Here is a 72,089-nt window from a genome sequence, read left to right on the forward strand (position 1 = left end):
TAAGGAGGTGGGCCTCCCACAGAGCTAGCAGGTGGCGGGGATATGCGCCCAGGTATGTCATGTCCTGCGTCATCCTCCAAGGAGGTGTTGAAGCTGCTAGCTGGAGATTCATACCTAATCCTCATGGCTCTCTGTCTTTGCTCTGTGGTCTACAGATGGGAGCAGGGAAGGAGGCTGTTCCAGGGACAAGTGAGACCATTCTGCCCCCGTAGGCCAGGTAGTTGTGTAGTAGGCTAGGACGGAACATGCTCTTCCGCTGCCCTCTAGAGGAACAAGTGAAAAATCCATGTTTGACACAATGACAAAACATTACCAGCTCTTAAACTACAATTAGTTCTATAAACCTTTTCTGTTGGATTGCCCCTTTAAAAAACAATCAGACATGGTAGTTGTAAAGGGTTAAGTTTTCATGTGAGCATCATGTCACTGTCTAGCCTCAGCTCTCACGCTTCGCTCGAATGTGTGGTGAAAGCCTGTGCAGGCTAGCCCCGTTCAGACTCCCCGGGGCTTGCTTGCCTGGCAGTGAAGGATGTGGCAGTCGCAAGTGCTCATGGGTAGGATGCCACTTCAGTCACCACACTCCTCCACCCAGGGCATTCTCACTGAGAGGCTAGCACGTGTTCCTCTCGTCCCACAGCAACACCTGCTTGTCATAGATACAGATACAAGATCATAGAATACTATAAGCTTACTATAGAAGACTTACACTGAGTGTTCAAAACATAACCCCCCCGCCACCAGAACAGCCTGATTTCGTTGTGCCATGGAGTCTACAAGGTGTCAAGAGTTCCACAAGGAAATTAGCCCATGTTGACTGTATTGCTTCCCACAGTTGTGTCAAGATGACTGGATGTCTGTTGGGTGGTGGACCATTTATTTTTATACACACGGGAAACTGTTGAGTGTGGAAATACCCAGCAGTGTTGCACAAACCGGCACACATATCCAATCCATGTCTCAAGGCTTAGAAATCCTTCTTTAACCTGTTTCCTCCCCTTCATCTACACTGATTGAAGTGGATTTAACAAGCGACATCAGTAAGGAATCATACGGTAGCTTTCACCTGGATTCTTCCGGTCATTCTATGTCATGGAAAGTGCAGGTGTTCTTAATGTTTTGTACACTCAGTGTATAGTTTCCTATAGGAATCCCATAGTGCTTTTTCGTAAGGGAAGTTGCGTTTTGATGAATTAGCATATTTTGTTGCCACCAGCACCTACCTTTTGAATGAAGACAATAGTATTTAACCACAAGATTGAGATAATTAACTATTTCCCATTTTAGAAATACTGATATGTATTTTGCAATTACAGTAATTAGTACTGCATGTACTTACCATCTTCAGTATAGAGTAGTGTAATTATTTTATTGTTTTGTTTTTTTTGCCTACAAAAATACATTACAGATGGGCTATTGTCAAAATGGTCCCTTAAATTGATAAGACACAAGCACACAAACCTCATTCATCTGGCTTGATCAAGCACTTCCCAACTCAAGTTCTGCCATTGACCTACCACACTCTGCCTTTTGATGAACTGTGGTTCAGGGTGACAAAATGGCACAATATTCCCTGTTATCCATGGATAAAATGGGTCCACAAGGAAAGATGTCAAAAGATCAGTGAATCAACTGTCATATGATGTGATCTATGTGGGAATGTTGGGGAGAGTGTGTGAGAGTCAGAATAGATTATTCCCAGATGTTAGGTCACCTGTAAATTACACTTATTTTCTTGTTTGTGCCTGCTGCATACAAGCACTTGCATTGGGCAAATGCGTGGGTTTGTCTCTGTTTTTTTCCATTTTACTATAGTCTCCTTGATGCATTCTTAAGAAGGCCAACATGCATTTTCAAACAGTACAAATAAAGCAGTTAAAGCCCGTGCCTGTGCACAGCTGTGTCTTCTTCAATGTGCTGGTGAAACTGAGTATCCAAGATAGAGGTCGACCGATTAATCGGAATGGCCGAATTAATTAGGGCCAAATTCAAGTTTTCATAACAATCGGAAATCGGTATTTTTGGGTGCCGATTAAAAAATAAAAATGTTAGACTCGTCCTATTCCCAGTTGTGATTCTTGGCAATCATGGCTGTTTTTTTTTCTATGTAACTCATGTCAAAATAGCTTACATACAGTCCATACCATATGGGTAGCACTAAGGCTTTTTCCAGAAAGTTGTTTTGATTCAGCAAGAAGGCAGCTGGTAGGAAATGCACAAGAGCCTTTCTACTCTAACTCAGTCATCGGAATTTGATACAGAGAGGCAGAGACGACATCTGACAAATTGCATGCTTGGTACTAAACTGAAAGGGGAGGTGTAGCTTGATTTGATGTGTGTGTGTGTGTTTGCTTTGTGTAGCCTACAGGAGAGGTGCGTGTGGGGGGAGTGGCTATGTTCCCCCTGACACTCCCCAGTGTGTATGTCTGGGCTGAGGAATTGTGTTGTGGTCAGAGCAGACGTACACATTCTCACACACAGGCCGAGTTTGTTGTTGCAGCCAGACAATCTTAAAGAGCCAGTGGGTCTGCCATGGATTTAATGGAGCTGTTCTTTGTCTGCCTTGGTGCTGCAGTCGTAGTCTTTTATGGAGTGAAAATGGTCCGCTTCGCTAAGATGCTTTATCCCAGAGTTTGCTTTCCGCAGCCAGATTCCTTCTTTACATCAATGGGAGAGTGGGCAGGTGAGCTCTCTCTCTCTCTCTGTGTGTGTGTGTGTGTGTGTGTGTGTGTGTGTGTGTGTGTGTGTGTGTGTGTGTGTGTGTGTTTACCCAGAATAAATAACTGACATGCGCTGAAGTTACATTACTGATTATAAGTAACTTATTAGGAAGAAGAATCTGTAAACACGTTTCATGAGGTTTTAAAAATTCAGTCTTTGTATGAGCACTACTTCAGTCCCTGTTCCACCTTGTGGTCTCAACTTGCTTCTAAGGTATTGTACTGGATGTAATGAAATGTGGCAACTCGTGACCCCACTGTGCAAATGATACTGAAGAACAAAGAGTTCTATCTGGAACGGGATTAAAGCCCATTATTAAAACATTTTCCAGATCGTTAAATGTCTGGGAAATACTCGATAAGGTCACTCACAGTTATAGGTGGATCAGTAAGGAGGCTTTATAGAATATAAGTGGGTAAATGAAGTTTTTTTTTTTTTACACCACAGCTATCAATGCCATTTTATTATCACGTTGATGTTATGTTGACACATTCTATTATCTGGCGGGGATGACGTGTGTCATCTGACAGGGTCACCTGGGGAGATTATCGAACTGACTGACATCGAGCCTGGGAAAAGCAAGCATGATGTCTACACACTGTTAAGATACTTTAAACTAAGTGTAAACGGTGTATGGCAGGGGTCTTCAACCTTTTCCTGCCCAGGCAAACCGGCGACCCAGGGACCCCCATCATATTAGCCGGTGAATGATGATAAGTAATCAATATTTCAAAATGAATTTTTCATTATTTTGACCTGCCTACATTAACATTGAAAGAAGTGTAAACTCTAACATACCTTTCTAGCTAATAGGCTAACTCCAAACTAGGGCTGTGACGATTATGGAATTTTAGGTCATTCTTAATTGTCATGTAAATGAAGCTTGTGGAGTGGAGCTTGTAATGCATCTTTGAAAGACATACCTAATGAATACAACACAGCTTTGGTGACACCAGTGTCTCAAAAAAAGAATGGTTTTGACTGTTTATAGAACTCTTGTAAATGAAGCTTCCCCTTCAATTTTACCAATGTTATATACAAATTAAAAACTGCTATTGGTTAAACCATATCTACTTGAATTTAATGTTGACTCCCCCTTCTCCTAAAATGAATGTATTAAGATGATTATTATACAATAATTGTGCCAGGCCTACTCCAAACATGTTTGCTAATTGCAGCTGTTTAGCTGGTTTAACAAAGGTTCAATTCCAAGTCAAGAAAGAGTGCCAGCAGGCAGCGTAATTAACCCATGACTGGTACTCACGGGTACTTTTTCAAAGCCTATGTCAGATACTCCAGTGAGTGTAATTTGCTCAGTATTAGGAGGTGAAACAAAGTTATCATTAGAAAGAAGATATTCCCCTCTTTTCTACTGTTGGCAGAGAGGAAGAGGCAAAGGGAGAGGTTTCACTCTCGCCAAAATCTGTCCAAAATAAACCCAATGTGTTTTTATGGGTTTATTTTGGACCTAATCTTGTAGTCTGCCTTTCCGCCTTTGGGACAACGACTCTCATTGTTGGGGCGGAGACATAAGCATCTCGCCATTATATTATACTTTTTTAAAAATGTATACAGTACCAGTCAAAAGTCTGGGCACCTACTCATTCAAGGGCTTTTCTACATTGTAGAATAATAGTGAAGACAAACTATGAAATAACACATGGAATCATGGAGTAGCCAAAAAAAGTGTAAGACAAATCCAAATGTATTTTTACAAATGACAGATTTCCACCAGTCTAATGTCCATTGCTCGTGTCTCTTGGACCAAGCAAGTCATCTTTTTATTGGTGTCCTTTTTAGTAGTGGTTTCTTTGCAGCAATTCGACCATGAAGGCCTGATTCACCCAGTCTCTGAACAGTTGATATTGTCCTAAAACATTAGGATCACCTTCCTACTATTGAGTTGCACCTCCTTTTGCCCTCAAAACAGCCTCAATTCATTTGGGGCAAGGACTACAAAGTGTCGAAAGCATTCCACAGGGATGCTGGCCCATGTTGACCCCAATGCTTCCCACAGTTGAGTCAAGTTGGCACAAGAAACTGTTGAACGTGGAAAACACAGCAGCGTTGCCGTTCTTGGCACACTCAAACCAAAATAAAAGTTATTTAGTCAGCCACCAATTGTGCAAGTTCTCCCACTTAAAAAGATGAGGCCTGTAATTTTCATCATAGGTACACTTCAACTATGACAGACAAAATGAGGGAAAAAAATCCAGAAAATCACATTGTAGGATTTTTAATGGATTTATTTGCAAATTATGGTGGAAAATAAGTATTTGGTCACCTACAAACAAGCAAGATTTCTGGCTCTCACAGACCTGTAACTTCTTCTTTAAGAGGCTCCTCTGTCCTCCACTCGTTACCTGTATTAATGGCACCTGTTTGAACTTGTTATCAGTATAAAAGACACCTGTCCACAAACAACAAAATTGTAGACCTGCACCAGGCTGGGAAGACTGAATCTGCAATAGGTAAGCAGCTTGGTTTGAAGAAATCAACTGTGGGAGTAATTATTAGGAAATGGAAGACATACAAGACCACTGATAATCTCCCTCGGTCTGGGGCTCGACGCAAGATCTCATCCCGTGGGGTCAAAATGATCACAAGAACGGTGAGAAAAAATCCCAGAACCACACGGGGGGACCTAGTGAATGACCTGCAGAGAGCTGGGACCAAAGTAACAAAGCCCACCATCAGTAACACACTACGCCGCCAGGGACTCAAATCCTGCAGTGCCAGACGTGTCCCCCTGCTTAAGCCAGTACATGTCCAGGCCCGTCTGAAGTTTGCTAGAGAGCATTTGGATGATCCAGAAGAAGATTGGGAGAATGTCATATGGTCAGATGAAACCAAAATATACCTTTTTGGTAAAAACTCAACTCATCGTGTTTTGAGTGAAAACCTTCCATCAGCAAGGGCATTGAAGATGAAACGTGGCAAGACAATGATCCCAAACACACCGCCCGGGCAACGAAGGAGTGGCTCCGTAAGAAGCATTTCAAGGTCCTGGAGTGGCCTAGCCAGTCTCCAGATCTCAACCCCATAGAAAATCTTTGGAGGGAGTTGAAAGTCCGTGTTGCCCAGCAACAGCCCCAAAACATCACTGCTCTAGAGGAGATCTGCATGGAGGAATTGGCCAAAATACCAGCAACAGTGTGTGAAAACCTTGTGAAGACTTACAGAAAACGTTTGACCTCTGTCATTGCCAACAAAGGGTATATAACAAAGTATTGAGATAAACTTTTGTTATTGACCAAATACTTATTTTCCACCATAATTTGCAAATAAATTCATTAAAAATCCTACAATGTGATTTTTTTCCTTCTCATTTTGTCTGTCATAGTTGAAGTGTACCTATGATGAACATTACAGGCCTCTCTCATCTTTTTAAGTTGGAGAACTTGAACAATTGGTGGCTGACTAAATACTTTTTTTCCCCACTGTACTGCCATATCCCAGTCAAAGGCAGTGAAATATTTTGTCTTGCCCATTCACCCTCTGAATGGTACACATACACAATCAATGTCTAATTGTCTCTCGGCTTAAAAATCCTTATTTAACCTGTCTAGGACTGGGATTCCACTAGCGGAAATACAAATCAACAGAAATCTCATGAATCAAATTTCAAAAGTATTAGCCACAATTTTAAAGATAAAATTCCCGTTAATCCAGCCACAGTGTCTGATTTAAAAAATGCTTTACAGCGAAAGCTCCACAAACGATTATGTTAGGTCACCACCAACTCACAGAAAAACCCAGCCATTTTTCCAGCCAAAGAGAGGAGTCACAAAAAGCACAAATAGAAATAAGATTAATCACTAACCTTTGATCTTCATCAGATGACACTCATAGGACTTCATGTTACACAATACATGTATGTTTTGTTCGGTAAAGTTCATATTTATATCCAAAAATCTTATTTTACATTTGCATGTTATGTTCAGTAGTTCCAAAACATGCAGTATTTTTGCAGAGGGCCACATGAATTTACAGAAATACTCATTATAAATGTTGATGAAAATACATTTGTTATACATGGAAATATAGATAAACTTCTCCTTAATGCAACCGCTGTGTCAGATTTCAAAACAACTTTACGGAAAAAGCATAATCTGAGTACGGTGCTCAGAGCCCAAAACAGCCAAAATAAATATCCGCCATGTTGCGCAGTCAACATTAGTCATAAATAGCATAAATATTCACCTACCTTTGATGATCTTCATCAGAATGCACTCCCAGGAATCCCAGTTCCACAATAAAAGTTTGATTTGTTTGATAATGTCCATAATTTATGTCCAAATAGCTTATTTTGTTAGGGCGTTAGGTAAACAAATCCAAACACGCGTTCGTTCGGGTCCAGTCGGACGAAAAGTTCAAAAAGTTATATTACAGGTCGAAGAAACTTGTCAAACTAAGTATAGAATCAATCTTTAGGATGTTTTTATTATAAATGTTCAATAATGTTCCAACCGTAGAATTCCATTGTCTGTAGAAAAGCAATGGAACGAGAGATACCTCATGTGAACGTGCGACTGAAAACAAGGCTGCTGCCAGATCCCTTAGTCAAACAGCTCTCATTCGCTCCCACTTCACAGTAGAAGCCTAAAACAACGTTCTAAAGACAGTTGACATCTAGTGGAAGCCTTAGGAAGTGCAAAATAACCCATATCCCACTGTGAATTCGATAGGGGCTGAGTTAAAAAACTACAAACCTCTGATCTGGACCTCGAAACCAATTCGACTGCTTTTTGTCATTCTTCCCCTCCAAGGGATGGATCGAAAATGTACAGAATGGTTACCTAGAGGAAAATGGGGGCGGGTTAGTAGGCTACATATCAAGTGTGCCCGATTGCCGCCCCTCATCTCTGATTCTCCACTGGGTGGGCAATATAAATTGTGCCTATAGGCTATGTAGGGTGGTCTCAATCAAATGACCCATACCCTATAGGCTATGTAGGGCATGCATGGAGAAGCACAGAGCAGTTATATTTCTAATGGGATAATGGGATAGTGTAAATAAAACTAGGCTGGATATTCCAACCCTGAGCCCCGGCCTGCTCTGCTCTTGCTGATCCCAAACTTTTTTGTGTGCTGGCTAACTAATGTCTGTGCTGTGTAGGCCTACGGTGGCCGTTCTGGAGGAAAGGCAACGGTTTCTTCTGGAAATAATTTTGGATTAGGCCTACTGTAGTCCAAATAGTCTTGCGCGCGGACTAGCCTATAGCCTATATAGGCTAGTCCGCGAAGATGAGGAGGAGGACCGGAGGTCAACTTTGATATCTTGCTACTACTATAATTTATTTTATTAAAAACAATGTTTCTTGCCCATGATGTATTTATCAGAGTTGTTGACCTCACAATAAACCAGATTCAAGTAACTTACATTTTGCTGCTGAAACTTGAAGCAGCAGCCGCGGCACAATCAATCGGAAATGGACAGCTCATGGTGCTGAAAGTAGGCAAATTCAAGTATGCATAATTCATTTAAACCATCTTCATTTTAATTAGACTTTACTAACAACAACAGGCCTTTATGTTTGAGCCTATTTCTTCCTATTTAAAAAACAAGAGGTAGGCCTACGTGTTTGACAGATGAAATTAGGGCTGTTAAGTTAACCAAGACTCAAATTCAAATAAAATGTTATTTGTCACATGCGCCGAATACAACAGGTGAAATGCTGTGAAATGCTTACTTACCAGACCTTAACCAACAATGCAGTTCAAGAAATAGATTCAAGAAAATATTTACTAAATAAACTAAAGTGAGAAAAAAAAATGGAAAAAAAAGGTAACAACAAAATTACACAACAATAACTAGGCTAAATATAGGGGGTACCGGTACAGAGTCAATGTGCAGGGGTATAGGTTAGTCGAGGTCATTTGTAAAGTGACTATGCATACATAATAAACAGTGAGTAGCAGCGGTGTTAAAACAAGGGGGTGGGGGTCAATGTAAATAGTCCAGGTGGCAATTTGATTCATTGTTCAGCAGTCTTATGGCTTGGGAGCCCTTTGGTCCTAGACTTGGTGCTCCGGTACTGCTTGCCGTGCGGTAGCAGAGAGTCTATGCCTTGGGTGACTGGAGTCTTTGACAATTTTTTGGGCCTTCCTCTGACACCGCCTAGAAAATACGTAGATCCTGGATGTCAGGAAGCCTGGCCCAAGTAATGTACTGGGCCGTACACACTAGCCTCTGTAGCGCCACACCAGGCGGTAATGCAACCGGTCAGGATGCTCTTGATGGTGCAGCTGTCAAACCTTTTGAGGATCTGGGGACCCATGACAAATCTTGAGGGGGCATGAGAGGGTATGCCATAGGCCTACCATTTTATTAAAGAAAAGAACACAAAGCATAGGCCTACCCCGTGTTAGCTTAAGATTTTGAAGAAAATAAAACAGATCTGATTATATAAAGTGATCTATGACATTGCTCTGGTCCGCAATGCTTTATGCTAGAAACAAGCTGTAAAATACCCAGGAAAGACGTGACTGATGCATATAGAGATATCATTGTTTTGTTCTTTGACATTCAGAGGCTGAGCTACAACCTTCTATAGCCGGGAGACTAAAAGCATACTCAGCTTGGAAGTAAAATAATTCTGTCACCTATCAATCGATTTAAACTATTCATTTTCTGTACAATGGAAGCTGTTTAATCCCAGACAGTTTTTGGGGAAACATTTTCTCGTTAGGTTAAGCAACGGAGAAGAGTAGCCAGCAGTTAAAGCTTACATTTCCCTGAGTAAGTAGGTCTACTCTGTCTGGGGTGGAAAGGTGGCCCTACATTTTTAAAGTACCATGCTCCGATTCCTAAATATGTCTCAGATTGAATTATTTGCCAACAGGGACAGTTTCATTGCAAACAAGACACACTGATTTGGCATTAGAGAAATATGATAAGATGAACACACAGGCCAATCTCTCTGTCCATTCTTAGGCTGTTATTTCTGTCATTTGTGTGGTATTAAAAATAATTCTGCTAATATGTGAAATTATGCAGAATTGCATGAAATGTTTATAACAGGCTATTTTATCTTGGACCTGCAAACACGATGATAGATTCATGCAATGCTTTAACTATAAAGGAGATCTTTTCACCCCTACTCTTGTCCATGGTGGTCTGTGAACCCGCAACCTAATGACTCGTAGCCCTGTGCTCTAAAAATTCCTGCGTTGCCATGTAAGGCTTACAGGACGAAGAACAGTTTCTAAAACGGCATATCTAAGGCTCTGGTCTGTCCAAGAAGAGAGGGTAAATGGTAGGCATGTTCTCTGCTATCCACTATGTTTTAATTATTATTTTGGGTATAGGGGAGGGTCATTTACTTTTTCTCTCCGAGCATTTAGCGAGCGTTTAGGTCAAATATATTTTGCTGAAGGGAGGGCCATCCATTATCATTTCAGAGAGGTCTGATTTTCTCCATGTAACCCTTAATATAAATAATGTTCACTCCCTAACACCAGGTGTGTGCAATTAATTATAGGTAGAACAGAAAACCAGCAGTACTCCGGACCTCATAAGGTTTTAATACCCCTGCCCGTTTAGCCTACGTGTGAAGTCTGCTGTATCAAATAAAATCACATTTTATAAGTCACATGTGCTGAATACAACAGGTGTAGGTAGACCTTACAATGAAATGCTTACTTATGAGCCCCTAACCAACAATGCAGTTTAAAAAAAATGGATAAGAGAGTAATTAAAGAGCAGCAGTAAAATAACAATAGTGAGACTATATACAGGGGGGGGGGGATACCGATACAGAGCCAATGTGCGGGGGCACCGGTGAGTTGAGGTGGTATGTACATGTAGGTAGAGTTATTCAAGTGACTACGCATAGATGACAACTGAGAGTAGTAGTGGTGTAAGGGGGGGGGGGGGGATGCAAATAGTCTGGGTAGCCATTTGACTAGATGTTCAGGAGTCTTATGGCTTGGGGGTAGAAGCTGTTTAGAAGCCTCTTGGACCTAGACTTGGCTCTCCGGTACCGCTTGTCGTACAGTAGCAGAGAGAACAGTTGCCATACCAGGCATGTTAACACACCAGCATGACATTTATACCGAGGTCATCAATGAAGGCCAGCCCTCTATGGGAGGCTGAAAGCACAGATAAATGTGAAGCATCCGCTTAGCGTTTCCACTCACTAACAAATATGGTATTGATAGGAAGCCCACTGGCCGGGATTGGGAGAAGATGGAACGAGATGGATTTTGGCTGACATTTTGCACATATTCTCATCAATTAAACATTTAATCTCAATAAAGTTTTCTGTTCCCATAACTAAAATCTGTTATGAACAGAGTGGACTAAGTTTTATAGACTTTACCCGTTGCGAAAGTTTTTAAAAATAGCGTTGCACAGGCGAAATGCACAGGCGAATTGAGTTATTGCACATGGCACACTTCAGAGTAGGCGTTCCCTAACGGAAATTTGCAGACATATGCTAGAATGTGCCAATAGGATCTCGCTAGCTCGTGCTTGGATCTGCCCACCTTCTTGTTTGTTCTGCCCACTATGACTCATTTGTTCCCATTGGATACAACAGGCTGTGGTCTATCTTGGTTTAGTTATACAAGTCTTTGCTGAAAATCTCAGAGTCACTTTCCTATCATGCACTTTCCGAGCATTCTTCTTGCCAATGTCCAGTCTCTTGACAACAAGGTTGATGAAATCCGAGCAAGGGTAGCATTCCAGAGGGACATCAGAGACTGCAATGTTCTCTGCTTCACGGAAACATGGCTTACTGGGAAGACGCTATCCGATGCGGTGCAGCCAACGGGTTTCTCCACGCATCGCGCCGACAGAAACAAACATCTTTCTGGTAAGAAGAGCGGCGGGGGCGTATGCCTCATGACTAACAAGACATGGTGTGATGAAGGAAACATACAGGAACTCAAATCCTTCTGTTCACCTGATTTAGAATTCCTCACAATCAAATGTAGACCGCATTATCTTCCAAGAGAATTCTCTTCGATTATAATCACAGCCGTATATATCCCCCAAGCAGACACATCGATGGCTCTGAACGAACTTTATTTAACTCTTTGCAAACTGGAAACCATTTATCCGGAGGCTGCATTCATTGTAGCTGGGGATTTTAACAAAGCTAATCTGAAAACAAGACTCCCTAAATTTTATCAGCATATCGATTGCAACCAGGGGTGGTAAAACCTTGGATCATTGTTACTCTAACTTCCGCGACGCATATAAGGCCCTGCCCCGCCCCCTTTCGGAAAAGCTGACCACGACTCCATTTTGTTGATCCCTGCCTACAGGCAGAAACTTAAACAAGAGGCTCCCACGCTGAGGTCTGTCCAACGCTGGTCAGACCAAGCTGACTCCACACTCCAAGACTGCTTCCATCACGTGGACTGGGACATGTTTCGTAATGTCAGATGAAAATATTGACGAATACGCTGATTCGGTGTGCGAGTTCATTAGAACGTGCGTCAAGATGTCGTTCCCATAGCAACGATAAAAACATTCCCAAACCAGAAACCGTGGATTGATGGCAGCATTCGCGTGAAACTGAAAGCGCAACCACTGCTTTTAATCAGGGCAAGGTGTCTGGTAACATGTCCGAATATAAACAATGCAGCTATTCCCTCCGCAAGGCTATTAAACAAGCTAAGCGTCAGTACAGGGACAAAGTGGAATCTCAATTCAATGGCTCAGACACAAGAGGCATGTGGCAGGGTCTACAGTCAATCACGGACTACAAGAAGAAACCCAGCCCAGTCACGGACCAGGATGTCTTGCTCCCAGGCAGACTAAATAACTTTTTGCCCGCTTTGAGGACAATACAGTGCCACTGACACGGCCTGCAACGAAAACATGCGGTCTCTCCTTCACTGCAGCCGAGGTGAGTAAGACATTTAAACGTGTTAACCCTCGCAAGGCTGCAGGCCCAGACGGCATCCCCAGCCGCGCCCTCAGAGCATGCGCAGACCAGCTGGCCGGTGTGTTTACGGACATATTCAATCAATCCCTATACCAGTCTGCTGTTCCCACATGCTTCAAGAGGGCCACCATTGTTCCTGTTCCCAAGAAAGCTAAGGTAACTGAGCTAAACGACTACCGCCCCGTAGCACTCACTTCCGTCATCATGAAGTGCTTTGAGAGACTAGTCAAGGACCATATCACCTCCACCCTACCTGACACCCTAGACCCACTCCAATTTGCTTACCGCCCAAATAGGTCCACAGACGATGCAATCTCAACCACACTGCACACTGCCCTAACCCACCTGGACAAGAGGAATACCTATGTGAGAATGCTGTTCATACAGCTCGGCATTCAACACCATAGTACCCTCCAAGCTCGTCATCAAGCTCGAGACCCTGGGTCTCGACCCCGCCCTGTGCAACTGGGTACTGGACTTCCTGACGGGCCGCCCCCAGGTGGTGAGGGTAGGCAACAACATCTCCTCCCCGCTGATCCTCAACACGGGGGCCCCACAGGGTGCGTTCTGAGCCCTCTCCTGTACTCCCTGTTCACCCACGACTGCGTGGCCACGCACGCCTCCAACTCAACTCATCAAGTTTAATGGACACACAACAGTGGTAGGCTTGATTACCAACAACGACGAGACGGCCTACAGGGAGGAGGTGAGGGCCCTCGGAGTGTGGTGTCAGGAAAATAACCTCACACTCAACGTCAACAAAACTAAGGAGATGATTGTGGACTTCAGGAAACAGCAGAGGGAACACCCCCTATCCACATCGATGGAACAGTAGTGGAGAGGGTAGCAAGTTTTAAGTTCCTCGGCATACACATCACAGACAAACTGAATTGGTCCACTCACACTGACAGCGTCGTGAAGAAGGCGCAGCAGCGCCTCTTCAACCTCAGGAGGCTGAAGAAATTCGGCTTGTCACCAAAAGCACTCACGAACTTCTACAGATGCACAATCGAGAGCATCCTGGCGGGCTGTATCACCGCCTGGTACGGCAACTGCTCCGCCTCAACCGTAAGGCTCTCCAGAGGGTAGTGAGGTCTGCACAACGCATCACCGGGGCAAACTACCTGCCCTCCAGGACACCTACACCACCCGATGTTACAGGAAGGCCATAAAGATCATCAAGGACATCAACCACCCGAACCACTGCCTGTTCACCCCGCTATCATCCAGAAGGCGAGGTCAGTACAGGTGCATCAAAGCTGGGACTGAGAGACTGAAAAACAGCTTCTATCTCAAGGCTATCAGACTGTTAAACAGCCACCATTGAGTGGCTGCTGCCAACACACTGTCATTGACACTGACCCAACTCCAGCCACTTTAATAATGGGAATTGATGGGAAATGATGTAAATATATCACTAGCCACTTTAAACAATGCTACCTTATATAATGTTACTTACCCTACATTATTCATCTCATATGCATACGTATATACTGTACTCTACATCATCGACTGCATCCTTATGTAATACATGTATCACTAGCCACTTTAACTATGCCACTTTGTTTACTTTGTCTACATACTCATCTCATATGTATATACTGTACTCGATACCATCTACTGTATGCTGCTCTGTACCATCACTCACTCATATATCCTTATGTACATATTCTTTATCCCCTAACACTGTGTATAAGACAGTAGTTTTAGAATTGTTAGTTAGATTACTTGTTGGTTATCACTGCATTGTCGGAACTAGAAGCACAAGCATTTCGCTACACTCGCATTAACATCTGCTAACCATGTGTATGTGACAAATAAAATTTGATTTGATTTGATCAGATCATCTTCTGAGCAACGCAAACAAAACACAGACACGGACACAAACACACACTGAAGGCTACACAAACACACACTGAAGGTTAAACAAACACACATCAACTTCCTGTGTTCCTGAGGCAGCAGTCTCCTGGTGTTACTGGGCCGTCTTCTCCTCTGAGCTGAGCTGTTCCGCCTCCCACAGTGCTAGCTAATGCTGTGGTGTTCTCTTTCACCGTGAAGGACCAACAATACCCAGCCTGACGGCCTCCTTTTTCCCAAGCTCCACTTTCATTCCATTCCAATCAAGTACATGGGAAAAAAGCCTTTAGAACAGTATGTTCCGGGTGAATTATTCCTTTCTTTACCCTTGGAGGAGTCTTTCCAGCTCATTGGAAATCAAAGGAACATGAGTGTGTTTCTCTTTCCTTTCACAATCAAGCCTTTTTCAGTGTTAGGTTGGAGTGTGTGTAGCCTTCAATGTGTGTGTGTGTGTGTGTGTGTGTGCGTGTGTGTGTGTGTGTATTTCGTTGTGTAGTGTCCCATACCGTGTGATTTCTAATTTGACTGTGGGATGTGTGCTGGTGTGCTTTGCATGTGTTCTTACTTCAGCTCTCTGCCCTGAAGCGATGCAGGAGAAGACTAGTGTTAGGAGAAGACTAGTGTTAAGAGAAGAATAGACATTCCTAACACTGTACAGTCAGAGGCTAGATAACCACATCTTGCTATTGAGAGAGAAAGAGACACCGGCTAGCTTGGATAGCCCTGAGACCACTCAGCTCCAGCCAAACACCACAGCTTTCAGATGCTGCTGCCTTTGTTATAATAGGGTCACTAACCAATGCTCCCTTCAACACCCCTCCCTTCCCCTCAGAGAAGAACATTCCAGGGCTTTCGTGTTCCATTCGGTTCCATCTCGAAGGTTGTTGTTCTGAACTTCTTTGTTCACTATCCACAGCTACAGCTACAGTGTGTGTCTGTGTGTGTGAAGTTTACCATGCGGTTGGCAGTGGGTGCTGCTGAGGGGAGAATGGCTCATAATAATGGCTGGAACTGAGCAAACGGAATGGCATCAAACACCTGGAAACCATTTCATACCATTCAGTCATTACCACAAGCCCATTCTCCCCAATTTAGGTGCAACCAACCTCCTGTGGCAGTTGGATTTTAACAGTGAGGAGGCAACGATGCAGAATTGTTTTTTCTTACCAGGGTGAGGCTAAAACAGCCGGCGAATTGTACAATTACTTACAAAAGAAAAGAAACTGGACTGAGCAACAAGGAACATAAACTGAATTTGGGTTCAAAAGAAAACCCAGGCTCAATCATGCCTGAAAAACCTGTCAGCATACCAACCCGTTCCCGGTCCTGTCTCTCAAACAAGGAAATTACAGGGTTTAAATAGGGACCCATCATTCATCAGCCAGTGAGAACAAGCCAATTGACATCATGATGAATTGGGACAGTGCCCCGAGTGGGTGGAGTGACCAATGGAATGGCACCAGGCCATGCATTTACCAGGCCATGCATTTACCAGGCACCGGCCTGGTCTCATTTACAAGACGTAACAGTAAAAATAAATTCACTGCACTCAAATTAGTATGGTATGTTAAGCTTGGTATGGTTACATAAAACAGAAGGTTACTTAAGGAAAAAAACAAAAGAAGGGTCCCCCTACCATCCCTACCCTGATTGGAGTAAACTAACGGACAACAATACTGCTACTGCTACTTACAGCTATTTTCTCTCACATCTACGGTACCTGTAGTTAAATAATTATACATATGTTCCTAATTTCTTCTTTATTCAAGTGCTGGATTTTCACCCACAGCGGCCAATCCACCATTATGATCTTAACTCCAACCCTCTAATGTTCACAGATTCACCCATCTTTCCCAGTATAATGGCATTTTGCTATTTCCATTTGCAATTACAGCCCTCCATTTCACTATGATGTCTTAGGAGGGTCCTGAACCTCCCTATTTGTAGCATTTCTACTAATATTGCTCTAAAAATAAATACTTTACCCAAGAGTATAATAATATTTCCCATTGACGGATCATTGGTTTTTCAGATCCCGTAACAATACAGTCTGCAGGTTGATCTGAACCCTGATATTATGACATAACAACCATGCCTGGACCTGATTCCAAAAGCGAGCCACCGATTGACAGTACCAGAACATATGTTATATTGATTCTGTTTTCTCGCGGCAGAATCATTTTAAAGTAAATTATATATAGTAAATGTAAATCCGGTACACTCAAATTAGTATGATATGTTACGCTTAGTGTGGTTACAGTGCATTCGGAAAGTATTCAGACCCCTTGACTGTTTCCACATTTTGTTACATTACAGCCTTTATTCTAAAATGGATACAGAATTACAAAAATAATCAATCTGCACACTACCGCATAATGACAAAGCAAAAACAGGTTTTTAGAAATGTTATTAAAACATTTAAACTGAAATATGACATTTACATAAGTATTCAGACCCTTTGCTCAGTACTTAGTTGAAGCACCTTTGGAAGTGATTACAACCTCGGGTCTTCTTGGTTATGACGCTACAAGCTTGGCACGCCTGTATTTGGGGAGTTTCTCCCGTCTCTTCTCTGCAGATCCTCTAAAGCTCTGTCAGGTTGGATGGGGAGTGTCGCTGCACAGCTATTGTAAGGTCTCCAGAGATATTTGATCGGGTTCAAGTCCGGGATCTGGCTGGGTCACTCAAGGACATTCAGAGTATCATGACACAAGGCGAAACCCAGATGCTGACACAGGAGGCAGATGGTTGGAGTCTTACAATGTTTATTAATCCAAAAGTAGTAGGCAAGAGAATGGTCGTGGACAGGCAAAACCAGATCAGAGTCCAGGGGGTACAGAGTGGCAGACAGGCTTGAGGTCAGGGCAGGCAGAATGGTAAGGCAGGCAGAATGGTAAGGCAGGCAGGTACAGAGTCCAGAACAGGCAAGGGTCAAAACCGCGAGGACTAGAAAAAGGAGAAATGCAAAAAGCTGGAGAACGGGAAAAACACTGGTTGACTTGGAACATACAAGACTAACTGGCACAGAGAGACAGGAAACACAGGGATAAATACACTGGGGAAAATCAGCAACACCTGGAGGGGGTGGAGCCAAGGACAAGTGAAAACAGATCAGTGCGTGACACAGAGTCTTGTCCTGAAGCCACTCCTGCTATGTCTTGGTTGTGTGCATAGGGTCGCTGTCCTTTTGGAAGGCGAACTTTCGCCCCAGTCTGACTCCAAGCGGATGTCATGTGCCTTTTACTAAGGAGTGGCTTCCGTCTCTACCATAAACACTTGATTGGTGGAGTGTGCAGAGACGGTTGTCCTTCTGGAAGGTTCTCCCATCTCCACAGAAGAACTCTAGAGCACTGTCAGAGTGACTATCAGGTTCTTGGTCACCTCCCTGACCAAGGCCCTTCTCCCCCAATTGCTCAGTTGGGCCAGGCAGCCAGCTCTAGGAAGAGTTTTGTTGCTTCTAAACTTCTTCCATTTAAGAATGATGGAGGCCACTGTGTTCATGATGTTCAATGCTGCAGAAATGTTTTGGTACCCTTCCCCAGATCTGTGCCTCAACACAATCCTGTCTCGGCACTCTACAGACAATTCCTTCGACCTCATTGCTCTGACATGCACTTTCAACTATGGGACCTTATATAGACAGGTGTGTGCCTTTCCAAATCATGTCCAATCAATTGAGTTTACCACAGGTGGACTCCAATCAAGGATGATCAATGGAAACAGGACGCACCTGAGCTCAATTTCAAGTCTCCTAGCAAAGGGTCTGAATACTTATGTAAACAAGTTATTTCTGTTTTATTTGTAATACATTTGCAATCATTTCTAAAAACCTGTTTCCACTTTGTAATTTTTAAATTGATTTAACCTTTATTTAACTAGGCAAGTCAATTAAGAACAAGGAACAGTGGGTTAACTGCCTTGATCAAGGGCTAATTATAATGGGGTATTGTGTGTAGATTGATTTAAAAAAAAGTTTTAAATCAATTTCAGAATAAGGCTGCAACTTAACAAAATGTGGAAAAAGTTGAGACTGGTGTTTTGCGGGTACTTATTAATGAAGCTGCCAGTTGAGGACTTGTGAGGCGCCTGTTTCTTAAACTAGACACTAATGTACTTGTCCTCTTTCTCAGTTGTGCACTGGGGCCAACCCCTCCTCTTTCTACTCTGGTTAAAGCCAGTTTGCGCTGTTCTGTGAAGGGAGTATTACACAACGTTGTACGAGATCTTCAGTTTCTTGGCAATTTCTCACATGTAATAGCCTTAATTTCTCAGAACAAGAATAGACTGATGAAATTCAGAAGAAAGTTATTTGTTTCTGGCCATTTCAAGCCTGTAATCGAACCCACAAATGCTGATGCAACTCGTCTAAAGAAGGCCAGTTTTATTTCTTCTTTAATCAGCACAACAGTAGAGGTGATGGCGGTAGTGCTAGTAGTGGTGGCGGTAGAGGTGGTGGCAGTAGTGCTAGTGGTGGTGGCGGTAGTACTAGAGTTATTGGTTGTATTTTGAGACAGGCTTGAATAAGGTAAGTAGCCAATAGGCAGAGAGTAGCATAATTGGTCTGATTCTCTAATAATGGTATGGGAATAATAATGTATTATTATGTAGGCCTACATTGAACGCCACACATTGGCTGCTACTGTAGACTGAATGATAGAACAGCTATTTCCATGTTAAAATGTTATGGGATACATTTTCTCCATTGTTTTTGGTGGTAGGCCACTCTGGAACGTCTATATTATGATCAAATAGCCACAGTATCCTACACTGTCTGAAACTGTAACTTAAAACAGGTACAGCCTCGGTGTTCACAGTAAACACCTGCTGGAAGTTACACAGAATTGGAGGGAACATTGCCTGAAGCTGTTTGAAACATCTTTGTAGGCCGTAAAAACTGGTCAACCTTAGGCTTATTAAAGCCCACAGCCCTTGTAAGACTGGTTGCTTGCGGTACTCGAACTGAAAGTTGAGGGTTGCACTTAAGCCACTGAACCAATCCACCCCTCCGTGCCCCTGTCCTTTCTTGAACCTTTGCTTGATTCCCATCCCCTCTGCCAGAACGAAGGCGAGTCTACTCACGTCCCATGATGTTAAGCCAAATAAGGTTCTTTCCAATTGTTGAATGTGGTTGAGGTCACTTCATATGTGGAAGAGAAGACTGGCACCCACCCATTTGGCTGAAGCCTGGATTTTTCACCTCCTTTTCCTCGTTGCCGTAGTGTTCTTGATGGAATGTTGGGCACCCTGGCAGCTCCCTTTAAGATATGCCCATTTTCCATTGACTTCAGTGCATGCTGTGTTGACTCATTGCTTCAGTCTATTTTCTTCTTGTATGCTCTCATCTGAAAATAAAAACATTGAATTATATTAGTAACTGTAAGGAACTTAACCTTAACCTAAGACCTGACCCGTAATCTAACAAATGGCCCCTAATCCTTACACCTAGCCCCTAATCTAACAGATGGCCCTTAACCCTAACTACCCCACACAGAACTGTGTACCTTAAGACTAACCAGTTTCTTTCAAACCACATGACTTAAAGTATTATTATTGACCTACAGAAGGAGAGTTTTAAAAGCTCTCTCTTAAAAACGTAGCTAGCTATCTAGCTATATGACATAAAATGCTGTGTAAAATAACTAAACGGCTTTAGAGTAACATTAACTGTAAAGCTTTCTGTCACTAGTGGAAACATTTACAACTGTAATTACGATATCTTATTGAATGTATTTTACCTCAGATGATCTGGTAGTAAGGTTATACGTAGCTAGCTATCTAACGAACGTTATATGACATAAAATGCTGTGTAAAGCAACTAAAAGACTATAAAGTACCATTAACTGTAAAGCTATCAGTCACTGGTGGAAACATTTACAACTGCAATTAATTATTATCTTTTTTGAATGTATTTTACCTCAGACGATCAGGTAGTAAGGTTGCTAGCTAGCTCTGCTAGCAGCTTATGCTAACTAGCTAGCTGGCTAACATTTACTGCCAGTAAGGTTAATAACTAGAAAATTAGCATAAATTACCACTAACTGGGATAGTCAGTGTCTAAATGACAGGTAGAAACACATCATAACCATATAGGGGTAACTAGCCCCTAGGGGCCAGTTACCCCCTACAAGGTGGAGGCGAGTTGCCACCAACACACTCATCCAACATATTACTAACTTTACTGAAAAATTATCTAAATGTTTCTCTCTAAACAAGTGGATTATTTATCTTAAGGCTTTCCTACTTGTACATCTAACTTCATTGGAATATATCTACAACTTTTTCAGCCAGGGAAAGTGTTTGGTGACATCTCGTGTTGGGGGGGGGCCTAGTTATCCTCAGGGGACTAGTTACCCCCTAGTAATGGGGCAGCAGGTAGCCTAGTGGTTAGGACATTGGGCCAGTAACCGAAATGTTGCTAGATCGTATCCCCGAACTAACAAGGTTAAATTTGTCATTTTGCCCCCCTGAACAAGGCAGTTAACCCACTGTTCCTAGGCCATCATTGTAAATAAGTATTTGTTCTTAACTGACTTGCCTAGTTAAATAAAGGTTCAATGAAAAAAAGAAAAGAAAAAAAAAGAAAACAAACATTGAAGTACACTTGGAGTCAGTGATGGTGTGGTGTGTTGTCCTTTAGAACTACACATACAACCTCATATATAGAAGACTTCTATATCTGTTGTTTCCATTACACATGTTGCAATTTTTTTTTTTTGCGACATTGCTTTTGTCGAATACAACTGGGTCATTGGAAACCTGCCTATTAATTGATTTATCAAGACGACTCCTCCACGCTTGTCTCAAAGCAGAGCTAAATGATCATCTAGGTGACATGACTATTGCTTTAAATTACATTTGGATATGACTTTGGGAGTTTCAGTATAAAACAGCAATTTGATACATGCCTTCAATTGCATTAGCCTACTTTATTCCAATAGTTTCATCATTCAGTTGATCACAATTTAGGTGAGTTTTCCAGTCTCTGTCACCCGCCTCTTCTGCATTGTTCTCAGCACCAGTTTAAATCAATATACTGTTTTCTAGAAATATGGCTCCTTTTCGGGTTAAAGCTAATTTAATTTCTCTGTTATTGGATCGGGCCTGGGCTCGGTTTTAGTTTACCGGGCTTGGATCAGACTTGGCTCTAACTTTCAGGCCCGATGGGAACAAAACTTCCAGGTGGAGCAGTCCACCCATGCTGTGGTGCATGAAGCCTCTAGTGGTGGGAAATAGTACTGCCTGGATACTTCTATCAGTAGCAATGTGTAAAGATATTTTGCAGTGACATCCTATCCCATCTTGCTCTCTTGCAGTGGTCACTGGTGGGTCAGACGGGATAGGGAAGGCTTACGCCTTTGAGGTAAGTTACCATTGCTGTCTCTGAATGCGACTGTGGCTGTTCATGACATACCACCTGTCCATCCCTAACTGCATATAGTTCTATCCCCCCATGCAACACCAACTCCATGTGGTTCTATCCCCCCGTGCAACACCAACTCCATGTGGTTCTATCCCCCCGTACAACACCAACTCCATGTGGTTCTATCCCCCCGTGCAACACCAACTCCATGTGGTTCTATCCCCCCGTACAACACCAACTCCATGTGGTTTTATCCCCCCCGTGCAACACCAACTCCATGTGGTTCTATCCCCCCCGTGCATCACTACCTCCAGTGATTCTGTCCCACCTGTCCATCACTAACTCCAGTGGTTCTGTCCCACCTGTCCATCACTAACTCCAGTGGTTCTGTCCCACCTGTCCATCACTAACTCCATGTGGTTCTGTCCTACCTGTCCATCACTAACTCCATGTGGTTCTGTCCTACCTGTCCATCACTAACTCCAGTGGTTCTGTCCTACCTGTCCATCACTAACTCCAGTGGTTCTGTCCCACCTGTCCATCACTAACTCCATGTGGTTCTGTCCCACCTGTCCATCACTAACTCCATGTGGTTCTGTCCCACCTGTCCATCACTAACTCCATGTGGTTCTGTCCCACCTGTCCTTCACTAACTCCATGTGGTTCTGTCCCACCTGTCCATCACTAACTCCAGTGGTTCTGTCCCACCTGTCCATCACTAACTCCATGTGGTTCTGTCCCACCTGTCCCATCACTAACTCCATGTGGTTCTGTCCCACCTGTCCATCACTAACTCCATGTGGTTCTGTCCTACCTGTCCATCACTAACTCCATGTGGTTCTGTCCTACCTGTCCATCACTAACTCCAGTGGTTCTGTCCTACCTGTCCATCACTAACTCCAGTGGTTCTGTCCCACCTGTCCATCACTAACTCCATGTGGTTCTGTCCCACCTGTCCATCACTAACTCCATGTGGTTCTGTCCCACCTGTCCATCACTAACTCCATGTGGTTCTGTCCCACCTGTCCATCACTAACTCCATGTGGTTCTGTCCCACCTGTCCATCACTAACTCCAGTGGTTCTGTCCCACCTGTCCATCACTAACTCCATGTGGTTCTGTCCTACCTGTCCATCACTAACTCCAGTGGTTCTGTCCTACCTGTCCATCACTAACTCCAGTGGTTCTGTCCCACCTGTCCATCACTAACTCCATGTGGTTCTGTCCCACCTGTCCATCACTAACTCCATGTGGTTCTGTCCTACCTGTCCATCACTAACTCCATGTGGTTCTGTCCCACCTGTCCATCACTAACTCCATGTGGTTCTGTCCCACCTGTCCATCACTAACTCCAGTGGTTCTGTCCCACCTGTCCATCACTAACTCCATGTGGTTCTGTCCTACCTGTCCATCACTAACTCCATGTGGTTCTGTCCTACCTGTCCATCACTAACTCCATGTGGTTCTGTCCTACCTGTCCATCACTAACTCCATGTGGTTCTGTCCTACCTGTCCATCACTAACTCCAGTGGTTCTGTCCTACCTGTCCATCACTAACTCCATGTGGTTCTGTCCCACCTGTCCATCACTAACTCCATGTGGTTCTGTCCCACCTGTCCATCACTAACTCCATGTGGTTCTGTCCCACCTGTCCATCACTAACTCCATGTGGTTCTGTCCTACCTGTCCATCACTAACTCCAGGTGGTTCTGTCCCACCTGTCCATCACTAACTCCATGTGGTTCTGTCCCACCTGTCCATCACTAACTCCATGTGGTTCTGTCCCACCTGTCCATCACTAACTCCATGTGGTTCTGTCCTACCTGTGCAGCTGGCAGGACGTGGGCTGAACGTGGTGATCCTGAGCAGAACCAAGGACAAACTGGACCGGGTGGCACTGGAGATAGGTGGGAGGAATTAACATCCTTCTTCTTCTGGGATGAGCAAGATTGTCTTTGAGGGTTAAGATCAGGAGTGTCAGACATACTGCTCGCAGGGGTTCAATCCATCCCGAGGATGGTTTGTGTAAAAACATATATATATTGTTTTAGAAATGATAATGGACCTACATTTATAGAGTTTCTTGACTGTTTCCAGCTCTCTAATAATCACGGAAATTAAAGCTACACCGCCAGGGTCGAATTTCCAAAAACGATGGATATAGGACTATTTTTACACACTTTGACAGCGAGGAAATATAACACATATTCGGTGCAGCCCTCCGGACCTCGATGAAGACCATATGCGCCCCCCCAGTGCATAATGAGTTCGACACCCCTGGTTTAGATGTTAGGTCAATGTATCTCTTGAACTTCATTTTGTGACCTTTCTCTTTCACAGGAGAAACCACCGGTCAGAAAGTGAAAGTGGTCGTAGCTGATTTCACTGAGGATGACATGTATGAACACATTGAGGAGAACCTGAAAGGCTTAAATATCAGTGTATTAGGTGCGCGCTGTCCTTCATTATTACTCCTTATATTTACTGAGCTCTAAAAATAGTAACCTATCCTATCCCAATGACAGCTGCCGAGTGGCATTAACCTGGTCTTATCCAATTCACGCAGTGAACAACGTGGGGATTCTGCCTAGTCATATTCCCTGCAAGTTCCTGCAGACTAAGGACCTGGAACAGGTGAGAGGAGACATACAATATTGGTTCACCTACAGATGTAGGATCTTAATTTGAGCCAGTTTGATACAGCAGGAAAAGAATCCTGCAGCAACAGGAACTGTGAGTTATTTTGTGTATTATAATTAATATACATTTTTGTAGGGGCTGATGCATTTGACGTTAGGGCAAATCAAGTCTGAAATGTTCAATTGGAAATGACAAACTTTAGAAGCCTTTTAAACCTTGAATACACTACAAGTTTGCAATTCCTGCTATGCACACATTTTCTTTTCAACAAAAGAGTGATCAAATGAAGATCTCGTCCTCACACCTCACCTGTCCTCTTACCTGTTCCTCACACTCCCCTTTCCTCTCGCCCCACCTCACCTTTATCCAACACGCTGCGTGACAGAGTGGAGGCTGCTGAGGAGAGGATGGCTCATAATAATGTCTGGAATGGAGTCAATGGAATGGTATCAATGACATGGAGATCACGTGTTTGATACCATTCCATTAACTCCATTCCAGACATTATTATGAGCTGTCCTCCTTTCAGCAGCTTCCACTGCTGGAATGGAATAAATGGAACTGTATTCAACAGATCAAACATTGAAACCACGTTTGACTCCATTCCATTGATTTCATTCCAGCCTCTACAATGAGCCCGTCCTCCTATGGCTCCTCCCACCAGGCTCCACTGGTGTGATGTCATAATTTGCCAGTTATTACGTTGATGTTGATCCACCTCAATAATTGCACTTGCATTTGGCGAAAGGCTCGTGACACACATACTCAGGCTGACTGGCTCTCGTTCAGGCAAATGAGAAATAAGTGAACTCAGGCTGTCAGGAAGGCCAAAGTTAGTTACTTTAAGGATCAGTTCTCTCTCTGTGGGTCTAACCCCAAGAAGTTCTGGAAATGGTTAAAGACCTGGAGAATAAACCCTCCTCCTTACTGCTGCCCATGTCCCTTAATGTTGATGATGTGGTTGTTACTGACAAGAAGCACATGGCTGAGCTCATTAATCACCACTTCATTAAGTCAGGATTCCTAATTGACTCAGCCATGCCTCCTTGCCCGTGCAACATTTCCTTATCTCCCACCCCTTCTAATGTGACTAGCTCCGACGCTCCTCCCTCTTTTTCCCCTGCCCCGCTACAAAGGTTCTCCCTGTAGGTGGTCAGTAAGTCCGAGGTGCTAAAGGAGCTCCTAAACTTGACCCCCAAAAAACATCTGGGTCAGATGGTTAAGACGCTTTCTATCACCGCCAAGCCTGTCTCTCCTCTCTGGGGAGGTTCCCATTGCTTGGAAGGCAGCCACGGTTTGTGCTTTATTTACGGGGGTGATCAAGCTGATCCTAACTGTTATAGGCCTATTTCTATTTTGCCCTGTTTATCAAAAGTGTTGGAAAAACTTGTCAATAATCAACTGACTGGCTTTCTTGATATCTATAGTATTCTCTCTGGTATGAAATCTGGTTTCCGCCCAGGTTATGGATGTGTCACTGCAACCTTCAAGGTCCTCAATGATGTCGCCATTGCCCTTGATTCTAAGCAATGTTGTGCGGCCAAAGCTTTTGATATGGTAGATCATTCCATTCTTCTGGGCTTGGCCTGGTTTGCTAACTACCTTTCTCAAAGAGTGCAGTGTATAAAGTCAGAAAATCTTCTGTCTCAGCCACTGCCTGTCACCAAGGGAGTACCCCAAGGCTCGATCCTAGGCCCCACGCTCTTCTCAATTTACATCAACAACATAGCTCAGGCAGTAGGAAGCTCTCTCATCCATTTAGCTACAGTCTTATACTCAGCTGGCCCCTCCCTGGATGTTGTGTTACATGCTCTACAACAAAGCTTTCTTAGTGTCCAACAAGCTTTCTCTGCCCTTAACCTTGTTCTGGACAACGCCAAAGCAAAGGTCATGATTACAGGTGTGATTACTACCTCTGAGGGCTTAGAGCTTGAGGTAGTTAACTCATACAAGTTCTTGGGAGTATGGCTAGACGGTACATTGTCAGCACATATCAAAGCTGCAGACTGAAGTTAAATCTAGACTTGGTTTCCTCTATTGTAATCGCTCCTCTTTCACACCAGCTGCCAAACTAACCCTGATTCAGATGACCATGCTAGATTACGGAGACGTAATTTATAAATCGGCAGGTAAGGGTGCTCTTGAGCAGCTAGATGTTCTTTATCATTCGGCCATGAGATTTGCCACCAATGCTCCTTATAGGACACATCACTGCACTCTATACTCCTCTGTAAACTAGTTGATGCTTATTTATAAAACCCTCTTAGGCCTCACTCCACTCTATCTGAGATATCTACTGCAGCCCACATCCTCCACATACAACACCTGTTCTGCCAGTCACATTCTGTTAAAGGTCCCCAAAGCACACACATCCCTGCGTTGCTCGTCTTTTCAGTTCGCTGCAGCTAGCGACTGGAATGAGCTGCGACAAACACTCAAGCTGGACAGTTTTATCTCAATCTCTTCATAGACTCAATCATGGACACTCATACTGACAGTTGTGGCTGCTTTGCGTCATCTATTGTTGTCTCTACCTTCTTGCCCTTTGTGCTGTTGTCTGTGCCCAATAATGTTTGTACCGTGTTTTGTGCTGCTACCATGTTGTGTTGCTACCATGCTGTGTTGCCATGTGTTGCTGCCTTGCTCTGCTGTTGTCTTAGTTGTCTCTTTATGTAGTTCTGTGTTATCTCTCATGTGATGTGTGTTTTGCCCAATATTTTTATTTAATTTAATTTACTTTGAATCCCAGCCTCTGTCCCCGCGGGAGGCATTTTGCTTTTTGGTAGGCCGTCATTGTAAATAAGAATTTGTTCTTAACTGAATTGCCTAGTTAAATAAAATAAAAATGTTACCTGTGGATGACATGGAAGGAGGAACACACTTCACATTTGTTTTTTTTTGTTTTCCAGAGAATTACAAAAGTGATCAACTGCAATGTGAAAGCCTTGGTCAAGGTGGGTAGATATTGAAGCCCATCAGTGGAGTTTATGCTTAAAGGGATACTTTGGGATTTTGGCAATGAGGCCCGTTATCTACTTCCCCAGATGAACTCATGGATATGTCTTTTGAAGGAAGTTGCTGACTAGTGCTAGCACAATTACTAACTAACACATTCTCATTTACAGCAACAACCTGGGGAATAATTACAGGGGAGAGGATGAATGAGCCATTTGTAAGATGGGGATGATTATGTGACCATGATGGTATGAGAGCCAGATTGGAAATGTAGCCAGGACACTAGGATTAACACCACTACTCTTACAATAAGTGCCATGGGATCTTTTTGTGACCACAGAGAGTCAGGACACCCTTTTAACATCCCATCCGAAAGATAGCACCCTACACAGGGAATTTTTTTGAAACCAGAGGAAAGGTTGCCTCCTACTGGCCCTCCAACACCACCTGGTCTCCCATCCATGGACTGACCAGGACCAATCCTGCTTAGCTTCAGAAGCAAGCCTGCATCCCACGCTAGTCCAATGACTGGAAGTCTATGGTAACTGCTAGCATGCTAGTAGATACCATAGACTTCCAGTCATTGTGCTAACGCTAGTTAGCAATATCTCGGCTAAACTACTTCCTTCATACTAAACACAGAGACATAAAAATGGTATCCACAAGTTCATAAGACCGGCGTTATGGGCGGACCTTAGGGGGCCTGGCCCGCCCTAACATACCTCATGCCTCGTCCAAATAAAATATTTAAATATTGATAACTTATTTGACCGAGACACCCGCCAACAGAAAGACCCATCCAAGCAAGCGAAACAGCGCGTCTCAGTATGTGTAGCCCAGGAAATGTGATGCTGTCAGAACTAAAAGAGTATGGCATGACATTCTCTTTTTTGCCAGTCCGCATCAGATACAGTACATTCGGAAAGTATTCAGACCCCTTGACTTTTTTTCACATTTTGTTACAGTTGTATTCTAACATGGATTAAATAGCTTTTTCCTCTTTATCAATCTACACATAATACCCCATAATGCCAAAGCAAAAAACTGGACCATACATTTTTGCAAATGTATTAAAAATAAACTGAATAAGTTGCATAAGTTTTCAGACCCTTTACTCAGTACTTTGTTGAAGCACCTTTGTCAGCGATTACAGCCTTGGGTATGACGTTACAAACTTGGCACACCTGTATTTGTGGAGTTTCTCCCAATAGAACAAGCAGGTGACAAGTTTTACGGGCTTTTATCAGCACAAAATCACTGAGGGAGCAGGCCCGACATCTCAATCAAAATAATAAAATCATCAACTGATTGCCAATTGACTTTTTGACTGCTTGCATATCAACCCATATTCATATTGTCATTATTGCTTATGTGATGATTTTCACTATTATCAAGCACACTTGGCACTTGTAATGATGTTTAGGCTACTGATGTTTTCGTCGTTTGACCATGCATCTTGCTGACCTTGCACTTGGTGGTTGGGGTATTTATTTGCACTTTGTCGTTATAAAAAGAAGCTGATACCGGGTTCCAACACCAACGCTTACAGTTAATAGTTGTAACAAAGTCACTCCACGAATACAATTTATTGAACACTTAATATTATAAGAAACAAATCAAAAAATGACAGTCTAGATCCAAACAGGAGGTCCTGTGAGAAAGAAACCGCTCCCCTCTATGGAAATCACATGCCCGTCCAGGGCGCCGGCCCTGCTTCTGACTCATTGCCAAAATCCCAAAGTATCCCTTTAATTAAGCGTCTTTGTTTTTAACCGACTTGTCTTTGTTCCACAGATGTGCCAAATAGTCCTGCCAGGGATGGAGAAGAGGTGTTTTTGGAGAGGTTTTCCTCAAGCCAATATTTGAGACTTCACATTGTCAATTAAATCAAAAGTCCAGTTTATTTATACTGAAACTATAATTAGTCTAATCTAAAATCCTGTTAATTACTGGATGAACATATGTTGATGAATGTCAGGAGAGAAGAACCTGAGTAATTCTGACTGTCTAATTCCTCTGCAGAGGGAAGGGAGTGATCGTGAACATCTCCTCTGGTGTGGCCAGTGTTCCCTCCCCCATGTACACCATGTACTGTGCATCAAAGGCTAGTACAGACCTGCTATCTCTTTCTAAGCACCGGATGATCAGTCGGTTGTACGCGATGCTTCTGGAATTAGTCGTTTGTATAATAAAAGTGATCTCAATGTTTCTGCCTTACTGTCTTTGTACAGGTGTTTGTGGAGAGGTTCTCTCAAGGTCTGCAGGCTGAATATAAAGCAAAAAGAGTCATGATACAGGTGCAGTGATGCATCAGGGTGCATGGATCTATTTTACATTCATATAAAAGGGGGAGGGCCCTCAAATCGTTTGTACATGTATTGACTGTGTATGTTGGCTTATTCATCCCCCTGTCTCACCTGTAACTATTCCCTAGGTCATTGCTGTAAATCAGAATGTTCTCTCAGTCAACTTACCTGGTAAAATAAGGGTAGAATAAATCAATGCAAATTGTATCCATTGGTTTGTACAGCAACGTGAATGTGAATTCAGGAGGTGAGCTAAATCAAGAATTGAAAAATTGTAAGGGAAATAAATGGCATTTTACTATTCTTGAATTTCTCTCCTGTGTCTCTGTGTCCAGGCAGTGGCTCCATTTGGGGTGTCCACCCCAATGACGGGCTACCAGAAGTCCAACATGGTGACCCTGACAGCGGAAGACTTTGTCAGGACATCCCTGGAGTACCTCCAAGCCGGGGACAAGACCTACGGCAGCATCTGTCACACAGTACTGGTAAAACGCATCAGAACATTTAGACACATGGAAAGGTGAAGTATTTACCTTGTTTTCAGTCATTGAAACAGGTGTTCTGCTGTGTGTTGTCTCTACAGGGTTGGATGGTACAGGCTGTTCCTCAGCAGATCCTCCACAGTGAGACCATGCAGGACAGTCTACTGGAGTATGTGAAGAAAAGAGTGGGGGCATAGGTCATAGGAGATCAACCCATGCACTATGTTATCATCATGTACTGTATGCATGTCTGTAAATAAGATATGATGCCTTTTAAATAACTTTTTCACATGTATGTATTTCTAAAACAAGAGGACTGTAAAGGCATTTTTAACTCATACTTCTAGTAAGTTGAACTCAAAATCAATGTTTATGTGATACTGACTGAAAATGAGAAGTCACACCAACCTTTCCCAGCATGCTCTGCTGTGGGTCGATATTTTGGAATCTGTGTTTTTTAATGTACATTGAGTGATTGATTGATTAATCGTATACTACACAAAGATATATAACATACATTTTTATAAACTAATCCAATCATTTAGTTTGAATTTTGAACTTCTTACTGAAATGGTTGTTCCGGTTTAAATGGCTTAGGCGGTCTCCTCCCATTGTTCCTAACCCTGGCAGTCATTATCAGGTTGCGGGTGAATACAAATGTTAACTGTTGGATAGCCTAACAGGCTGGATTCCAATAGAAATTACAGCATAATGTGACTTGCAGGTACAGGACAAAATGCAGGTAAATTTCCCCCGTTGGAAGATTCCTGGAAATCCTTCAACCAGGATTTTTTACAAATCTGGGAATTTTGGGAAAGTTATCAGCATTCTGCAACCCTACTTGAAGGACTGATGTGGCCTGTAAACCATGAGTTTCAGGCCACTGTATAAGGGTATATAAAATAAGGTCTTATAAGATATGTAATGTATTGTCATAAAAAGTTGAATTATTATAAACATTTGCCTAGGAACACAGTTGTTGAAGACCACAAGACTGAAAGTGAATGAATTCAACAACCATATCTCTGTCACTAACAAATACAGTCATGGGTGGTAACTCTATAATTCATTTGAAAAGGCAAGGCACACTAGGAAATTATATTTAACATTTTCAAGCTGAAATCTGGACCCCCTACAGGGTCACAGTGACTATCGGTTTGAATAATTACTACAAATTCACTTTATGTAACTGTACTCAGATATATTTAGTGCAACAGGTTTCCTCAGTGAGAGAAGAGGGGGCCGGTGGCACTGTTGTCTTACTGGGCCAATCAACTACGTAAACGTGTGTCTCATGTTTCAACCGCTCTCGGAGCTCTAAGCTAAAGCCAACACAGGAAGACAGAACGCTTCTGAACTTTTGCTTTTTGAGTGTAGTTAACTAACTGTTTTGTATTTACTGATTTATATTTGACCTGTTACCGCTAGCGGAACATCTCGATAACATCCGGTGAAATTGCAGAGCGCGAAATTCTATTTAAATTATTAGATATATTTAACTGTCATAAAATGACAAGTGCAATACACCAAAATAAAGCTTAACTTCTTGTTAATCCAGCCGCCGTGTCAGATTTCAAAAAGGCTTTATGGCGAAAGCAAACCATGTGATTATCTGAGGACAGCGCCCCATCATACAAATGCATGACAAACATATTTAATCCAGGGAGGTGCGACACGAAAGTCAGAAATAACGATATATTTCATGCATTACCTTTGAAGATCTTCTTCTGTTGGCACTCCAAAATGCCCCAGAAACATCACAAAAGGTCCCTTTGTTTGATAAATTCCTTCTTTATATCCCCAAAATGTTTGATTCAGAAATACACCGGTTCCAACTCGCCCAACATGACTACAAATGTTCTAATAAGTTACCTGTAAACTTGGTCCAAACATTTCAAACAACTTTCCTAATCCAACCTTAGGTATCCTAAAACGTAAATAATCGATAAAATTTAAGACTGAATATACTGTGTTCAATAGCGGATAAAATCCACGTGGAGCGAGCTCCAGGTCCCGCGCAACAAACAATAGAGTCCACTTGGCTTGACACTCACACTGAACCACCCTACTTCATTTCTCAAAAGAAAAACATCAACCAATTTCTAAAGACTGTTGACATGTAGTGGAAGCCATAGGATCTGCAACCAGATGCCTCATAAATATAGTTTCCCATAGAAACCCAATTGAAAACACAGTGACCTCAAAAAAAAAATCCTGGATGGTTTGTCCTCTGGGTTTCGCCTGCCAAATAAGTTCTGTTATACTCACATACATTATTTTAACAGTTTTAGAAACTTTAGAGTGTCTATCCAAACCACCAATTATATGCATATCCTAGCTTCTGGGCCTGAGTAACAGGCAGTTTACTTTGGGCGCGCATTTCATCCGGACGTGATTATAGTTTCTAAGTAAGGCGGGCTTTGCTAAACTCAAACATTTCAAGTATTGCAACTTATACTTATTAATTGACTTTGACTTTAGGCCTCCCGAGTGGCGCAGTGGTCTAAGGCACTGCATTGCTGTGCTATAGGCGTCTACAGAATGAGGTTTGATCCCAGGCTGTGATGCAGCTGGCCACGACCAGGAGACTCATGAGGTGGCACACAATTGGCCCAGCGTCGTCCGGGTTAGGGGAGAGTTTGTCGCCCGGTTGTACTGTGTTTTCTCTGACACCTTGGTGCGGCTGGGTTAAGTGATCAGTGTGTCAAGAAGCAGTGCGGCTTGGCAGGTTCGTGTTTCGGGGGACACATGGCTCTCGACCTTTGTCTCTAGCGAGTTCGTACAGGAGTTGCAGCGTTGGGACAAGACTAACTACCAATTGGGGAGAAAATAAAAGTGACTGACTTTAAAAGATGATGTAGTGCTCACTTCCCCATATTGACTACATTTATTTAGTGTTTTTATGTATAGAGAAATCAAAATAACTATTGTAAGTTGACTTACATGAAAAATGTAAGTATACCTTACTCAAATATTTTACATTTGTATTACTCATATGATGTTGTACTCCACACCAGCTATTTAAGTTTCTTAACTAAATTGTTTTGAGGTAATCAGTTTCCTAAAAATGTTTAAGTAGCCAGAACTTATCTGATTTTACAGTGCAGGAAATGTATACTGTTCTGAGAATATTCCAGCAAAATGGCAATAAGACATTCAATACCTGCAAAACAACCATGGGCTTTTAGATTCTGTCTCTACTGTATTCTGAAATAAACTTGGAAAGTATTGGCATGTATTTGAAAACACTAACATACACTCACTCACTCTAGTCAGAACTAAGAAACTCAGAAATGTTCAACTTGCTAACTGGCTGTAGTTAGCAAGTCAAACATTTCAGAGTTTCCTATTTCCGACTAGCATGTGAACGCGGCATTCACCCAGGTATTTGAATATAGTATTTCAAATACTTATTTGTAGGGGATAATTTTCCAATTGGGAGACAGTGCTGTGTGTGTGTGGGTGTGCGCGCGCATATGCGTATGTAGATAAACAGGGCAGCATATAATAAATGATAAGAAGCTCTGATAACATGTCATCCCACTTACCATAGCTGATGTTGTGCCAGCTTGTCAGAGCAGGTTGACTGGCTAACCAATGGGTGACTGGAGTGATGGACTGTCATGATGAATTATCTTCCTATGGTAAGGGAGAAAGGGGGGGATAGATTTGGAGAGGGTCAATTATACAGTAGATAGAGGAAAAGAGGTGGAAATGAGGGATGGAGAGGGAGAGACAGATGTTAAAAAGGGGGCCAGATTTACCTCTACCAAAGTCTTTCTTTGTCCTGCATATTACCGTTGGAGTCCCTCCAAGACAGAGAAAGAGAGAGATTGAGCGAGGGAAGAAGAAAGGAGGGTACAAAAAAAACAGTCTGTCACTCTCATTATTAACACACAGCAAGATATAGGGGAGACAGACTGGCAGACAGAATAACACACACAGGCAAAAGAAGCCAGACAAGGACACGTACACACACACACACACACCCATGGATCCCAACATTGTCCAGCATGTCTTGTGCGTCTCATTGATAAACCAGTGTCAAGGGTGCGTATTAGGTAGGCTGACATTTATCCAGAGAATGTAACGTGTAACAAAGAATGTAGCACAGCCAACATGTAATATATTTTCAGTCTATGTCACCATCTAGTGGCAGTTTATGGTCATCACAAGCAGAAAAAATGAAGTTAGGAGTCTGTTATTTGTTTTTATTAGCAGTAGTTAAATTGAGCCAGAGCTTTCCAGAACCTGGCTCCTGCACCTTACAGGTCCCAAAGAGGAGTAGGATAGAAAGTAGGATAAAAGACTTAGCCCTAGCCGTAAAATGGTAATACATTGTATTTACAGGAATGTATTTATAGGAATGTGCTTGGAATATTTCCAAGAAAACATTCCCTTAATAATTTCAAATAGAATGTCTCATAATTTAACATATTCATGTTCTAGAACTTCTCATCATTTCACATATAGACAAGTTTTATGAGATGTTGCAAGAATATTCATGTGTCCAGTTTTCTGTGGGTTAGGACAATATTCCATTAACGTCCAACCAAACATACACAGCACATTGTTGCCATGTTCTCAGAACATAAGATATTAATGTTCTAAACACGTTTCATGGGACGTTGCGAGAACATTTGTGTCCCCAAAAACATGAATTAGACATCACATTACTCTTGCCAAGCCAAGCCAGTTTTGTCTGTTGGCAAGGGACACTCACATACAGTGTTTTCAACTTACATATTTGACACGATTACATTGAGCAGGTTCATTTATTTAAAAATAAATATGATTCAACATGTTCTCACTCGGCAAGCGGTGCCGGAGCGCCAAGTCTAGGATCAAAAGGCTCCTTATTTCTTGAACTGCATTGGTTAAAGGCTTGTAAGTAAGCATTTCACAGGAAGGTCTACACCTGTTGTATTTGGAGCATGTGACACATCTAATTTTATTTTATTTTATTAGAATTCACATCTCCTGGTTCTACAGCACTCTGATCTTCCTGCTATGCCATCATGTCAATGTCCTGTATCAGGTATTTAATCGGACTATTCTCTCATCATTTTATTTTATTTGCATATTTCAGAAATTTACGCGCTTTCCGTATAGTTGTCTAACGTTGGTGGGCATATTAACCTGTTTCAATGATACTCCTGAATCACAATGATCAATAAAATATTTTATTGAGTGTATTTTTAACAGAGCTGAGATTTACTTTAAAGTGCATTCGCCTTATTGCTTACACCTATCAAGTTTATTTCAAATCTACACAAGTGCCAAAGGAAAAGGGTTTAGGGTTTATTCTGGACAGGGCCTAACTATACTAGCTCAATAAGAAAATGCCCTAGAGATATTCCTTATTGGGGCAGTGGTTACGGTGTTTGCCCTTGGTGCTGATGGCCTAGACTAGGTAGACCTGCTAGGGGAGTCACCCTACTCTATAGGTCTTCACGGATCCACCTGTGTCCCGTGGTCTGGGCCGGTTCTGATATGATTATCTCGGGTATGTGCGATTGTAACTGACTTGTCTGGAAGTGCCCGTACAGATCCCAACGCGACTGCTGCAGTATAGAGCGAGAGAGATACATTGTATAATTTAAGCTGCTGCTCTTGCTTTTCATGACAGTGGAGCGTGGCGTGTGTAGCTTGTTGTTGTTGGCCTATCGTAAGTCATCAAAGCGGCAATAGGCTACAGTCATAGAGTCTCCACGTGTGGCAAAAGTTAAGAGATATCTAATCGATGGAATTCAAATGACGGAATTAAATGTTAAAAGAGAAGAATAGGCTACAACGACCAAAAGTCAATAGGTAGGCTGCTACTTAATATTCTGAATGGAGTTGTTGTTATTGTAACTGTAGGAAGCGAAAGCGCATGCACTGCAGCCTCGATTAGCCTAGCTAGTTAACGTTAGCTAGCTTAACTAGCTTCTCCCGGTTTGATGCAGTCAAGACAGGTAAGACGTCATCATATTTGATGATAAATAACCTAGCTATCGCAGCTCTTAATCTACTATAGCAGGAGTTTGCTTGCTCCTGCTCCCCCCTCCCACTTCCTGCTCCCCTCCCTCTACCTGCTCCCCCTCCCTCTTCCCCCTCTCCCCCTCCCTCTTCCCCCCCTCTCCCCTCTCCCTCTTCCCTGCTCCCCTTCCCTCTCTTCTCTGCTCCCCACTGCCTCTTCCCTGTTCCCCCTCCCCTCTTCTCTGCTCCCCACTGCCTCTTCCCTGTTCCCCCTCCCTCTTCCCTGCTCCCCCTCCCTCTTCCCTGCTCCCCCTCCCTCTTCCCTGCTCCCCACTGCCTCTTTCTGCTCCCCCTCCCTCTTCCCTGCCCCCTCCCTCTTCCCTGCTCCCCCTCCCTCTTCCCTGCTCCCCCTCCCTCTTCCCTGCTCCCCCTCCCTCTTCCCTGCTCCCCCTTCCTCTTCCCTGCTCCCCCTCCCTTCCCTCTTCCCCCTCCTGCTCCCCCTTCCTCTTCCCTGCCCCCCACTTCCTCTTCCCTGCTCCCCCTTCCTCTTCCCTGCTCCCCCTCTCCCTCCCCCTACCTGCTCCCCACTGCCTCTTCCCTGCTCCCCACTGCCTCTTCCCTGCTCCCCACTCCCTCTTCCCTGCTCCCCCTTCCCTCCCTCTTCCCTGCTCCCCACTGCCTCTTCCCTGCTCCCCCTCCCTCTTACCTGCTCCCCCTCCCTCTTCCCTGCTCCCCACTGCCTCTTCCCTGCTCCCCCTCCCTCTTCCCTGCTCCCCCTCCCTCTTCCCTGCTCCCCCTCCCTCTTCCCTGCTCCCCCTACTGCCTCTAACCTGCCTCCCTAACCTGCCTCCCCCCCCTCCCTCTTTCTAACCTGCTCCCTCCCTGCCTCTTTCCTGTTCCCCCTCCCCCACTCTTCCCTGCTCCCCACTGCCTCTTCCCTGCTCCCCCTCCCTCTTCCCTGCTCCCCCTTCCTCTTCCCTGCTCCCCCGCTCCCTCCTACCTGCTCCCCACTGCCTCTTCCCTGCTCCCCACTGCCTCTTCCCTGCTCCCCCCTCCCTCTTCCCCTTGCTCCCCCTCCCTCTTCCCTGCTCTCCACTGCCTCTTCCCTGCTCCCCCTCCCTGCTCCCCACTGCCTCTTCCCTGCTCCCCCTCCCTCTTCCCTGCTCCCCCTCCCTCTTCCCTGCTCCCCCTGCCTCTTCCCTGCTCCCCACTCCTCTTCCCTGCTCCCCACTGCCTCTTCCTGCTCCCCCTCCCCTCTTACCTGCTCCCCTCCCTCTTCCCTGCTCCCCACTGCCTCCCTGCTTCCCTGCTCCCCCTCCCCCCTCTTCCCTGCTCCCCACCCTCCCTCTTCCCTGCTCCCCACTGCCTCTTGCCTGCTCCCCCCCCCTCCCTCTCCCCTGCTCCCCACTGCCTCTTTCCTGCTCCCCCTCCCTTCCCTTCCCCACTGCTCCCCCTCCCTCTTCCCTGCTCCCCACTCCCTCTTCTCTGCTCCCCACTCCCTCTTCTCTGCTCCCCCTCCCTCTTCCCTGCTCCCCACTCTTACTTCCCTGCTCCCCACTGCCTCTTCCCTGCTCCCCCTCCCTCTTCCCTGCTCCCCACTGCCTCTTTCTGCTCCCCTCCCTCTTCCCTGCTCCCCCTCCCTCTTCCCTGCTCCCCCCTCCCCTCTTCCCTCTGCTCCCCCTCCCTCTTCCCCTGCTCCCCACTGTTACTTCCCTGCTCCCCACTGCCTCTTACCTGCTCCCCACTGCCTCTGCCCTGTTCCCCCTCCCTCTTCCCTGCTCCCCACTCCCTCTTCCCTGCTCCCCCTCCCTCTTCCCTGCTCCCCACTGCCTCTTCCCTGCTCCCCACTGCCTCTTCCCTGTTCCCCCTCCCTCTTCCCTGCTCCCCCTCTTTCCCTGCTCCCCACTGCCTCCCCCTTCCTGCTCCCCCTCCCTCTTCCCTGCTCCCCTCCCTCTTCCCTGCTCCCCACTCCCTCTTCCTGCTCCCCACTGCCTCTTCCCCTGCCCCCCTCCCTCTTCCCTCCCCCCTCCCTCTTCCCTGCTCCCCACTGCCTCTTCCCTGCTCCCCCTCCCTCTTCCCTGCTCCCCACTGCCTCTTCCCTGCTCCCCACTGCCTCTTCCCTGTTCCCCCCTCCCTCTTCCTGCCCCTCTTACCTGCTCCCCACTGCCTCTTCCCTGCTCCCCCTCCCTCTTCCCTGCTCCCCCCCTCTTCCCTCCCCCTCCCTGCTCCCCCTCCCTCTTTTCTGCTCCCCCTCCCTCTTCCCTGCTCCCCCTCCCTCTTCCCTGCTCCCCACTGCTTTCTTCCCTGCTCCCCACTGCCTCTTCCCTGCTCCCCCTGCCTCTTTCCTGCTCCCCCTCCCTCTTACCTGCTCCCCCTCCTCTTACCTGCTCCCCACTGCCTCTGCCCTGTTCCCCCCTCCCTCTTCCCTGCTCCCCACTGCCTCTTACCTGCTCCCCCTCCCTCTTCCCTGCTCCCCACTGCCTCTTCCCTGCTCCCCACTGCCTCTTCCCTGTTCCCCCTCCCTCTTCCCTGCTCCCTCTTCCCCCTTCCTCTGCCTCCCCACTGCCTCTTCCCTGCTCCCCACTGCCTCTTCCCCTGTTCCCCCTCCCCCTCCCTTCCCTGCTCCCCCTGCCCTCTTCCCTGCTCCCCCTCCTCTTACCTGCTCCCCACTGCCTCTTCCCTGCTCCCCCTCCCTCTTCCCTGCTCCCCACTGCCTCTTCCCTGCTCCCCACTGCCTCTTCCCTGCTCCCCTGCTGCCTCTTCCCTGCTCCCCACTGCCTCTTCCCTACTCCCCCTCCCTCTTCCCTGCTCCCCACTGCCTCTTCCCTGCTCCCCACTGCCTCTTCCCTGCTCCCCACTGCCTCTTCCCCTGCTCCCCCTCCCTCTTCCCTGCTCCCCCTCCCTCTTCCCTGCTCCCCACTGCCTCTTCCCTGCTCCCCCTCCCCACTCTTCCCTGCTCCCCCCTCCCTCTTCCCTGCTCCCCACTGCCTCTTCCCTGCTCCCCCTCCCTCTTCCCTGCTCCCCACTGCCTCTTCCCTGCTCCCCCCTCTGCCTCTTCCCTGCTCCCTGCCTCTTCCCTGCTCCCCTGCTCTGCCTCTTCCCTGCTCCCCCTCCCTCTTCCCTGCTCCCCACTGCCTCTTCCCTGCTCCCCACTGCCTCTTCCCTGCTCCCCCTCCCTCTTCCTGCCCTCCCCCCTCCCTCTTCCCTGCTCCCCACTGCCTCTTCCCTGCTCCCCACTGCCTCTTCCCTGCTCCCCACTGCCTCTTCCCTACTCCCCCTCCCTCTTCCCTGCTCCCCACTGCCTCTTCCCTGCTCCCCGTTCCCATGAAACTTGTCTATAACATTCATATCTTACATTCTAAGATGGCAACCATGTTCTGTGTATGTTTGGATGGATGTTGATATAATATTCTCATAACCCTCAAACTGGACACAGAAATGTTCTTGTAAAACATTAAGGTTGTATATTCTGAGAACATTGTAACCATGTTCTAGATAAGTTCTGCTTGTCATTAACATACCCGACTTTAACACAAACACATGATGAAAGTTTCTCAAAAGACTTTTGCTAACATGGATAGAATGTTCCCGTAACTAACGGAAAACTGGACACTCAAACATTGGGGGAACATTACGGTTAACATTACAAAAACGCTTTCTCACCCTAGAAATTGTTAGCTGGGTAGCTTTATGTTCACACCAAGGTTCAATCTTACCCTAACCTGTTGATAAGTAATCTATGGATTTGGGGGATTTAATTGTCTTGAGCATTAATAAGAATTTTGACTTATCCCAGAACCATGGTTACAATGCAATGACTGAATAGAATCTACTGATGAAGCACAGATTTGTAACTGACCTCCGTTCATTCATAATGAAACAGGGTCCTATTCATCAGTGCACACTCTAGCAAAACCTTTCACAATGGAAAAGAAAAACAAGTATTTCTTACTGGAAAAGTTCAGGTAGTCCCTCCCCATTTGCTTCTGTTTCATTCCGAGTGAATTACGACTCAGCATTTGGGGTTCTGTTTCTTCTGAGTTTCATGACAGACTGCTATGGCCAAAATAGCCAGGAGAGGGCACTAAATATACACCTTTCGTTGCAGTTCCAATGGCACAATAAGGCTGATTCATTCTGATGTACTGAGGAAAAAATAGATACCTGTAAGGGATGCTTTTAATCAGCATTTTATCTCTGTGGGCTTTTTAATCAATTGTGGTTTAATTGATCCTGGTCAGCCAGTCGACTGCCTGCCCCTCTCCCAGCCTCTAGTTGTCTCATCAACTTATAGTGAATCTTTATTTTCATTTCAACTACCTTATGCTTATGATGTGCTAAACGCCTTGGGTAATGATGTGAAAAAAAAATCCACTTGGACTGATTTGCTTCATCCTTTCTTGCTGCAGCTTTCTGCTCCTCTGATTGCAGAATCTTTAATACATATTTTTAACCATATAATTGTTTCTCGTACCATCCCCAGGGTCTGGAAGGTGGCCCATATACTCCCCCTTCAAAAATGTGGTGACCCATGTGACTTAAATAATTATCACCCCATTTGCAAACTCTCTTACCTAGCAACAATTCGAAAATCCTTTGTAAATACTCAACTTAGATCTATTTTTAACTAGAAAAGGTATACTAAATGTACACCAGTCAGGTTTCTGACCAGGTCATAACACCATCTCTGCTACTTCTTTGGTTTGAAATGATGTTCTTAATTGTTTGGAAAAGAAGAAACCCTGTGCAACCCTTTTTATTCACCCGTCTAAAACATTCAACATTCCGGACCACTCAATACTTATTCAGAGGCTTTCATCAATTGGTATAGTCCAGGCTGCATGTAGTCTGTTTGAAAAGTATTTAAAGGACAACACACAGTGTGTGTTTTACTGGTGTTAAATTGGGTTTTCTGGACATAACAAAAGGTGTCCCACAGGGATTGATTCTTGGTCTGGTTCTTTTCACTATTTACATGAACAATATTGGTTTATCTGTAAAATATTACTTTCACCTGTATGCAGATGACAATGTGGTGTGTGCTATTGCCCCCACAGGTGTCCAGGCTCTGTCAGAGATTCAATCTGCCTTTATTGCTCTGCAGAAAGCTTTTGTTGAACTGAAATTGGTACTTAATGCAGGTCAAACCAAGTATATGTTATTTTCCAAATCACTACCTCAAAATGTGATCATTTATGCATATACAGTATGTGCTTTGGATGATGCCCTCATTGGTCATGTCCCTGCTTATAAATAGCTGGTCCTCTTGATTGACAAAAGCTATCTTTCAAAAAGCATGTTGATGAGTAAGTTAAGAAATTAAGAATTAAAATAGCCTTCTTCTATAGGAACAGGTTATGTATTTAGTTAAATAGCAGAAAACAAGTAATTCAGTCAACATTCATTCCGGTTATTTACTATGGCGATATCGTCTATATGAATGCAGCTGTCACTGTTTGAAGCCATTGTGCGCAGTTTATCATAGTGCATTGTGCTTTATTATGAGCGAAAGGTTCAGTAGACATCATTGCATTTTGTATCAGAAAGTAGGCTGGCCCTCTTTGAAGTCTCGTATATCGATGCATTGCACTCTTTTTGTTTATAAAGCCCTCGTGCATAAACTTCCACCATAACTTACCTCATTGTTAACCTTCAGACGAATACATTTCCAGACCTGGACTAAGGGATGGCTAACCCTGGAGATCCCTTCAATCTCCACCATAACTTACCTCATTGTTAACCTTCAGACGAATACATTTCCAGACCTGGACTAAGGGATGGCTAACCCTGGAGATCCCTTCAATCTCCACCATAACTTACCTCATTGTTAACCTTCAGACGAATACATTTCCAGACCTGGACTAAGGGATGGCTAACCCTGGAGATCCCTTCAATCTCCACCAAGTTAGGTAAATCTACTTTTAGTTTTTTGTCACCTCTCATGTGAAATGATCTCAAAACTCCTTAAACTTGGTGCCTCTGCGGAAGGTGTTCCCAAACATTTTTGGCCCACAACCTCATTTTGAAATCAGAAAATTCTCACGACCCCAACCATGTGAAAAAGATGATGTAATTAACAGCCAGTGTTTACCTTTTTATTTGGGGCTATGGCAGTCAATTAAAAAACACTATTACTGATTTTCTTCTCAACTTACCATCACATACTTTGAATGTGGGGCTATGACAATCGATTGCAAATTAGTCTGACATAATGTCTCTTCACCACGTTACTCAGGGGCGTTGTCAACAGTGCGCACCTCATCTCTGCTGTAACATCCAAACAGGATTGATATTTGGTTTTATTGCAGGTAAAAGCGCTGAATCCAGCTTTAATCGTGCTTTCAAAACCACTGGAAACTCTGAAAAAGGCGAGGTCAAATCATAAGGTCAGTGATCTTCATGTCGGAAATTCTGAGCTCTAGAAAGAGGCCCAGAGTTCTTGAGTTGGATTACCATTCAAAAATATTTTTGAGCTCGTTTTTTTCCTGAGTTGCCAGTTGTCTTGTATGCGCTGAAGTCGAACGCCGGAGATTTCCGAGTCCACAGTTGTTTTGAACGTGGCATTAATGCTCAGAGGCAGTGTAGGTTATTCCCATTGAGTCAGGAGACAAAATTAATCAGTAGTGTGAATGCATTCGTGAATCCCTGTGAATGCATTCGGTCACATGACAGCTCGATCAGCTATTCGATTTCACTTACCGGCATGTCAACTGAGCCAGGACCTCATTCAAACAGATTGGGAAGTAGGCCCCAAAGTACTCTTCCAAGCGTTGGAGGTGAGCAGCCATCACTCATGTGGGAAACTTACCGACTGATGCTGTTTGCTATTAGAAACATGCACAGCTGAGGGAAAGCATTCTACTCATCTACATTTACATTTAAGTCATTTAGCAGACGCTCTTATCCAGAGCGACTTACAAATTGGTGCTTTCACCTTATGACATCCAGTGGAACAGCCACTTTACAATAGTGCATCTAGGTCTTTTAAGGGGGGTGAGAAGGATTACTTTATCCTATCCTAGGTATTCCTTAAAGAGGTGGGGTTTCAGGTGTCTCCGGAAGGTGGTGTTTGACTCCGCTGTCCTGGCGTCGTGAGGGAGTTTGTTCCACCATTGGGGGGCCAGAGCAGCGAACAGTTTTGACTGGGCTGAGCGGGAACTGTACTTCCTCAGTGGTAGGGAGGCGAGCAGGCCAGAGGTGGATGAACGCAGTGCCCTTGTTTGGGTGTAGGGCCTGATCAGAGCCTGGAGGTACTGAGGTGCCGTTCCCCTCACAGCTCCGTAGGCAAGCACCATGGTCTTGTAGCGGATGCGAGCTTCAACTGGAAGCCAGTGGAGAGAGCGGAGGAGCGGGGTGACGTGAGAGAACTTGGGAAGGTTGAACATCAGACGGGCTGCGGCGTTCTGGATGAGTTGTAGGGGTTTAATGGCACAGGCAGGGAGCCCAGCCAACAGCGAGTTGCAGTAATCCAGACGGGAGATGACAAGTGCCTGGATTAGGACCTGCGCCGCTTCCTGTGTGAGGCAGGGTCGTACTCTGCGGATGTTGTAGAGCATGAACCTACAGGAACGGGCCACCGCCTTGATGTTAGTTGAGAACGACAGGGTGTTGTCCAGGATCACGCCAAGGTTCTTAGCGCTCTGGGAGGAGGACACGATGGAGTTGTCAACCGTGATGGCGAGATCATGGAACGGGCAGTCCTTCCCGGGAGGAAGAGCAGCTCCGTCTTGCCGAGGTTCAGCTTGAGGTGGTGATCCGTCATCCACACTGATATGTCTGCCAGACATGCAGAGATGCGATTCGCCACCTGGTCATCGGAGGGGAAAGGAGAAGATTAATTGTGTGTCGTCTGCATAGCAATGATAGGAGAGACCATGTGAGGTTATGACAGAGCCAAGTGACTTGGTGTATAGCGAGAATAGGAGAGGGCCTAGAACTGAGCCCTGGGGACACCAGTGGTGAGAGCGCGTGGTGAGGAGACAGATTCTCGCCACGCCACCTGGTAGGAGCGACCTGTCAGGTAGGACGCAATCCAAGCATGGGCCGCGCCGAGATGCCCAACTCGGAGAGGGTGGAGAGGAGGATCTGATGGTTCACAGTATCGAAGGCAGCCGATAGGTCTAGAAGGATGAGAGCAGAGGAGAGAGAGTTAGCTTTAGCAGTGCGGAGTGCCTCCGTGATACAGAGAAGAGCAGTCTCAGTTGAATGACTAGTCTTGAAACCTGACTGATTTGGATCAAGAAGGTCATTCTGAGAGAGATAGCGGGAGAGCTGGCCAAGGACGGCACGTTCAAGAGTTTTGGAGAGAAAAGAAAGAAGGGATACTGGTCTGTAGTTGTTGACATCGGAGGGATCGAGTGTAGGTTTTTTCAGAAGGGGTGCAACTCTCGCTCTCTTGAAGACGGAAGGGACGTAGCCAGCGGTCAGGGATGAGTTGATGAGCGAGGTGAGGTAAGGGAGAAGGTCACCGGAGATGGTCTGGAGAAGAGAGGAGGGGATAGGGTCAAGCGGGCAGGTTGTTGGGCGGTCGGCCGTCACAAGACGCGAGATGTCATCTGGAGAGAGAGGGAGAAAGAGGTCAGAGCACAGGGTAGGGCAGTGTGAGCAGAACCAGCGGTGTCGTTTGACTTAGCAAACGAGGATCGGATGTCGTCGACCTTCTTTTCAAAATGGTTGACGAAGTCATCTGCAGAGAGGGAGGAGGGGGAGGGGGAGGAGGATTCAAGAGGGAGGAGAAGGTGGCAAAGAGCTTCCTAGGGTTAGAGGCAGATGCTTGGAATTTAGAGTGGTAGAAAGTGGCTTTAGCAGCAGAGACAGAGGAGGAAAATGTAGAGAGGAGGGAGTGAAAGGATGCCAGGTCCGCAGGGAGGCGAGTTTTCCTCCATTTCCGCTCGGCTGCCCGGAGCCCTGTTCTCCATCTGTAGAGTGCTTTTGTATTTCCCCTGCAATTTTTTACAACACTGCCCCTCGATAACCAACTAGCTTTGGTATGAAATAGAACATTGTCATGCTCTGATCCCATATCTCCACAGTTTTGCTAACAGGCGTGCGTGCAGTGGATGTGGTTTGATGTAGTTTACAATCGAAGTTACCTGCTGCAGTATGTTCTGTTCTGTGCTCAGCTCTTTTGCCACCAGTTGCTCTCGGTGTATCGTACAATTCATCCATCTGGCAGAGGGAGAAACATTCATAACTCCAGAGGCCTGCCCTCTGTCCCGCCATAGATGGAGCACCATCTATGCAAAAGCCCACCATTCCAGGTGAAGCTGGTTAAGAGAATGCCAAGAGTGTGCAAAGTTGTCATCAAGGCAAAGGTTGGCTATTCTAAGAATCTCAAATATAAAATATAGTTTGATTTGTTTAACACATGATTCCATATGTGTTATTTCATAGTTGTGATGTCTTCACTATTATTCTATAATGTAGAAAATGGTAAAAATAAAGAAGAACCGTTGAATGAGTAGGTGTTCTAAACCTTTTGACTGGTAGTCTATATACTGAACAAAAAAAGAAATGCAACATGCAACAATGTCAAAAAGTTTACAGGGTACAGTTAATAGAAGGAAATCAGTCAGTTGAAATAAATTCATTAGGCCCTAATCTATGGATTTCACATGACGGGGCAGGGGCACAGCCATCCACTTGGGAGCCCGGTCCACCCAATCAGAATACGTTTTCCCCCAGAAAATATATTTTTTACAGACAGAAATACTCCTCAGCACCCCCGTCCTCCTCAGACGATCCCGCAGGTGAATTAGCCGGATGTGGCTGTCCTGGGCTGGCGTGGTTACATGCGGTTTGTGAGGCCGGTTGGACGTACTGCCAAATTCTCTAAAATGACATTGGAGGCGACTTATGGTAGAGAAATGTACATTAATTTTATTGTCCCCAAGCACAAGGTGCACCTGTGTAATTATCATGCTGTTTAATCAGCTTCTTGATATGCCACACCTGTCAGGTGGATGCATTATCTTAGCAAAGGAGAAATGCTCACTAACAGGGATGTAAACATATTTTCTTTTGAGAAATAAGCTTTTTGTGGATGTGGAACATTTCTGGGATCTTCTATTTCAGCTCATGAAACATGGGACCAACACTTTGCATGTTGCGTTTATATATTTTTTCAGTATAGATACACTATCGTTCAAAAGTTTGAAGTCACTTAGAAAAGTCCTTGTTTTTGAAAGAAAAGCACATTTTTTGTCCATTAAAATAACATCAAATTGATCAGAAATTCAGTGTAGACATTGTTAATGTTGTAAATGACTATTGTAGCTGGAGGATTTGTTTTATGGAATATCTACATACAGTTGAAGTCAGATGTTTACATACACTTAGGTTGGAGTCATTAAAACTTATTTTCCAACTACTCCACAAATTCCTTGTTAACAAACTATAGTTTTGGCAAGTCAGATAGGACATCTACTTTGTGCATGAAACAAGTAATTTATCCAACAAGTGTTTACAGACAGATTATTTCACTTATTATTCACTGTATCAAATTTTCAGTGGGTCAGAAGTTTATATACACTAAATTGACTGTGCCTTTAAACAGCTTGGAAAATTCCAGAAAATTATGTCATGGCTTTAAAAGCTTCTGATTGGCTAATTGACATCATGTGAGTCAATTGGAGGTGTACATGTGGATGTATTTCAAGGCCTACCTTCAAACTCAGTGCCTCTTTGCTTGACATCATGGGAAAATCAAAAGAAATCAGCCAAGACCACAGAAAATAAATTGTAGACCTCCACAAGTCTGTTTCATCCTGGGAGCAATTTCCAAATGCCTGAAGGTACCACGTTCATCTGTACAAACAGTAGTATGCAAGTATAAACACCATGGGACCACGTAGCCATCATATCGTTCAGGAAGGAGACACGTTCTGTCTCCTAGAGATGAACGTACTTAGGTGCGAAAAGTGCAAATCAATCCCAGAACAACCTTGTGAAGATGCTGGAAGAAACAGGTACAAAAGTATCTATATCCACAGTAAAAACGAGTCCTATATCGACCAAACCTGAAAGGCCGCTCAGCAAGGAAGAAGCCACTGTTCCAAAACCGCCATAAAAAAAAACAGACTACGGTTTGCAACTGCACATGGGGCAAAGGTCGTACTTTTTGGAGAAATGTCCTCTGGTGCACTTCACAAAATACATGGCATCATGAGGTGGGAAATTGTGTGGTTATATTGAAGCAACATCTCAAGACATCAGTCAGGAAGTCAGGTATTGGAGTGGCCATCACAAAGCCCTGACCTCAATCCTATAGAACATTTGTGGGTAGAACTGAAAAAGCATGTGCGAGCAAGGAGGCTTCCAAACCTGACTCCGTTACACCAGCTCTGTCAGGAGGAATGGGCCAAAATTCACCCAACGTATTGTGGGAAGCTTGTGGAAGGCTACCCGAAATGTTTAACCCGAGTTAAACAATTTAAAGGTAATGCTACCAAATACAAATTGAGTGTATGTAAACTTCTGTCCCACTGGGAATGTGTTGAAAGCGTAGAAGGCCAGCATCCCGGAGTCGCCTCTTCACTGTTGACGTTGTGACAGGTGTTTTGCTGGTTCTATTTAATGAAGTTGCCAGTTGAGGACTTGCGTGGCGTCTGTTTATCACACTGGACACTCTAATGTACTTGTCTTCTTGCTCAGTTGTGTACCGGGGCCTCCCACTCCTCTTTCTATTCTGGTTAGGGCCAGTTTGCACTGTTCTGTGACGGGAGTATTACACAGCGTTGTATGAGATCTTCAGTTTCTTGGCAATTTCTCACATGGAATAGCCTTAATTTCTCAGAACAAGAATAGACTGACAAGTTTCAGAAGAATGTGCTTTGTTTCTGGACATTTTGAGCCTGTAATCAAACCCACAAATGCTGATGCTCCAGATGCTCAACTAGTCTAAAGAAAGCCAGTTGTATTGCTTCTGTAATCAGCACAACAGTTTTCAGCGGTGCTAACATAATTGCAATAGGGTTTTCTAATGATCAATTAACCTTTTAAAATGATTAACTTAGATTAGCTAACACAATGTGCCATTGGAACACAGGACTGATGGTTGCTGATAATGGGCCTCTGTACGCCTTTGTAGATATTTCATTAAAAAAAATATGCCGTTTCCTGCTACAATAATCATTTACAACATTAACAATGTCTACACTGTATTTCTGATCAATTTGATGTTATTTTAATAGACAAATTTGCTTTTCGTTAAAAAACAAGGACATTTCTAAGTGACTCAACTTTTGAACGGTAGTGTATATATAGAGTAATTGTTGTTGATGTTTTCATGCAGGGCTTATCTGCAAAATAGATCGTGGTCTCAGCATGACTCCTTGGCTATAGCAAATTAAAAAATCTCAGGGAATTTCCACTGATAAATCTCTTTGATATAGGCTAGTAGTTACTCAGGCTATTGTGCGTTCTGCTTCCAACCGACAGTTTGAACGATGAATATCACTTTCAGCTGAAATAAAAAAACGTTTGTCTTTTCTTCACAGATGGGACTTTCCACACCTGATTTACTAGGTAATTATGTGGGGGGACCTTGAACATGTTAAATACCCCCCTTTCAATGTTCTATTTCAAAGCCCTTTCATGGATCAAATGATATGGTGATGAGTCAATTGAACCCTTGTCACATCGGAAGAGTTCAGCTTCTAAAACAGAATGTTTGATAGGAAGCTCAAAAACAGGTGAGTGACATGAGAGACAGACAGAGAGATATAGACAGAGCCAAGGGGAAGTAGGGGTGCTGTGGGTGCTGCAGCCCCCCGATAGATCAAAACAATATATTCAGTATATATTTGAACATTTAAAATATGATTTTAAATATATTTTTCCACCGAACTAATGCACTGGGCCTTTAATCGTCCTGTAAAAGTCAACAGCAAATTCTCAATCTCGCTCTCCCTCCTTCCTTCCTCACACATCATTGATCTGGGTGGCTTGGAGAAAGCCCCATGGAAACTAGCTCTCACCTAATATTGTCCATTCAGTGATTTACACAAGGAGGGGAGGAAAAAAATATAATATAGTGGTCCTGTGTGGGTGGGCAAGAGGACAGAACTAAAAGCCTAGCAGTCTTTGAAGATGTGTCCTTCGTGACGGCCCTCCACTCTGAACACTGAGTGCTTGTTGTTTCAGTAAACAGAGGAAAGGGTCAGAGGAGCATCCAAAACAAGCCCGACAGCAACCACGGCCCACCCAACACGCATGCTTTGGAACCAGGCCGGACCACTCACCTCAACACACAGGCAGGCCCATGACAAATATATATATATTTTTTACTATAGCTTTCATATGGCTGGTTTCTCAATCAGAGGAATGTGCCGAGCTTGTCAGTTTGATACACCAGAATAAACATTCTAATATATACATTCTCTGACGTATGTATTTCTGTGACATAATTACCACCTTGTCCCTCAACTTTAGTTCTTGTGAACATCAACGATTTTCACCGCGTTTCAAGGCCTAATTATTTCTCCCCGAAGTAATATCACTTCTCTCCTCGACGCAGATCTTTGAAACTCAGAGTATAATTCCTACCCTTCATCTCCTCTTAACAGGATGCTGTGGTGAACTGTCAGCAAGCAGGCGGGGAGAGGGAAAGACAGAGGCAGAGAGGACCCCAAATTACAGGAAGAGAGATGGAAAGACAAAAAGGGAGAGAACGTGAGTGCGCACACAAGAGAGAACAGAGCGCACTTTACTCCACTCACATATGGCGGGGCTTTGTTTTTGTAGCCCTGCAAAAATAAACACAGGAGAGGCTACAGCTGGGGGGAGAGGAGAGGGGCCAGTGAGCCGCTTGCTTACCGAGCCCCCTGTTCACTAAACAATGGATCAGATGAAGCAGCCCTCTTTGGCAGTGCTAGACACGGCCCAGAAATGCCTTTCTTCTCTACGATTAGATCTCCCTACTCCAAATATTTACTCTACGGAAACGCACAATTTTCCATTGCATTTGTTCTGTTTGAAAGGAGACCTCCCTCGCTATCGGTCTCACCTTTTACAGTTTGACATGAGGGGGTTCAGTGTGAAGATGCATCTCTTGTCCAGAGAAACATGACGACTCTGACCTTATTTTACAAATCTATCATAGAACCACACATTTACTATTTCAGTCATTCCATCTAGGTGTGGAGAATGAGGTTTCAAGGAGATCGGAGTTCATTTTAGTTGTCTCACCAGTGGATCATTAATATTCGGGCAGGGGACTTAAACTTTTTTAGGAACCAGAGACTAAACAGGAGGATTATTCCTGTGTGTGTGTATCCAGTCTACCTCTTTTATGATGGAGAACAATAAGGAGAGGAAGGGCCCAGGAGCTAGTAAATTACACTGTTACAGCTAACAGGTCTCCTAGGAAACCAAGACAGGAATGGTTGCCCAATTGTACGTAATTTCCTAATGAAATGAGGGGAATTTTTTCTTCATTTTTCATTCAGAGACCTCCTCGGAGCGTTACCGTAACAACTGTGGGATATTCCCCCAACGTGATGGAGTTGTTTGCTTGCTGAGTCACCTATCTTGGGGAAGCAGGTAGCCTAGTGGTTGGAGCGTTGGGCCAGTAGCTGAAAGGTTGCTAGATCGAATCCCCAAGCTGACAAGGTAAAAATCTGTTGTTCTGCCCCTTAACAGTTAACCCACTGTTTCTAGGCCATCATTGTAAATAAGAATATGCGCTTAACTGACTTGCCTAGTTAAATGAAGGAAACATTTTTTAAATTGCTCCATAGGCCTTAATGAGACGTATATACACTCACTACATGGCCTCTTATTTACTGTATGCCGATGAATACCTGTGTACTGAACATAAACTCAGCAAAAAATGAAACGTCCTCTCACTGTCAACTGCATTTATTTTCAGCAAACTTAACATGTGTAAATATTTGTATGAACATAAGATTCAACAACAGACAAACTGAACAAGTTCCACAGACATGTGACTATGGAATAAAGTGTCCCTGAACAAAAGGAGGGGGGGTCAAAATCAAAAGTAACAGTCAGTATCTGGTGTGGACACCAGCTGCATTAAGTACTGCAGTGCACCTCCTCATGGACTGCACCAGATTTGCACTTTTCCACCAAGGCACCTGCAAGTTCCCGGACATTTCTGGGGGGGAATGGCCCTAACCCTCACCCTTCAATCCAACAGGTCCCAGACGTGCTCAATGGGATTGAGATCCGGGCTCCTCGCTGGCCATGGCAGAACACTGACATTACTGTCTTACAGGAAATCACACACAGAACGAGCAGTATGGCTGGAGGGTCATGTCAGGATGAACCTGCAGGAAGGGTACCACATGAGGGAGGAGGCTGTTTTCCCTGTAACGCACAGCGTTGAGATTGCCTGCAATGACAACAAGCTCAGTCCGATGACGCTGTGACACACCGCCCCAGACCATGATGGACCCTCCACCTCCAAATCGATCCCGCTCCAGAGTACAGGCCTCGGTGTAACTCATTCCTTCAACGATAAACGCAAATCCGACCAACACCCCTGGTGAGACAAAACCGCGACTCGTCAGTGAAGAGCACTTTTTGCCAGTCCTGTCTGGTCCAGTGACGGTGGGTTTGTGCCCATAGGCGACGTTGCCGGTGATGTCTGGTGAGGACCTGCCTTACAACAGGCCTACAAGCCCTCAGTCCAGCCTCTCTCAGCCTATTGCAGACAGTCTGAGCACTGATGGTTGGATTGTGTGTTCCTGGTGTAACTCGGCAGTTGTTGTTGCCATCCTGTACCTGTCCCACACGTGTGATGTTCGGATGTACCGATCCTGTGCAGGTGTTTTTACGTGGTCTGCCACTGCGGGGACGACCAGCAATAATGAGAAGGGAGTAATGGTTGGATGGACAGACGATGAATAGATGGTTTTAGGAATATATATTGTTTTTTTGGGGAGGGGGCTAATAGCAGCTGATGCATTATTTAAATGACTTATACATCCACATGCAAAATACATTAAATGAAACCAATGCTACAGAGGGGCAGAAATACCACATTCTGCCAAGGTTACCATCGCCTTCTTTTCTCAAATTCTTAGTTCCTCATGAAGAGCTGCGAGCTCCAATACTGCAGACGGACAGGTAACTGCCAAAATAAAACAAACACCAACCTCGTGTCTAAATAGGGCGTTGGGCCACCACGAGGTGCCAGACCTGTTTCAATGTACCTTGGCATAGATTCTACAAGCGTCTGGAACTCTATTGGAGAATGCGACACCATTCTTTCACAAGAAATTCCATCATTTGGTGTTTTGTTGATGGTGTTGGAAAACGCTGTCTCTGGCGCTCCTCCAGAATTTGGGTTGAGATCTGGTGACTGACACACACACTCACCCGTTAAACCCCCTATGCTCCTTTGCAACCCCACGTTCAAAGTCACTGAGATCTCTTCTTCTAGCCATGTTAGCCAAAATAATGGGCAACTAGGCATTTCTATACATGACCCTAAGCATGATGGGATATTAATTGCTTAATTAACTCAGGAACTAAACCTGTGTGGAAGCACCTGCTTTCAATATACTTTGCATCCCCCATTTACTCAAGTGTTTCCATCTCTGTAGAAACCTGAGAGGAAAGGCCTCCATTGGCCTTTCTTTCACCAATCACACCATACGCTCTCTGTCTCTCTGCAAGTAAACCCAGCCAGCCAGATGGATGGACAGACACTTGGGTAATTGTGACAGGGAATCCAGAATGTCCTCTCACCGTCCTGACACACAGAGAAAAGACCCTAATAGGGAAGTTAGAAAAAGCCAGCAGTCCATTTTTTGGGTCAAAAGTGATGCCCAAAATGGGGAACAAAATACAGCAAAACAGAGTGAAAAGATGGTAGACACAAGTGGACCCATAATCCAGTGAACACAAACAACTCTTTGACTCTTGTACTCTTTGACTCTTGTCTTTTTAGTCCTCAGTGCCTCTTGCTAAACATGTTCCACCTGTTTATATTTATTGACATCCGTCCAGAGGACAGAACAGCACTCGGTTTGCGTTTCTCACGTCACTGAAGAGCTGGAATCCTTTTAGATAGCTTTTAGACAGGACAACATTGGGAATCATTGGGGCATGATGTACTGTAGAGGTGTCCAATTCTTTACAATCATTTAGTGCATTTCTAAAACCTTTTAAGCCTGACTGTCATTGCACTTGAACGAGACTGAGCAAAGAGCGGAGGGGGAGGTAGATGGGAATCTGTTCGTGGCGTGAGTTTGAGGAGGAAAGAGATATAGAAAGGGCTTTTTTTATTCTCCTCAGTCTCAGATTTGAACAGGCGTGGCAGATGTGTAGCCTGTCTGTGTGCACCTTCTACCACCCAGAAGGGCTACACACACGGCTTTGGCAGCGGAGCTGAGTGTTCTGTTGAGGCACGTATTAGTCTTGTTGTTTATTGGTAGCTATCAGCACTTTCTCATTTCAGCTAAACAAAACACATTAACAGAGCTGCACCCTTAGGGGCTCTGCTTACCTCAGCTGAGAGGTCAAACAGCTGTGTGGCTTTCTCTCTCTCTCACACACCTCTATACAGTAACTATCAGAGATGGTATACAACAGTGGTCCCCAAAATGGTGGGCCACGACCCACAGATTTTACCTCATTAATGCTCTAATGGTGCAGCAGCGGCCTCCACTCTGAGGCCATTAGAAGCAGAGCTGAGCCCAACCACAGCCTGTCATTTTGCAGACTACTGATGCGGGAAGGAGCGCCCCGGGCATGTACCCACCACAGGCCCTGCCCCCAGACAGCCCCTGGCCCACTTCCCATACACACCGTCTATTGAGAAAGAGTATTTAAGAAAACTAGTCCAAGCCTTGCGGAAGACAGAAACACAGACAAAGAGACAGAGACACCTACCTGCCATGTAGGTGGCCAGACATGAGATTCTCAGGCTGGTGGTCACTAATTAGTTGAGCAGGAAACATGGGTTACCACCACTGACACAGTCAGACCATGTCTGGCCCAAGTCAATGGCACATGGCATTAATGTTCTGAATTACAATGTACATTTCCATACATGAGTACGCACACACATGGTTTGTCTACACACACACACACACACACCTATTTATCAATCTATAATTTCAGGATAGGTTACAGTAACCAAAACGATTAAATTTTTCATTTTAAAAAAAGCATAAGAATAATAAAAGTCGAACGCAAAATACATGTCGTCATGTCTCCCCCAAAATCACTTCTTCCACAGGAACTTGTCGTTCCTCTTCCAAAGTGACGTGTTCCCTTTCTCCTCTCCTCCCCCTGTTCCTCCTCTGGCCCTGACGCTAGCACTCTCACACACCCTCTCTACCTCCGACGGGTCCGTCAGTTTGTTGATCCTCTCCTCGTTACCCTCCTCCAAAATGTCCCAGAAGTCTCTGTGGCTGTTCTTTGACCTCTCAGGGGCTGGAGAGAAAAGTGGTGTAATGGGGTGTGTGAGGGGTGTGGTGATGGATCGAGAGGGGGGAGTAGTAGTAGTAGAAGAAGGGCCTGGGACGGATTTTGTCAGGGGCCGAGGGTGGGGTGTGCTGGGCGGTTTGGGAGGCGTTGTAGGGTGACAGGAGGCAGGTGTGGCAGAGTGAGAAGTGGGTGTGAAGACAGCCCGTGAGGTAGGGGTTTTTGGGAAGGCCCTCGAAGGCTCTGAGGAGGCCTTGCTCCTGGGTCGTAGCAGGTCGTCCAGGATAGAGGTGTCTCCTAGCAGCTCTGTGAGGAGGACCTGCTGGCTGGGGGGAGAGGAAGGCTGAGCTCTGTACCGCTGCCTCCCCACAACCTCACTCTTCCTGGGGGAGGACAGCAGGCTGCTCCTCCCTCTCTGAGGGCTGGCTGTGGGCTTAGCCTGGGGATGGCTGAGAGCTGAAGAAGAGGAGGAGGAGGAGGAAACGGGTTGAGCTCTAGAGGCCCCTGGTCCCAGAGGACTACTCCTACTATTGTCCAGGTCTGAGCTGGAGCACTGAGCAGCTCTGGACATTCCACTATTACCACTCTTCTTCTTCCCTCCTCTGGCGTTCCGGACCATCTGCTCCTCAGAAGAGGGAACATCCCTCTGGGGTTCTGGAACGGACCTATGTCGGGTTCTAGGTTCTGCTTGGGGTTCTAGAGCAACTCTCTGGTTCCTTTTGGAGTTGGGTCTGTGTTTGGTTGTAGAGGAGGAAGGGGTTGTCCTGTTAACTTTGGGCTGGGCTGTGTGTGGTTCTGCGAAGTTCTCCCTGATGGTGGAAGCCACCTCAGGGCCCTGGTCAGTGTAGTACTGTCGTAGCTGAGCCAGTCTCTGGGCAGAGGTACTCCTCAGAACCTCCTCAGCAAACTGTCTCAATGAAACAGATCCAAATACACACGCCATCTCCTCCAGCTGCTGCCTACATGGGGAACACACACACAGGATTCGGCTCAGAGAGCGTAGGAAAGTTGCGTGATAACATATTAGAAAATAGGAAAATGTTGGCTTGAAAGTAGGTGAGCTTGATGCTTCATGGATATATATACAAACGTATGTGGACACTCTTTCAAATGAATGGATTTGGCTATTTCAGCCACACCCGTTGCTGACAGGTGTATAAAATCGAGCATGCAGCCATGCAATCTCCATAGACAAACATTGGCAGTAGAATGGCCTTACTGATGAGCTCAGTGACGTTCAACGTAGCACTGTCATAGGATGCCACCTTTCCAACAAGTCAGTTCATCAAATTTCTGCTCTGCTAGAGCTGCTATTGTGACGTGGAAACGTCTAGGAACAACAACGGCTCAGCCGCGAAGTGGTAGGCCACACAAGCTCATAGAAAACTGTTCATCGGGAGCTTCATGTAATGGGTTTCCATGGCTGAGCAGCCACACACAAGCCTAAGATCACCATGCGCAATGCCAAGCGTCGGCTGGAGTGGTGTAAAGCTCGCCGCCATTGGACTCTGGAGCAGTGGAAACACGTTCTCTGGAGTGATGAATCATCCATCCCCATCTGGCAGTCCGACGGACTAATCTGGGTTTGGCGGATGCCAGGAGAAAGCTATCTGCTGTAATGCATACTGTCATCTGTAAAGTTTGGCGGAGGAGGATTAATGGTCTGGGGCTGTTTTTCATGGTTCAGGCTAGGCTCCTTAGTTCCAGTGAAGGGAAATCTTAACACTACAGCATACAATGACATTCTATTCTGTGCTTCCAACTTTGTGGAAGGCCCTTTCCTGTTTCAGCATGAGAATGCCCCAGTGCACAAAGCGAGATCCATACAGAAGTGGTTTGTCAGGGTCAGTGTGGAAGAACTTAATTGGCCTGCACAGAGCCCTGACCTCAACCCCATCGAACACATTTGGGATGAATTGGAGCGCGAACAGCGAGCCAGGCCTAAACGCCCAACATCAGTTCCCGACCTCACGAATGCTCTTGTGGCTGAATGGAAGCAAGTCCCTGCAGCAATGTTCCAACATCTAGTGGAAAGCCTTCCCAGAAGAGTGGAGGCTGTTATAGCAGCAAAGGGGGGACCAACTCCATATTAATGCCCATGATTTTGGAATTAGATGTTCAACGAGCAGGTCCACATATTTTTGGTTATGTTGTGTATATTTAGGATACATTTCTGATCGTCATGGAATGATATAGGGTCCTTTTTCTAAGACAGGCGCAACTGTCTCCAAAAACAACATGGACAAACCATATTCTGTCACAGCCATTAAAACAGGAACTAACCATATTCTGTCACAGCAATTAAAACAGGAACTAACCATATTCTGTCACAGCCATTAAAACAGGAACTAACCATATTCTGTCACAGCCATTAAAACAGGAACTAACCATATTCTGGGAGTCTCAGGTTAACTGTGGTATTGGAGGGGAAAGGCAGTACTGTAGAGCCTGAACACAACTGGCTAATCTTTGGCAAGGTTCTGGGAAATGGTTGAGAGGGTTAGCTCAGAGGTGGTCTCACACACACACACACAAAGGAGAACCCCTTTCTACCAGTTGAGTGCGCTGCACACCATAACGGTGGTTAGATTTGGCTCTCTGCCCTGCCCTACCAGGAATAACTCACCTTCGGATGGTTCCGGGGGTCTCTCCGATAATGACGGTGGTGTGTTGGGTGGGGTGGTGGACGCTCCTGATGGTGTGTGTGACTGGGTGGTCCACACTGGGTCTGTGCACTGCTCCCACCCAACCAACATCATTATTATGGGAAGTATAGAATGGTGGAGTGTGTTCAGGCTGGGTCTGTAAAATACGCACACGCACAGATTTGATCAATTCCTTCTAATCACACTGACAAGGAAGGGACAAGGAAAAGGGGTTAGGGAGTTGATTTGGAATAGGACACTAGACTATCGACTCGTTGGGTGGTTTGGGCTTCACCAGGTAGTGAGTGTGTACCTTCTGTGTGTCCCGGAGTTCATTGGCTGGAAGCTGGGAGAACCTCCTGCGCTCAAACACGTCTCTGAGAGCGGCTCTGCTGATTCGCTCCTCGGCCTTGCTCCCGCCCACCACATGTTGGTTAGAGTGGGTGTAAACCACCTCCCGTACACCACCTACAACACCCACACAAATAGGAGATATAAGTCTGTACTTACAGGCAAATTCTACTCTAACTCTTGGTATAGAATTGGGCCTGTATCCCAGAAGCATGTCAGAGTAGCAGTCCTGATCTCCTCTGAGATGCTTTGTGAATACAAGCCCCTGATGTTTGCTGACACACATGATACGACAGTTGTTGTTTTTTATCCCATTTTGACCTTACCTAACACATTGTCAATCGTTCCACAGGGCGGTCCTTTGGCAGAAGGGACAGTCTGGTTCACTTTTGGGTTTGTAAACGCCCTCGCTCCGTGTTGGTCTGTCTGTGGGCCTCGGCCATGATTGTGGTTCTGTGGGGCTGTAACAGATCGGACTCTTTCGACTGCAGTGTGGTTTTCGTCTGAGGAGGTAAAAGTCTCAATGTCCTCTGCTTGTCTGGTTCTTCTACTCTGGTCTACTGGTCTGTTGCTGGTCTCTCTCTTACTACCACCATCTCTCCCCATCTCCCTCCTTCTCAGGTGTGCTGGGGGTCTCTTAAGCACATGAGTTTGTGCACAAGGTTTGATTAGCTCCTCAATGTCTATGTCCTCAGACTCAGAGTCAAACATCACCTGGTGCATTCTGGAAACTGGAGTTTTAGTGTTAGATCGTTTGCTTCCACTGGAGGGGGGTAAATCATCATCACTGTCCTCCTCCACCCTCCTCTTCCTCCTTATTCCTTGTTTTCGATTTTGTATTTTTCTCCCCATGTCATCACTCTCTCCAGACAGTGTAACAGGATCATGGTCTCGCCCCCTCTGTCCATCCCATCTCCCTCCATTCCTTTCTTCCTCTCTCTCAGAGCCACTGGAGACGTCCCAGTCGTTCTTCAGAGGAGCTGCATCCAAGTGGTTCCCACACTTGGGGGCCAATGTAGGGGTCTGGGGGCCCCCACTCCCTGCGGTGCTGAGGCCCTTTGGTGCCATGGCAGAAGTGTCTTCATCACTGTCCTCTTCAGAATCACTCCTTCCCCCCTCACTCTGGCTATGCTCCCCTGATTCTGACCCTGATCCAGCCCTGACCCCTGACCTCTGGAGCAACCTGGAGAAGCCATGCTGAAGGAGACTGAGTCGGCCAGGAAGGGTAGTGTTTGCCTTCTCCACCTTACTCCTGTCCCCCTGTTCCCCCTCCTCCTCACTGCCACTGCTGAAGTCCAGTACCCCCCTGGTTGTTGCCCTGGGGATCCTCGAGGCCCCTACACTGCCGATCGCCCCTCCATTGCCCAGTTCACAGTGGTCCCTTGCGGAAACCTCCCCAGCCTCCTGCAACACAAGGTCAACAGAGTCTTTATATTTAAAAAAAAAATATATATATATATATATATCAACTATTTTTAAACCCTTGGCCCAAGATTGGTAATTTACAGGTCTTATTATGAGCTTGCTTTTGCTAAGGTGGGAGGGGTGGCAATATCTGAGGTTTGTCGTTAAAAACATTGGCCAATGTGCCAATTTCAGGCAGCGCTGGTGGGGGTATTTAAACTAACTGAAGGCTGGTCTTAGAGGTAACGCGGTTGGTTAAGGCATGGATTTGAACAGCGGAAGAGCAACCTACCCAGCAGTGATGCACAGTTCCCATATGCACATGGAACAAGAGAGAGGCGATTTTGTTTTTGTCCATACACCTCGTATTTAGAAATATAAAAAAAGTCATGTTTTTTTGTTGAATTTGATCAAATGAAATCAAGCATAGCCTCCCCTCCTCTCAATGAAGGCTGCTTCTTTTTTTTGTCCTGACCAAAGCATTCGCTAAGTAGTCAAGACCATTGATAAAGGGTTTGGCTCGGGAGACCGCTTCAAAATAAATCTTCACAATTCCCACTGTGAAAATAGCAAAAAAATGTAGGACAAACAAAAAGACGTATAGCTCTACCGTCAGTGCTAAGATTTACCACTGCGTTAGGTCTGGTAGGAAAGCAGCACTAATGAGATCGACAAAGCTATGGAGTCTTCTGTATGTTGTATTTGGTTGTGACCTGGGGCTGATGGCATCACTAGGCTACAGAACAGGATTGGTCATTCATAAAGAATTTAGCAGTGCTAGGTAATGCAAAGATGCTCGTAACAATAAATCATCCATACATAAATGTGACATGCCATGAGTCATGAATATGAAACAATAGGATACATTGTAGCTTTTATAGCGTGCATGGGAGTTATGCGAGGGCCTTTATGAGTGGGACCACCGACAGCGATACTAATCTTATGGTTTTTGCCAACCAGATGACTCCTCCGTTGTGTGTGTGTGTGTGAATACACCCTGGTGTATTGTCTATGGCTATTAAAGTCTGAACATCCCCCGGTACATACCCAGCCTACTAAAAAGGGACAGTTGTGTTGGGTCTTAGCTGGGAACTGTCACAGTAGATAGAAGCCAAACTATTGGGTAAATAAATACCACACAACAGAACAGACGGCCTTCAGTGTGGTCTGGTCCTGGCATTACAGAGGGATAATTATGTCCATCTGTTGGGACACTATCACAGAGAGAATGTGAAAGAGAGATGGGGGGAGGGGGAAAAGGGGGAGAAAGAGTAAGAAGGGGCCGGTGAAGGAGACAGGAAGACGCACGTGTGAGGAATTGTCTCTTTCACGTGGGAATGGAGGGATGAGAGGGAATGGAGGGATGAGGGGGCCGCCTGGGAAAGGAGAGGGAGTGAGAGATGGGAAAGACGCGCCCGTCACGGGTCCCTGAGAAAGGCAGTTACTCACGCTCTCGCTCTTCCTCTCCTCCTCTTCCCCTGTGTGGGTGCTGGACGTCATTACTCCTACCTCCACTCGTCCCTCCCGCTGAGAGGAACACACGCACACACTTGAGCGTACATAAACAGAAATAGAAATACACACAAACATGTAACACACAGTACCAGGGTTGTCCACACAGGCTGTTTGACTTCTGACCTCCAGTATTCTCCTGGTGAGGCAGGTCCCCTGGGTCTGCAGCCTGAAGAGGTTCTGTATCCCAAACAGCTCCCCCTTCTGGTCGTCGGACCCCTGCACTGCATCAAAGTACCGCCGGGCACTCTCCTTACCCATCACAGAAGACTGTAACTGCTGCAGAGTCACAGACAGGGATGGAGGGAGAGAAGATTAGATGGTTGGTTTCCCCATCTAAATACCAATATCAAATGGGTCGTTCCATTTCAGCAAGCCATTGTTTTGAATTGGTTTCTGTAGTTAAGAACATATCGGATAAGCATTCCTGCAACAGTATTTTTGTTGAAATATAATTTGATCTGAGAAACTAAGCTAATTGATTGTACCCTAATTGGCCATTTCAATGTATAGGATTAATCTAATATTCAATAAATATAGTATCCAACATCCGATTTGGACCAACCCTCTTCTTAAAACCGACTACGGGAGGAATCCAAATAAAATGGTCAAAAGTCACCCACAGAACTCCCAAAGCTCACACCAACATCCAGTATATAATATCAGTTCTCTAAGTAGTATGAAGTTGCGTATTGGAGTATTGTTTATTCATACTATGTAATATATTCTCAGTGAATTTGGTGATGTGTTTTCCCCTTGTTCAGAGAAATTAGCCATTGAAGTAGCTTGCATTTTCCCCCATAAATTAGTGTGAAAGTACCAGCTTTGCCCACAAGATATCGCTATTCCTGCTACTGCCACACCCGTTTATCCATTTCTCTGGTCTCTTGTTTAATAAATGGATCGCAACATTTTCTTTGCAACTTTGGGTAGAAAACGAATAGTTTTTGCTCATGATGAAAATACATTGTGTGGTTATCCTCACAATTCAAGCCAATCCTCCATGAAAGCAATTTAGAAATCCTCAAACACAATAATTGTATGTGCAGACAGCATACTGTGATGAAAGTCTTAGGATGACTGTACCTGTTTGTAGACCTGGCGCAGGTAGATGACCTCCTCCACTGTTCCCAGAGAGATGAGTCTGAACACTGTCACGTCCCTGCACTGGCCTATACGATATGCCCTGAGGAGAGGTCATACACTGTCAAGTCCTTGCACTGGCCTATACGATAAGCCCTGAGGAGAGGTCACATCATGGAAATAAAAAGGAATACAAGAGGGGTCCCCATTCAGGTCAATAAGCCATAAAGGGTGACCTATGGGTCCCACACCAGCAAGGAGATCACTGTTGTTAACACTGGCATTGTGTATACAGACATAGAATATGAGACTGAAAGATTTGGCATGGGTCCCCAGATCCTCAAAAAGTTCTACAGCTGTACCATCGAGAGCATCCTGACTGGTTGCATCATCACCTGGTATGGCAACTGCTCGGCATCTGACCGTAAGGCGCACCAGAGGGTAGTGCGTACGGCCCAGTACATCACTGGGTCCAAGCTTCCTGCCATCCAGTAATAGGCGGTGTCAGAGGAAAGCCCATAAAATTGTCAGAGACTCTAGTCACCCAAGTCATAGACTCTTTTCTCTGCTGCAACACCGCAAGCTGTACCGGAGCGCCAAGTCTAGGACCCCCTCCATTTATTTTGTACACTGCTGCTACTTGATGTTTTATCACTTCACCCCTATCTACATGTACAAATTACCGCAACTAACCTGTACCCCTTGTATATAGCCTCGTTATTGTTAATTATACTTTTTTACTTTAGTTTATTTGGTAAATATTTTCTTAACTCTTCTTGAACTGCGCTGTTGATTAAGGGCTTGTAACTAAGCATTTCATGGTAAGGTCTACACTTGTATTCGGCGCATGTGACAAAGTTTGATTTGATACAACAAATTGGAAAGAACCCTGTAAGGTTCTATGACTATGTACTTCTATGTAAGTACATGGCATGTATGGATATTGCAGCATACCTGTCAATTGCCTGCAGGTCATTGGCAGGGTTCCAGGTGGGATCAAACAGGACCACAATGTTGGCCCCGACAAAGTTCAGGCCCAGACCCCCTGCCCTGGGGGGAGAAACAGACAAGCGAACCTACAGTCAGTGGTTCATTCATTTCAAACATAGCTGTGTCCCAACTGGCACGCTATTCCCTATATAGTGCACTACTTTTGAGCAGGGCCGTGCACTATGTAGGGAATAGGGTGCCATTTGGGGGACACACATCCAACACAATCATATTGCTGTGCTCTATTAAAGCAGAGCTATGAGGGTTGGTGGGAGTGGCACTGACATGGTGGAGACCAGGCAGAGGTTGATGTCAGGGCAGCTGTTGAACTCTTTGACGATCTTCAGCCTCTCTCTGGGCTTGGTGTTGCCATCCAATCTGCTATACTCCAGCCCATCTGCCATGCAGTAGCTCTCCAGCACGTCCAGCAGCTGAAGGGTTAACACAGCATATTGAGAACACTTCCTTTTGGTGACGTGGCGTGTTACCAAATCAAATTTATTTATATAGCCCTTCGTACATCAGCTGATATCTCAAAATGCTGTACAGAAACCCAGCCTAAAACCCCAAACAGCAAGCAACGCAGGTGTAGAAGCACGGTGGCTAGGAAAAACTCCCTAGAAAGGCCAAAACCTAGGAAGAAAACTAGAGAGGAACCAGGCTGTGAGGGGTGGCCAGTCCTCTTCTGGCTGTGCCGGGTGGAGATTATAATACGGCCAAGATGTTCAAATGTTCATAAATGACCACAAGTATACAGGGCATTGGAAAAGTATTCAGACCCCTTCCCTTTTCCACAGTTTGTTACATTACAGCCTTATTCTATGATAGATTAAATAAAACATGTTCCTCATCAATCTACACACAATATCCCATAATGACAAAGTGAAAACGGCTTTTAGAAATGTTTGCAAAATGTATTAAAAATAAAAAACAAATACCATATTTACATAAGTATTCAGACCCTTTGCTATGACACTCGAAATTGAGCTCAGGTGCATCCTGTTTCCATTGATCATCCTTGAGATGTTTCTACAACTTGATTGGAGTCCACCTGTGGTAAATTCATTGATTGGATGTGATTTGGAAAGGCACACACCTGTCTATATAAAAGGTACCACAATTGACAGTGCATGTCAGAGCAAAAATCAAACCATGAGGTCGAAAGAATTGTCAGATCTGGAGAAGGGTACCAAAACATTTCTGCAGCATTGAAGGCCCCCAAGAACACAGTGGCCTCCATCATTGTTAAATGGAAGAAGTTTAGAACCACCAAGACTCTTCCTAAAGCTGGCCGACCAGCCAAACTGAGCAATCGGGGGAGAAGGGCCTCGGTCTGGGAGGTGACCAAGAACCCGATGGTCACTGACAGTGCTCCAGAGTTCTTCTGTGGAGATGGGAGAACCTTCCAGAATGACAACAATCTCTGCAGCACTCCACCAATCAGGACTTTATGGTAGAGTGGCCAGACGAAGCCACTCCTCACTAAAAGGTACAGGACAGCCCACTTGGAGTTTGCCAAAAGGCACCTAAAGGACTCTCAGACCATAAGAAACAAGATTCTCTGGTCTGATGAAACCAAGATTGAGCTTTTTGGCCTGAATGCCAAGCATCACATCTGGATGAAACCTGGCACCATCCCTACAGAGAAGCATAGTGGTGTGGTGGCAACATCATGCTATGGAAATGTTTTCCAGTGGCAGGGACTAGGAGACTAGAAAGGATCAAGGCAAAGATGAACGAAGCGAAGTACAGACTGGGGCGAAGGTTCACCTTCCAACAGGACAACAACCCTAAGCACACAGCCAAAACAATGCGGAAGCGGCTTTGGGACAAGTTTCTGAATGTCCTTGAGTGGTCCAGACAGAGCCAGGACTTGAACCCGATCAAACATCTCTGGACAGACCTGAAAATAGCTATGCAGCGACGCTTCCCATCCAACCTGACAGAGCATGAGAGGATCTGCAGAGAAGAAATGGGAGAAACTGCCCAAATACAGGTGTGCCAATCTTATAGCGTCATACCCAAGAAGAATCGAGGCTATAATCACTGCCAAAGGTGCTTCAACAAAGTAAAAGGCAATTCACTTATTTTTTACTATTTTCTACATCGTTTAATCAGTTTGATATCAGTTTCTTATTTTTAATATATTTGCAAAAAAAAATATCTAAACCTGTTTTTGCTTTGTCATTATTGGTTAATTAATGCGTGTATATTTATGAAGGAAAAAAAACTACTTAATTTTAGAATAAGGCTAAAACGTAACAAAATGTGGAAAAAGTAATTGGGTCTGAATACTTTGATTGCACTGTACGCTTAAAGGGATAGTTTCCTCATCGTGTAAGCAGTCTATGGACAAAGTAAGGAAGACAGCAATCAATGCTTTGGTTGTGTCTGAACTAGAGCTCTGACACCATCTAAAGCCCAGTACATGATCTCACCATTATCTACCACAGCCATTTTCCTACACACACACTAACACCCCTACAGATCCCCCAACTCTCACACATGACATCTACAGTACATACACACAAACACAGAGAGACACACACATACAAACAGTTAGACACAAATGACAGAATCCCTGTGGCTACCAAACACAATTAACACACGTTTTACCTTAGTGGAGAGGGAAAATAATAGCACTTTGTCTTTTCTCTGCATGTAATGTTTCAACAACCTCTGGAGAACCTATGACAGGGTGTAGAGGAAGAGGGATATCAACCAAGGATCCAAATGAGACATACTTCTCTTAAAAACCTAATACTATATGTAAACATATGAGCCTACCTAACTACCTTTGCCATTGACCAACCTACCTTCATCTTTCCGCTGTACATGGGGTCTGACATGGCCTCAAATGCTGCCTGCTTGCATTTCTCTGTGAAGTCAGGAAACTTCTGGAACACCGTCTCACAGATCTCATTCACATACTGCTCCTGAGAGAGCACAGTATGTCCACATGTTAAACCAAACAGAACTTGTCACGTTCAGTAAAATAATAACCAGGACTTCACTCCTGAGAGCGTACCTGCTTTTTGCTGGTGTTCCACTTGGCTTGCAGTAAAGCCACGTGGTTGGCCACCTTCCTGAGAATGGCCAAGTAACTGAAGTACAGGTCTGTCACACGCACACCCCGAGCATTCACCTGTAGTGTACAAGAGACCAAACATTTACATCACCTCCCAGGGAAGGCCTATCACAATAAAGTCAACATTACTGACAACATTGTGACCATTGCTTAGTCTAGGTGACCTATCAAGACCAAACAATGATTCAAACCTTGACTGATGTTCACTGAACTAAAGAGTGCAAAACGGTTAATAACAGATTTCTTCATAGTGGGTCAAATAGAGGTTATAACACAACTGTTCCTGTCATAAGCCGACCTTGTAGCAGCACTTCCTGCGGGAGTGTCCACTGTGACAGTCACACTTCTCTGAGGAGCGCAAGAGCAGGGTGACGTCCTCCGTGTCCAGTACCGCCTGGTACACAGTCTGCTGGAATGACGTCAGCGAACAGTACACCACCTGGCCATAGATGGAGGAGCCATTCACTTAGTGAGATGTTTGAAACCACCTGCTAGACCAGGGATATTCGCATTCAAGGCCAGAGAATTCATTCAATTAGGGTTGTAAAATTCCGGTAACTTTCCCAAAATTCCCAGGTTTTCCATGAATCAATTGTTGGAAAATTCCTGAAATCAGGAGAGAATAAGCAGGAATACTCCCAACTAGGATTTCTGGAAAAGTTACCAGAATTGCACAACCCTAATTCATGAACATGAACCCTGTGTGGAAGTCTCCACTCACCCTGTCGTCTTTTTTGGGCAGCTGCTCTCTGATAAGAGCCTTGGTCCTCCGGAGAAACCAATGGGAGAGCTTCGCAGCCAGGGCCCGGACCGCCCTCCTGCCCGTCGCTAGGGCCCGCTTAGTTACGCTGTGCTTCTGCCCCAGTTCGATGGGGTCCGAAAACATATTCTTGAAGTTACCCAGGCTGCCAAGGCAACGAGGGATGGCCCTGAAGTACACAAAGGAAGAAGGTCAATCCCAAGAGAAAGAGTGGTTTAGAAGGAAATGGTGTGCACTGGGTATTGGGATGTTTTTTGGGGTAACCTCTGGACTAATCATTGCACTAATACGTGTCTAATAAAGGGTAATCAGTCGTACTGTAGCAGCAGTGATAGAAACAGTAGTAGTAGTTATATTGCCAGTGTAGACCCACCAGTCCATGACACACCAGAGCTCATCCAGGTTGTTCTGCAGGATTGTGCCAGTGAGGCCCACTCTGACCGGACACCTCAGATCCTTCATTGCCCCAGTGATCTGGGAGTTGGGGTTCTTGATCTTGTGGGCCTCGTCCACTATCACAGCAGACCAGTCAATGCTGGAATTGAAGACCGGCCACACAGTCAAAATGCGTGGCAGGCTTATAGTTGGAGTTTCACGGTAGGATTAGGAAACGGGTCTACTATGGTTTTAGGCTACACACGCCAACACACCTAATTATCTTAGCTAACGTTACCTGTTAAACTGCTCCAGATAGAGGCGTAGGGTCTCGTAGGTGGTGAGGGCGATCTCAGAGCGTCCCCTCCGGATGCGAGCCAGCTCCTCCTCTTTCCTCAGACCGTGGACTACAACGGTCAGGAAGTGACCCCACGTCTCCAGCTCCTCTTTCCAGTTGTACAGCACCGACAGAGGGGCCACAATCAAGAACACCTGGGCACAATCATGGATAATATAACAACACCTACACAGGACCCTAACAGAGAGCATGGGCATGCACATGTGGGTTTTAACATTTTTGTAACTATCAGTCAGTTTTCAGCCACAAAGAGTGCTACCCTTGTGGGAAATCTATAGCTCAATATCTACCTTTCGGGGTTTGCTTCGCTGTGTGGGGATCTGAGTGAGAAGAAACTGAGGCCTGTTGTTCTCAATGTCTTCCCATGTCCCTGTTTTACCCAGCACAGCAGCCAGGAAACCAATGACCTGTTAACAGACACACACGTCAGTCATGAACAGCAGGTCTTTCTTCACATGATAACTCCAATAGTGCTAATACTCTAGCTACATACCGTCAACAATCAGGTTTCTGCAGAGACAGTCTAGTTTTTACCTGAATGGTCTTGCCCAGGCCCATGTCATCTCCCAGGATACATCCTCTGGACTGGGCATAGTTGTCATAGATGAACTGGATCCCTTCCTTCTGGTAGTACCTCAGGTACCTGTTGACGGCATCTGATTAAGGCCCCATTCGTACAGCAAAAACAACCTGGGAAGCCCAGCAAAATCCCAGCTTCCTAGTTAACAGCTCACGTACCTGTTGATGGTGTATGGGACTGCCACACCACTCGGTGACAACACCAAGGGCTCTGATGGCCCGGGAGGTGTCTGGCTGCAGAGGAATAGAGGCTTCTCCTGGGCAGACACTACACTGGTGGACGACTGGTTTGTGTCTGGTCTCTGGAGTTTACAGACTGGAAAGACTGCCTCCTCTTCTTCATCTTCATCATGTTGATCTGTGAACTTCACCAGTGCCATGTCCTCACCATGAGAAGTGGAAGGGAGTTTCTGGATTGTCCCCTCTCGTAGTAGGGTGCCATCTCTGAGGCTGGGAGCGAGGCATCTGTCGCCCTCATGCCACACTGTTTATGGGAGGGAGGGAAAATCATGGCTTGGTTAGTTATGTCAGGTTAGCTATATAAATACCTAGACAGCAAGCAGCGTTAGGGAGTAGTGAACTACATGTAATTTAACTACATTTTGCAGTCGTTATGGGAGGGAGAGAGTAGTTAACTAATTACTTGTTTTGCCATGTAGCGGTGTAGCTAACTACTGGAACTACATACAACTTTCTTTGAAAAACTAAATGAAAAGAATTGGTGAAGTTGGCAAGAATGTACTTTATTTTCGGCATCAGACCTGCTGAATGCTCACTTGAAACAGTTTTTGTTTTTAATAGGCTAAATTACCAGTGGTGACCTTCAGGGCAGGTTGAGCCCCACCCGTTAAGCTAAAAATATATATATTTTGTGTTGCCTGTTTTGCATGTGATTCTGGCATTAATACGTGTCACATATCAGTTTGCAAACAATGTAAACAAAAATATATATAATATTGAGTTAATAAAGCCGCATACAGTTGAGTAAGGCAGCTCCAAAATACAGGTGTTTCAGCCTAGCCCAGTGCTTTCTGGGGTGGTGGGGCAGGCAGCAGAAAATACAGAGCGTAGAGGTTGGTAATGTTCTCTAGTTACACCGTGAATGGCTCCGTGTTCTGTCACTCATGGGGACACTACGTCGCCGCAAACTCTACGGGGAGAGTTGGACATTCAAGCTCCTTGGGTGCTGCCATAGAGTTACATTAGAAGTGCCCATCAAAGAAGGCTCAAGATCATTGGCCACAGATATAGCATAATTTGACATAATTTTATCTACCGTAGCTTTGATTGGACTGCACATGTCAACATTATACCTTTGATCTTAGCTAACAAGCAAGACAAGCAGTCATCATGAATCACGTTGACAATCTACGGGCAAATCCTTTTCAATCCTTGTCATATGAAGAGAAATATAGCATCGCTAAGGGATTCACTCCGTGGTGCTGAAAAGAAAGCTCTGCTGTTGGGACAGCTTTATGTAGACCCTAAAAGTTTCTGGGACCCGTTTGTCACCGTGATATTCATGTATGTGCTGTGTAGTGGCTTTGCTGGAATCCATCTAAAAACATTTAGGGGAATTTGCCTCACCAGGATTTAACTTAACGTTCCATGCTAAAATCACCACCGTAAAATACACATTATGTTAACATCCAACTCAAGACAATGTGAGTTTAACAGTTAACTTATGCTACTAGCTAGCTAGCTGGCTATGTGACTGTTTTGAGAAACAAACTTTTAAAGCTCAACGAGCTAATTATCTCCCATTAAGCGTCTGCGTAACAAACCTTTTATGTCAGCTGTGGAAGTTGAAGCCATCATCAAAAAGCATTGTGGCAAGCTGTAACTAGCTAAAGCATAAGCAGACAAGCTCACGTTAACTAGTAAGACAAGTCTCTTCACTGTCTGGCACAGACAGTAAAATAGCGTTTAGCTAGTTAGCTAAATTTACACTCGATAACTAAAAGATTTAGTATTTTCACGGGACAGTAATATGTATAGCTAGCTAGCTAGATCTTTGAGACCTATCTTGCCCGTACTTGTCAGCGTCGCTAGCTAGCAAGCGTTCTGCTGTTTATCTAGTTTAAGCATTCGGCGTCGCACTTTCAACAATCACCCTGGCTGCCAAAACACTAATTGTCAATTCAAACGAAACTAATAATAAAACCAAAATATAATTAAATGTGTTCTTTATTTTCCCTGAAATATCTAAAAGTGAACATTTATAATTGCTTCAATATGTTAATATTAATAGAAAGTGCTACCTGTTGTGCAATTTAGGCCCAGCGGAAGGGAACGCTGACGCAACCAAATCAAACCAAGTCTACACTTGTTGTATTCGGAGATTTTTGGCTTATATCCAAGTCTATTGATAGTGAGTGTGTTACTACAAATATTTGGACCAATCCCCTCACAGACCATAGGGCCATTTTACATTGATATCAAAATATTTACCCCTGATGCTAACATTGGTAGAGCATCATACTGGAAGCTAAATAGCTCATTATTAAATAATGATATAGTTAAGTTTGAGGTTAAAGCTTTCACAATTTTGGGAAAGGGCTTGTGAAGAAAAATCTTATTGCAAGAACTGGGAGCTCTTTAAATTTGAGCTGTCCAAATACCTTAGAAAATATGGTAGTAATCTTGCTAAGACCAGAAGAGCTGAGGAGGAAAAGGTGATCATTAAGATAACTTCCCTTTCTCAGAGGTCCCCAGCTGCCCTCTCGGGGGAGGAGAAGATGGAACTAATTGAGTTACAAAATGAACTGGATAATATATATAGATTAAAACCTTTATTAGATCTAGGAAAAAATGGATTGAGAACAGAATTCGACCTATTTCTTTAGACTTGTGAAATATCACTGTACAAATAACACCATCCATAAGTTAAACATTGATGGTGTTATTACAGATGACCAAAAAGTAATCGCTAAATACTGTAACAATTTTTACAGGAAATTGTATAGCTCTACGTACAGTCAGGAATCCACAGATATGTTTTTTGGCTCACTGAATAATGTTAACTCTATCAGTGATATAGAATCTAAACAGTGTGATGAACCCTTCAAAGTTGAAGAGATTATAGAGTCTATCAAACATCTAAAGAACAATAATTCACCAGGTGTTGATGGAATTACATCAGAACTTTACTAATTATTTTCTGAACAAGTAGCTCCCTTCCTATTTTAAGTATTTTTAGAGACTATTAAAAACAATGTTCTCCCTCCTACAATAAGTCAGGGGTTAATAACACTGATACCTAAGCCTAAAATAGAAGTGCTGCTCATCGATAACTGGCGTCCAATTTGTCTTCTTAATTATGACTATAAGATATTAGCCTTACTACTAGAAAAAAAATAATTAAAGAAGTCCTGGATGCAATCATTGATGAAACACAGCCTGGCTTCATGAGGAACAGACATATTTCTAACAATATCAAACTAGTATTAGACATACTTGACTACTCAGACCTCACTTGGCTTTGGGGATTTTTTCTGTAAGACTATTAAGACTATACAAATAGTAACAGCTCCGTCAAATTGAAATATGGCACCTCACCTAGATTTGAGTTATTTTTTAATTTTTTATTTAACCTTTTATTTTTTTATTTTTTTTTATTTCACCTTTATTTAACCAGGTAGGCTAGTTGAGAACAGGTTCTCATTTGCAACTGCGACCTGGCCAAGATAAAGCATAGCAGAGTGATCAGACAACACAGAGTTACACATGGAGTAAACAATTAACAAGTCAATAACACAGTAGAGAAAAAAAAAAAAGGGGGGGGGGTCTATATACAATGTGTGCAAAAGGCATGAGGAGGTAGGCGAATAATTACAATATTGCAGATTAACACTGGAGTGATAAATGATCAGATGATCATGTACAGGTACATATTTGTGTGCAAAAGAGCAGAAAAGTAAATAAATAAAAACTGTGGGGATGAGGTAGGTGAAAATGGGTGGGCTATTTACCAATAGATTATGTACAGCTGCAGCGATCGGTTAGCTGCTCAGATAGCTGATGTTTGAAGTTGGTGAGGGAGATAAAAGTCTCAACTTCAGCGATTTTGCAATTCGTTCCAGTCACAGGCAGCAGAGTACTGGAACGAAAGGCGGCCGAATGAGGTGTTGGCTTTGGGGATGCTCAATGAGATACACCTACTGGAGCGCGTGCTACGGATGGGTGTTGCCATCGTGACCAGTGAGCTGAGATAAGGCGGAGCTTTGCCTAGCATGGCCTTGTAGATGACCTGGAGCCAGTGGGTCTGGCGACGAATATGTAGCGAGGGCCAGCCGACTAGAGCATACAAGTCGCAGTGGTGGGTAGTATAAGGTGCTTTAGTGACAAAACGGATGGCACTGTGATAAA

At 44.7% G+C, this 72,089-nt stretch overlaps 2 protein-coding genes across 4 annotated transcripts; one reads left to right on the forward strand and one right to left on the reverse strand.

Moving 5' to 3' along the window:
• Positions 1–2,379: 2,379 nt before the first annotated feature.
• On the forward strand, positions 2,380–30,763 carry hsd17b3 (hydroxysteroid (17-beta) dehydrogenase 3). 3 transcript variants are annotated; one of them, XM_029638286.2, is made up of 11 exons: positions 2,382–2,680; positions 21,791–21,837; positions 23,668–23,743; positions 24,177–24,284; positions 24,403–24,470; positions 27,386–27,430; positions 29,226–29,260; positions 29,454–29,535; positions 29,663–29,728; positions 30,073–30,222; positions 30,321–30,763. In XM_029638286.2, the coding sequence occupies exons 1-11, from the start codon at positions 2,530–2,532 to the stop codon at positions 30,414–30,416; spliced, it is 924 nt and encodes a 307-aa protein (XP_029494146.1). In that variant the 5' UTR covers positions 2,382–2,529; the 3' UTR covers positions 30,417–30,763. The 3 variants fall into 3 exon arrangements, with proteins under 3 accessions (XP_029494147.1, XP_029494146.1, XP_064867761.1); XM_065011689.1 differs by lacking the exon at positions 2,382–2,680 and adding an exon at positions 3,279–3,421; XM_029638287.2 differs by lacking the exons at positions 29,226–29,260; positions 29,454–29,535; positions 29,663–29,728 and having other exon boundaries at positions 2,380–2,680.
• Positions 30,764–51,023: 20,260 nt separating this feature from the next.
• ercc6l2 (excision repair cross-complementation group 6-like 2) lies at positions 51,024–69,795 on the reverse strand. The gene is made up of 20 exons (XM_029638288.2): positions 69,506–69,795; positions 67,881–68,205; positions 67,677–67,785; positions 67,433–67,549; positions 67,083–67,276; positions 66,783–66,944; positions 66,371–66,578; positions 65,948–66,088; positions 65,590–65,706; positions 65,378–65,497; positions 65,178–65,249; positions 62,847–62,992; positions 62,526–62,621; positions 61,575–61,674; positions 60,615–60,767; positions 60,426–60,503; positions 57,899–58,976; positions 57,535–57,689; positions 57,203–57,378; positions 51,024–55,535 (listed from the first exon to the last, which is right to left on the reverse strand). The coding sequence occupies exons 1-20, from the start codon at positions 69,537–69,539 to the stop codon at positions 54,374–54,376; spliced, it is 4,743 nt and encodes a 1,580-aa protein (XP_029494148.2). The 5' UTR covers positions 69,540–69,795; the 3' UTR covers positions 51,024–54,373.
• Positions 69,796–72,089: the final 2,294 nt, after the last annotated feature.

The sequence above is a fragment of the Oncorhynchus nerka genome, linkage group LG27 (assembly GCF_034236695.1).
Source record: "Oncorhynchus nerka isolate Pitt River linkage group LG27, Oner_Uvic_2.0, whole genome shotgun sequence".
Taxonomy (NCBI): Eukaryota; Metazoa; Chordata; class Actinopteri; order Salmoniformes; family Salmonidae; genus Oncorhynchus; species Oncorhynchus nerka.

Coding starts and splice junctions, on each gene's coding strand:
- ercc6l2 (XM_029638288.2), bottom strand. CDS start 69,539: ATGATGGCTTCAACTTCCACAGCTGACATAAAAG. Junction 65,250..65,377: donor TGTACAGCGGAAAGATGAAG/GTAGGTTGGTCA, acceptor ACCCTGTCATAG/GTTCTCCAGAGGTTGTTGAA. Junction 61,675..62,525: donor GACCTGCAGGCAATTGACAG/GTATGCTGCAAT, acceptor ACCTCTCCTCAG/GGCATATCGTATAGGCCAGT.
- hsd17b3 (XM_029638286.2), top strand. CDS start 2,530: ATGGATTTAATGGAGCTGTTCTTTGTCTGCCTTGGTGCTGCAGTCGTA. Junction 21,838..23,667: donor GGAAGGCTTACGCCTTTGAG/GTAAGTTACCAT, acceptor CTACCTGTGCAG/CTGGCAGGACGTGGGCTGAA. Junction 27,431..29,225: donor ATGTGAAAGCCTTGGTCAAG/GTGGGTAGATAT, acceptor TTTGTTCCACAG/ATGTGCCAAATAGTCCTGCC.